The 72,089-nt window shown below is 32.3% G+C and overlaps 6 protein-coding genes and 3 long non-coding RNA genes across 13 annotated transcripts; 3 read left to right on the top strand and 6 right to left on the bottom strand.

Annotated features, from left to right (window-relative positions):
* Positions 1-1,750: 1,750 nt before the first annotated feature.
* On the top strand, positions 1,751-3,717 carry LOC115891459 (mitochondrial import inner membrane translocase subunit TIM44). 4 transcript variants are annotated; one of them, XM_030911909.1, is made up of 5 exons: positions 1,754-1,854; positions 1,924-2,061; positions 2,149-2,590; positions 2,645-2,792; positions 2,848-3,715. In XM_030911909.1, exons 2-5 carry the CDS (start codon positions 2,005-2,007, stop codon positions 3,458-3,460), a joined length of 1,260 nt encoding a protein of 419 aa, XP_030767769.1. In that variant the 5' UTR covers positions 1,754-1,854; positions 1,924-2,004; the 3' UTR covers positions 3,461-3,715. The 4 variants fall into 4 exon arrangements, with proteins under 4 accessions (XP_030767771.1, XP_030767772.1, XP_030767768.1 ...); XM_030911911.1 differs by having other exon boundaries at positions 1,751-2,061; positions 2,149-2,581; positions 2,848-3,717; XM_030911912.1 differs by having other exon boundaries at positions 1,753-2,061; positions 2,217-2,590; positions 2,848-3,716.
* A 1,262-nt stretch (positions 3,718-4,979) lies between these two features.
* Positions 4,980-5,615, top strand: LOC115891458 (INO80 complex subunit C). Its single transcript, XM_030911907.1, has one exon. It carries the CDS (start codon positions 5,092-5,094, stop codon positions 5,446-5,448), a length of 357 nt encoding a protein of 118 aa, XP_030767767.1. The 5' UTR covers positions 4,980-5,091; the 3' UTR covers positions 5,449-5,615.
* Positions 5,616-12,261: 6,646 nt separating this feature from the next.
* LOC115891413 (odorant receptor 49b-like) lies at positions 12,262-21,015 on the bottom strand. Its single transcript, XM_030911856.1, has 6 exons — positions 20,903-21,015; positions 20,498-20,605; positions 20,344-20,443; positions 17,109-17,210; positions 16,900-17,055; positions 12,262-12,376 (listed from the first exon to the last, which is right to left on the bottom strand). The coding sequence occupies exons 1-6, from the start codon at positions 21,013-21,015 to the stop codon at positions 12,317-12,319; spliced, it is 639 nt and encodes a 212-aa protein (XP_030767716.1). The 3' UTR covers positions 12,262-12,316.
* Positions 21,016-25,973: 4,958 nt separating this feature from the next.
* Positions 25,974-32,262, bottom strand: LOC115891457. The gene is made up of 4 exons (XM_030911906.1): positions 32,013-32,262; positions 26,697-26,884; positions 26,454-26,635; positions 25,974-26,393 (listed from the first exon to the last, which is right to left on the bottom strand). The coding sequence occupies exons 1-4, from the start codon at positions 32,181-32,183 to the stop codon at positions 26,089-26,091; spliced, it is 846 nt and encodes a 281-aa protein (XP_030767766.1). The 5' UTR covers positions 32,184-32,262; the 3' UTR covers positions 25,974-26,088.
* Positions 32,263-37,902: 5,640 nt separating this feature from the next.
* On the bottom strand, positions 37,903-42,357 carry LOC115891412. Its single transcript, XM_030911855.1, has one exon. It carries the CDS (start codon positions 42,355-42,357, stop codon positions 37,903-37,905), a length of 4,455 nt encoding a protein of 1,484 aa, XP_030767715.1.
* A 436-nt stretch (positions 42,358-42,793) lies between these two features.
* LOC115891455 lies at positions 42,794-43,276 on the top strand. The gene is made up of 3 exons (XR_004051859.1): positions 42,794-42,921; positions 42,976-43,076; positions 43,177-43,276. It is a non-coding gene; the product is annotated as an uncharacterized LOC115891455 (long non-coding RNA).
* Positions 43,277-43,854: 578 nt separating this feature from the next.
* On the bottom strand, positions 43,855-44,140 carry LOC115891456. Its single transcript, XR_004051860.1, has 2 exons — positions 44,044-44,140; positions 43,855-43,982 (listed from the first exon to the last, which is right to left on the bottom strand). It is a non-coding gene; the product is annotated as an uncharacterized LOC115891456 (long non-coding RNA).
* A 295-nt stretch (positions 44,141-44,435) lies between these two features.
* Positions 44,436-45,135, bottom strand: LOC115891411. The gene is made up of 2 exons (XM_030911854.1): positions 44,748-45,135; positions 44,436-44,695 (listed from the first exon to the last, which is right to left on the bottom strand). The coding sequence occupies exons 1-2, from the start codon at positions 45,133-45,135 to the stop codon at positions 44,436-44,438; spliced, it is 648 nt and encodes a 215-aa protein (XP_030767714.1).
* Positions 45,136-52,384: 7,249 nt separating this feature from the next.
* Positions 52,385-55,537, bottom strand: LOC115891454. 2 transcript variants are annotated; one of them, XR_004051857.1, is made up of 3 exons: positions 54,939-55,537; positions 54,581-54,870; positions 52,385-54,106 (listed from the first exon to the last, which is right to left on the bottom strand). It is a non-coding gene; the product is annotated as an uncharacterized LOC115891454 (long non-coding RNA). The 2 variants fall into 2 exon arrangements; XR_004051858.1 differs by having other exon boundaries at positions 55,172-55,537.
* Positions 55,538-72,089: the final 16,552 nt, after the last annotated feature.

The raw sequence follows: 72,089 nt of genomic DNA, 5'->3' as shown, positions 1-72,089 counted from the left end.
TGGTCGGGCCCTAATAGTCTAAGATAAAAAACCTTATCATCGTTACATGGCTAGTTTTTTGTGTGAAGTATCTTTTTGTGTAGCCATAATGAAATAGTCATGTCTGCCAGCGTGATCCCGGGGCTTAAAGCGGGGGCGGCCAATCGAAAGGGTGAAATTATTTACACCAAAAATATTATAGAGATACACGGGTTATAATGGCGAAAATAGCTTTTATTTATTATTAAGAAACGTGGAAAATTGTTGGCAGACATTTTTCTAGTCGCTAAAATGTCGACAGACAACGTGAAAGAGGCATGAAATTTTAAAAATTATTAAAAAATGAAATTTGAAGAATGAAAAAAATTATGGCACATTTGCATGCCAATAATTGGTGAAATGTCATATTTATTTATTTTAAAAGCCGTATACAAAAGGGCAGACAAAGAGATCGTGGCTAAATCAACTGCAGACAGTTCAAAAGCGCGATATTACTCTAGCGCATTCAGGGAACGCTCGCCGCCTCATCCATTTAAGTATAGATAAATCATATAATATACGATTATATTATAAATATATTTTTTTATTATTTCAATAACGATTTTTTTGTCTGCCCTTTTGCATATGGCTTTTTAAATTAATTAACAATAAAGATGACATTCCACCAATCGACATGTATGTATGCAATGATTTTCTTTTGTCAAAATTCGATGCCGCTTTCGCATTGTCTGCCGGTATTTCAACCACGAGAAAAATGTCTGTCAACAATTTTACATGTTTCTTAATAATAAATAAAATCTATTTGGCAATTATAACTCGTGTACCTACCTTATAATATTTTTAGTGTCAAAATTTCACCCTTTCGATTGGCCGCCCCTTGGGCCGCCCCCGCTTTAAGCCCCGGTCACACCCCGGTATCGCGCTGGCAGACATGACTATTTCAATGGCTACACAAAAGGTTACTTCACACAAAAAATTAGCCATGTAACGATGATAAAAGGTTTTTAATATAGCCAGCTCTCCGTCTATAAGGCCCAAGCAAAAATTCGGGCCCTCTTTTCCAATGAAATTCAAAAATTCAAGAAAGTATGAATATTATACAACCTTTAACGGGCCCCCAGACCACCAGGCCCAAGGCCCGAGCCTTATGGGCCTTATGGTAAAATAGGCCCTGATTATGGAACCTTTTAACACAAATTTCTTGAAAACCGTTCACTGTTTCCAAATAATCGAAGAGCACCTTTTTTACATAAAAAAGTCCTAGTTTTAATTTTTTTTTATTGAAATTACTGTATCTATAAGAATAAAAGAAGTACTATCAGTAGTACTTTCTACCCTAATGGAAAGTACTCTTGCAGGGCTGTTACGAAATTTTACACTATCGCCATTGACTTAATTAAAATGTGTGCATGGATAATACCATAGGGTAAATATCCGTAGAGGGATAGATTCTACTATTTACAAAATATTTAAATTTTATTTTATCTGTTTAAACATTCATGGATCGCCATTTATGGCGAATGCGCTAGGAACGGCTCGGCTGTTTAATGGCTGTTTATCACCGAATTCACATTCTTGTTATTTGTGCAAAAATAAATCGAATAAAAAAAGGTGGATACTTAGTTTAAAACTAACTCTATCCGTTTTATCTCTAGGAAAATTAATTAATATTTCTACTCCATATTTACATTTAATTTTGAATTTAGAATAATAAGCTTCTAGTCTCCTAAGAGACTTTCGAATTTAAATTTGTCAGTTTGACTTGTTGTCATGTGTCATTCGTTTTCCGTTTTTTTTTTCTAGTCATACGTCAAATAAAAGAAAATTGTGAAAATGTACGAAAAAACGATTATTTAACATATAGTAATTCTCTATGTAAGGAATTGTTTATATAATTTTTTTAAAATATCTATTCAGTAACAAAAACATAAAACTTATTCCAAGGCGGCATATTTGAGGTTACACAAGTTCAAGGATCAAAAACGTGCCCCTAAATATTAGAAAAAGTACAATAATTTCGAAAACATGCACCAGTTCAGCAAATTTATGTTTACCCAAGTTACCAGATCCACTAGAGATGCAGTTAAGTCATTTCAAATTTACCATTAGAATATCAAATGTTTATGTAATAACCTAGAAAATTTAAAACATCTATATCCGAATTTGTAGATTCGACATTATTCAAGAGAACCTCAAAGGCGACCCTCCTTCTTATCAAGGTTGTATGATAATTTTAGGGAAGAATTGGCAAAGAATAAGGAAATGAAAGAGTCACTGAAAAAGTTTAAAGAAGAAGCCGAAAGATTGGAACAGAGTGATGCCTTGAAAGCTGCACGCCAAAAGTTTGAAACTGTAGAAAAGGAAGCAACAAAAAGCAGCGATATATTAAAGGAAAAACTTACTACAATTAAAGACAAAGTGCAGGGTGTTCTAGATGAAACGGGCAAAACAGAAATTGCAAAAAAAGCAGGTAAACTAAGTGAGGGAATAAGCAAGACTGCTCATACAATAGGGGAAAAAGCGCAGGAAATTGGGAAAACTGGTGCGTTTCAAAGCATTTCTAAAGCAACAGAGGCTGTCAAGAGTGAAATAGATACCACTAGTATGCAAGGTAATGATACATTATAGATATTTTAATATTTATGTAGAATTGATGATTTGTTAGGAAGGGTTTATGTCAGCCCCACAAAACTTAGGAAAAGAAAAGAAACCACAGCTGTACAGCATCAAAAGTATTATGAGCCAAATACAGAAGCTTCCGGTGTAGAATTACATAAAGATTCAAAGTTTTACCAGTCGTGGCAAGACTTCAAGTAAGTTAGTGTTTTTAAAATTTAAAAATATATATACAAATGCTTGTATTTCTAGAGATAACAACCCTTATGTACATAAAGTTATGGACTGGAAATTGAAGTATGACGAGAGTGAGAATCCACTAATTCGTGCATCTAGAGCTTTAACTGAAAAAGTATCAGATGTAATGGGAGGTTTATTTCAAAAAACAGAACTATCTGAAACTTTAACAGAAATCTGTAAAATTGACAATACATTTGATACCAAGCGGTTTTTAAAACAGTGTGAAACTGATATTATTCCCAATGTACTTGAAGCTATGACAAGAGGTGACTTAGAAATATTGAAGGATTGGTGCCACGAAGGGCCTTATAATGTTTTCGCAATACCAATTAAAGAAGCCTACAAAAAAGGTTATAAAATTGAGTCAAAAATATTAGATATAGATAACGTAGATCTAGTCATGGGAAAAGTTATGGACCAAGGACCAGTTTTAATCATTTCCTTTACCTCGCAGCAAGTTATGGTCGTAAAGGACTTGGAAGGAAATGTGGTGGAAGGAGATGCTGATAAAATCATGAGAGTCAATTATGTATGGGTATTATGTAGAGACGTTACAGAAACTGATCCAAGGTCGGCTTGGAGACTTCTAGATTTATCAGCAAGCAGTAATGAACAACTAGTTTGAGTAAAATATTTTTGTTACTTGAGGGAAAATGACGTTTATTTACTTGTTAAGGCCCATTACGAGTTTGTCTCTGTGTTATTTGTTAATAAGACAAACTTAATAAGAGATATATTGGCATGTGGAACTTAAATCACGGATTAAGTACCGGACAAGCGGGAGTGCTCAGATCTGGTTGAATTATTTCAGATGAGAAAGCCGCTGGCAACGCAATTGTACAATTGTATATTGTATAGTTTTTAGAGTAATATATTGTTTTTTCTAAAGATAAATGTTTTAATCTATGTCTATGTTATGTGCTTATAAGTAGAGGTGTGGTAGAGGCGTAAACCTATGAAAGGCTGGTGTAATCAATGTGTTTTATGACATAATTTGTCGTATTAAGCATATAAACCTCGTTCTATAAAAAGATGTAATCGTAGACCTACAAACAAAACGCACGTTCAATATTTTAGTTTATGACATTTCATTTGGACATATTTCTTCAATTATAGGGAGTCTTTGTCTTTTAAGAATTACTAGATTCCTTTTTAATTTATTTTCATATTCCTTCAGTCTATAATAGCCTGATATATTTGTTTAGAAAAATGTATTAAAAGAATATTTTTGGGCTTCTTTTCATACTTGAAGTTGATGAATTAATGGTTGCATAAATATTAGGTAAGGTAAAATACCATTTCTTTTTTTTTGTTGAAATGGGTATATTTTTCTTTATAATTTAGTTTATTAATATCACAATATAGCCAATGTTATAAATTAAAGGCCTAAGAAGTTTTACTTATGTTTACCTAGAATTTTTTAACACAAAAATAAATTAATATCTTCTCATATCTTCTTGTATTTCAGTGGTATTTTTAAATCCCTTTTAGTGTCTTTATTATCTCGTATTCTCTCTTTTTCTTATAAGATTTTTATTTGATTTTAGATTAATCATTTTGTATCAAATTTAGTATTTTCTTGTACCGTATGATCGAAAAAAACGGCGTCAGCGATGGCTGTGAAATGAAGATCGCTGTCATTTTATATGTAAAATATTTAGCTAAAAATTAATATGAGGAATGTGGGGGAATGTTATCGATGTTCATTTCCAATTTCCAAGCCAACTGGAAGCCGTTTATTTTTTCGAATATACGGGTTCTAGTATAATAAATTCTTTTTGAAATACTTATCTGATGGGTACCTTACCTGACCCTGAACTGAAGATTATTTTGCGTTTTTGTAATAAAGGAAAAAATATTCACTTAAATAAAATTCATAGATGTATAAATAATTTAACTTACTTATACTTATATTTTATATTAATTATTATATATATATTATATTATTATATTATTATTAATAACACTCTACTTTGATTTCTATAATAATCTTAAAGAATCGAGCACTTCTGTGTAATCAAGAATCAAGTAAAGCGCAGCGAGGTCTTTTATGACGTAATCGGGGTAGCAAGCGTTTTTGATATCGAACATTAAGATTTTTTATCCATCCCTTTTTATTTTATTTTTATTTTTGATGTAAAATTGTAAGGTTATGTACGAACCTATGGTACGAACTATCTCTGTTTACGAAACTCAAGTTTGTAAACAGTGGGTTTTACATTTAAATAATTTATTTATCTAATAATTTTACTGGAAATGAACGTTGACCAAAACACCTTAGAACAGAAACCTGTGTTTAAGACAACTTCGTGGTTTGTATCGAGACATAACAACAAGAAGCGCACTTGGAAGGGTTTGAAACAAATCATTTCATCCGAGAAAGCTTTACCATGGCCTGATGATGCCGTTCATTATAGCAGCATAAATGCTCCACCCTCCTTTACACCACCAGAGAAATTTTCTGATTTATCTGGCATACCTGCTCCTTATACTGATCCACAAAGTAGATTGCGATATGCAAATAAAGAAGAATATGCCACACTTATCGATCTGCCTATGGACATAACTGCTGGATATCTTGCTTTGAGAGGTGCTACTAGTATAGTAGGTTAATTATAAATATTACATCCTAATGGAGAAATTATTTTTGTTAATGTTAGTATAATTATGTTATACCATATAAATCTAAATGTCTTATGATTTAGTGAGTTTATACCAATTTTAGTTTATCTGCCTACGTCTAAAGCATACTTAATAAATAAATAAAAAATATAAAACTTTCTGGTCACATTGTCTCTATTTGCTGACATTTGTCTCTATATTTTGGGGTATAATACAGGGTGTTCCGAATTGTATTCGGAAAACTTTGGCAGAATATTCTGAGAATATATAATAAAAGGATATATTTAGGATAAATAAAAAAGTTTGTATAAATTTATGTTCAAAAATGCTTCGTTTTGGAGATAGGGTTAGTTTGGTTTGGGGTAATGGTAAACGATTTTAACAAAAATAATTTTAACAAGGTATAACTTTAAAACTTTGACGTTTGCAATGAAAATTGTAAAAGGGTATATTTTAAGACACTTTACTTAATAGGTGCTTTGATGGACAGCTAGAAATTTGCAATAGGTTTTAAAAACTTTCAAAACTTGTTTACATTTACCCCATAGGAAAATCAAATATTGTCCTGTTTTGGGGTAAATGTAAACATATTTTTTAAAGGGGTAATAATGAACCAAGTGCTACACAACTTTGTTTTTAGTTGGGTTATAAGTTTATCAATGTGTTTAATTATTTACAATTTTCCCCATGTAGACAAAATAAAACATTTTGTTATAAAGACAAATTATGTATTACTGATTCATCAAAAGTGTACAAAAAATATTAAGGTTTTTCAAAAACATCAGAATATATTATCTTCATTCCTACAAACCTAATCAATGCATTTTTAACGTTTCTCGTTTTTTGATCTTTTTCATATCTGTTTTGGAGCTTATCAATGTTAGCACGTGTTTGCTATTCCCCAAAATCAAGTTTACAATTGCCCCGCAATCCTATTTTACTGGGACATTTGTAAACACCTCTATACTTCATTTCCCGTTAAAGTTAATCTCAAATTGTAACATGCAGTCTATTAATACAAGTATTACAAACATACAACTAACTACACCTCATTCGTATGTAGAAAGGCAATGCGCATTATTTAAAATTATTTTCAAATATACAGGGTGTGTCAGAACCAAGATCCATACCAAAGTTATATTTTTTCTTATAGAACACCCGGTATTTTATTTCGTTTTTGGATTCTTGGGCATAAAATAAAGGCATTTATTATAAGAGTTTAATATGTTTAAATCCTTTGGTTTTTGAGATATTTAAAGACATTTCAATATGCATGCTATAATAAAAAATATTGTCAACACCCTGTACATTGCATTTCAGAATTAATTCTTGTGCTGACTTTGAAGCCAGAGAAATAAATAAACTTTACAAAAAAAAAATTATTACTTCTTTAAACGTATACAGGGGTATCAAAAATTGCTGGTCTGTTTTAAATATTTATTTTACATAAAACTTCTTTATTTCAAATACAACACTATGTATTTTTAAATTAAGGCGAAGTAGATTTAAATGCTTTTTCAAACTATATTAGGGTTTCCAACCCAGCGATCCAATCGATTTTTCAATAAAATGGCAATCAAGATCAAGATGGCTGGGTTCGCCATGGCAATTTGCTAGTGAGAGTAACTATTTTTAAAACCGACATCAGTTTATGTATTTTATTTAAATATATAACTAGTCTACTTTTATTTAATTTACCTACAATAGTTTAATAAGTAAGTATTTATTATTTTATCAAGAAAAATAAAGAAGTAGGTAGTTCTTTTTGATTTGTATTACGATGACTTATATATGTATTGGATTTTCTATAAAAGAACCAATTAAGGCAAGTTCATTTTATTCACTTCCAATGACAGGTCTCTGCCTAATATGATTTTCATATACCACCATCAGCTCTGCGAAATACGAAAAGTAGTTTTTCAAAGGAACGCTTGTCGAGAAAATTCTTATTTGGATATCTGACCATAAACCCTTCAGTCCAACAAGCAATTGTCTTCACAGAATAAAATCACTAATAACATATCCATTCCTTCCGCCCGCAGATACTAATTCATTTTTCTTGATAAAATAAATAAATACTTACTTTTTAACCTTATTGTAGGTAAATGAAATAAAAATAACCTGTTATAAATTTAAATAAAGTCCATAAACTAATGTCGATTTTGAAAATAGCTACTAGGTGTCACTAGAAAATTGCTATGGCGACACCAGCCATCTTGATTACAATTTTAATGAAAAATCGCTTTTTATTCAAAATCTGAGCCAGATAGGTATAGGAAACCGTAATATAGTTTGAAAGAGCATTGAAATCTGCTTCAACTTATTTAAAAAAATACATAGTGTTGCATTTGAAATAACAAAGTTTTTATGTAAAATAAATATTTAAAATGGACCAGCAATTTTCGATACCCCTGTATACATTTAGGGAAGCAATAAAATTTTTTAGTAAAGTTTATTTCTCTGGCTTGAAAGTCAGCGCAAGAATTAATTTTGAAAAGTAATGTACAAGGTGTTGACAAACTTTTATTATATTATAGAATGCATATTTAAATATTTTTAAATATCTTAAAAACCAAAGCTTTTAAACATATTAAACCCTTATAATAAATACCTTATTTTATGTCCAGAATCCAAAAATTAAATAAAATACCGGGTGTTCCTTAAAAAAATATAACTTTGGTATTGATCTTAGTTCTGACACACCCTGTACATTTCAAAATAATTTTAAATTATGCACATTGTCTTCCCACATTTACCCAGAAAATATTTTGTTTTTACATCTTTTCGTTTTCGTATAACCAACCGAGGCGAATGAGGTGCGCCACCCTGTATTACGGAACAACACGAACTCAGCTGGCTGGTCGTTTCTGGGAATTCCCGAAATATCTACTTCAATTGTGACGTCTGCATAGAGATGAGGCACCGAATCGTTATTCATAGTTTTATCGATAGTAGATTTATAATTTATAATAATATTATAATATGCCTTTTTTTATTTTTAAAAAATTCGATAATAAATTTTGGTAACTTTCTCTGCTTTTAGAATTGCGGTAGAATTAGTAGTCTGTACGGTAGAACGGTAACCACCAGGGTGAAAACGGTGGATCTACCGTAAAAACGGTAGGTCTGGCAGTACTAGAAACTCATTTAATCGATTCAATCAATGACTAAAGAATACAAGGACATGTAACGGCCATATACGGGCCTGCAGCCAAATTTGTGACCTTTAGACGCCATTTTTTTGGACATAACGAATGAATCATCAGCTGTTCATCAGCGACAATTTTAGCGATTTTTAATAGTTGGTTGTGTGTAGTGAACTTTGTATAAATTTTATTACAATGGTAATTTGTTCAGCTTTCAAGTGTAAAAGGCGCAATGATAAGAAAGATCCAGGAGTTACGTTTTATAGGGAAATAAACAGTCCACTACACCTTTTTAGCGTTTTTTTTTATTGAATTCGATAATTATTTTTCTGATATTATATGTACTTGATATGTGCTATACGTCGATACTAGTTTTGTACCTTTTGTTAACAATTTAATACGTTTTTTTCGTAATTAATTAGTATGATACCACAGGACACACCAGAAACGTAGTGAAAATATTTACCAAAAATATAAATATCGTTTCAAGCGGCTACAGTCTGACAAACGGATCTGAAACAACGGGGCAACGGCGAGGGGATCGCAATTTTCTAAAATCATGACCGATTTCATTCATAAAATATCCACGAGCGTGCGGTGTTTCATAAAAATATATCAGGAATTTTTATAATATTTTCCAGTAAAGTTTATAATATTATTTTACTTTAAATGTACCTACATTTTGTTTAGTCATTTGCCAAATATAGTAATATTTGTTAAAACGCGTGTACTAATTACAATAAACACAAATCAAGTTAAAGATATAAAACACAATACAATAACCCCGCCACTGGATTTTTCAATAGTAGTGACTGTTTCTACTATTTCTAGAGAGGGGCATAAAGTTGGGGGTAATGGCGGCAAGACGTGCGAGAATCTCGACCAACCAGACTGGTTGAATCCGGGATGCCATGATGAATTTTGTCAGCGTTGCCAGCTTACCCTAAGCGGACATTATCTTAAGGAAATACTTTACCTTTTATAATAGGCAGAATGAACGAAAACTGTTAATTAGATAAATATACATTATTACAATAAGAACTACGTCAACATATTAGCATATATATAATTATGTATGCTGAAATGAACTAAAATATGTTCAATTTATAGGTAATATCGAGCAACTTTGCTTTTCTATAATTAAACGTGACAACATCGACATTTTTTGCCCGAATTCCTGCCGCTGTTTTAGATTCGTTTGTCAGATATTATGTTAAGAAAAATATGTGCCACGGCACTGTTTGGAAGAATGGTCACAGTTTGGTCTCGGTTGCTATTTGTCCTTGTATTCTTTAGTCATTGGATTCAATACACATCGAAGATGTGGGCGCCACTGTAGCCAGTCTACTTATTCCCTACCCGCCAAATTCAAGTTATTGAACCTGTTTACAATTGCCCCTGTTTACCATTACCCTAACTAGCCCTACAGGGTGTAGAAGTTTCATTTTTATTTCGGTTGTTACCAAATAATTTCTGAATGAATTTCGATAATTGGATGAAAATTCGTGTCTAGGTGTTTTTTGACATGGGAAATTTGAGTTCGATTACGATGGTAAAAATGTCTCTTGGTACATTGAATCTTGGCTATTTGTGTCTTAGGAAAACTTAGTAAATCACTGCTGACCAGTGGTCTCCGTTGGATTACCGCAGCAGTGTTTGCAAAAAATAACTATTTTATTTTGGAGATTTTCTTACATTACAAGTGGCGAAATACCCATAGGACTTGTTTGGAGAGATGAATCCGCTACAGAGGTATAGACATTTTAGATATACTAAATTCACAGATTTGCATTACTTAGTTTCACTAAATTAATATTTTGTTTCTTAATTTATGGGGCTATGATTTACCGTTGATTGTTAAAATGTTCTTTATAAGGGGAACCCCTTATAAAGAACATTTTAACCACCAAACCAAACCTAACCTAACCCGAATACAAAAGAAACACTAATAAATAGACCGTTTGTGGATTTTGATAAATTTTATTTAATTTTAAAAGAAAATACCTTTCATTTCAAGTAACTTCAAATCAAAGAAATTTTATTTTATTATATTTATGAGCTGTTATAAACTTCATGTTTCATAATTTTGATTTGATTTGAGAATTAAACTGAAACCACGGCATATAAATCACACGGCAGGCCAACTCGCTTTTTGCTTTAGCCCGAAAGCTACGCGCATATCCTTGCGCACGCCGCCATTATGGGTGCCAGCAAATACGTTTAAAATAAAGTATACGGAGGGTACCGCTTAAATTCCTGTCCCGATGTTGAAGGATGGCTATATAATTTCAATGCATTTCCTACATAAGTCTATCCTTGTATTGTAGGAGGTTTGACTAAACAAGGATGAACCTATGTCTTGAAACATTCGACTCGATTTACCCGTTGTCCGAATAGGATACGTCTCACTGATAATCCCTAAACTAACGTTCAATTATATTTTGTTGTATTTTATGTTCATATTTATAACCTAATTTACGTATCTCTATTTACGTCCGTAAATACAACCCTTTGCGACCTAATGAACATCATGAACATAACCTAATAAAAAGTTTTTGTAAACAAACTTAATTTTTTTATTATGCCTAAAAAAACACTAAAAAGGCATTTAGGCATTCATCTACATTTTACAGAAAGAGGTCGAGTCTTTTGCAAAATAATAATAGTAGTAGTGATGTCTTGCCTCCACCCATAAATGCTTTTTATCCGGAAGAGATGCTGCATTAAACTGGTGCATCTTAATTTAATTTTTTAGCTTAGGAAATCAGCAGACCCCATCCTCCTCCCACATGTGAGGTTAACTTAAAAAAGTGGCTGCCCATTTTTTTTAAGGAGAAAACAAATTTAGCTTAGGAAATAAGCAGACCCCATCCTCCTCCCACATGTGAGGTTAAGCCTGGGTTAAGCTTAAAAAAGTGGCCCATTTTTTTTTAAGGAGAAAACAAAAACTAAAATATAGTTGCACACATCCACAAATCACTGATACGCAAAGTGAGATTACGTTGGAATTGTAATTATCTTAAATACCATTATGTTTTTATTTGATATTGCTGTAGGTTGGACTAACAGTAATAATATTTAATAATAAATTAGGTAAAATATATAATTTATTAATTTAATTTTTATTTTAATTTTCGATAAACAAAATTGCGTTTAGCTCATCAAGAAGGCCGAATTCGGGAAAATATCAAAAGATAACTTTTAATTGTCGTTAAACGGCCTAGACAATTTTGATATCAAAAGAAAAAAGTCAGTGGCGCACATGGTTTTTTTTGAAAAATATTCCAGGTGGTGGCGCATGGAGACCGGAGGGCGGCGAAGGACGCTGTAAACCGGATATACATACAAAATTATTCCAGTGATTACCCATATGCACGTTCTTGATTAATTATCGACATTTATCGACACTTTTTTAGCATTAAAATATGTAGCACTTAGTAACTTTTACCCTCAAAAACAAAGCCGAATCGGACCTATGTTGATACGAAAAATAAATCTTATTTTTGCGTGAGGAATCTCCACACGAGAGATGGCACATGTTTTTGAAACACCCTGTATACTAAATAGGTACTTAGGATAATATAGTGAGTATTTATTTTTACATTCGTACGTATTTTTAAATAGAAATTTAAAAATTATCGATACATTCGTAAATATTTTTAAATAGAAAGAGGAACGTGTAATATTAATACGGCCAGCAAGTGATCAGAATATTATTTTTTCACCAAAGATTCTTTCATTACAGCTACATAGGAATACGCAGATTTCATAACCTAAAACAGAATTAATAAATTTGTATATTTGTGTATAATATTACTAGAAATGTTGTAACAATTTCTAAATATTTAAAATAATTCAATTTGCTTATCAATACAGGGTGTTCCTTAATGATATGCTAATATTTCAGGAAGCGATTCTTGGACCTTTTCTAAGGAAAAAACTTTATATAAATGTATGTCCTAAACATCTTAATTTCTGAGATGTACCGAGCAGTGTACCGAGCACAGTACCGAGTGTGTACTGCAGTGAGATGTACTGCAGTGTACCGAGCAATTATAATCCCCACCATGTTATATGGGAGCGAAGCCTGGGTGTCGTACCGCCGACACATGAACGCATTAAACAAGTTGCAACAGAGACACCTTAGACAACTCATAAGAATCCGGTGGTGCCATCATGTCTCAAACGTATCGGTCCTTGAAAAAGCTAACTGCGAGAGTATTGGAGTCATGGTTACAAAATTCGGCTTAAGATGGGCTGGTGACGTATGCAGAATGCAAGAAAACCGCATACCAAAATCTCTACTTTACGGTGAGCTTGTAGACGGTAAGATGAGGCCGGGTTGACAACTGAAAAGATACAAGGACATTTTCCACGAAAACTTAAAGGGGATTAACATGCAGAATGAGTGGGAAGAAGCAGCTCATAATAGAACTCAATGGAGAAGAGTTGTAAACTCAGTTAACAGCGACAACCATAAAGTAAAGAGGCAACAAAGCAATAAGATTTTTGAATGTCCGGAGTGCGGTAGGCAGATAACATCACGTATCGGGCTTTTCAGTCACAGAAAAGCTCATGAAAGAAAACGCCTTGCGTGACCATCCAAGTAGCAAAAAGAGGTTCTAAAAGGATTGAATTATTTTATAACAGTCGAATAGCGTTGTCTTAAGGATTGCTTGATTTTATTAAGCGTTTGGTTTCGACCATTATGTTTTTTAATAAAAGTTGTCATATTAAACTATTTTCTAGTGGTTTTTACAACGTATTTTATAACGCATTAAACAATAATTTCTTTTAGTATGATATAACACTTAATAAGACAATGCTATATGATAACAAACATATTATTTTATTAGACTCTTATACCCACCATGTATAAGTTCTATAATATTCATATAACTAGTAGTCACAAGATCATATAATAGTTACTTAAACTTGTCTTATTAAAGTTGTATTAGGTTGTATGATAGAATGTTTTATTGTGTTAAACTACGGTGCTGTATACAACACTAGTTATATAGCCTTATATGATAAAATTGTGATTAACAAAATAAATTCGCTGTAATATCTGCATTATAAAACTGGGAATGTATAATATAACCTCATTTTAAATTAAATGGTATACATAGTTATTTATTTTGTTATTGTTGTTGCAAAAGTAATATCTACGTACGAGTATAATCAATCACAGCTATTATGAATTCTGGACAAAGTTGGAAAAAAGTTAACAAACGCAGTGGTAGTTATAAAGAGCATGTAAGAAAAAACTCATCGAAATTACGGCAAATAATCCCCGGAATTTCCTGGGTTCCCAAAAGCAAATCTCTCGGTTTGTCTGGCTTCTTAAAAGCATTGTTGCCACGTTGATGTAAAAGTTTTACTGTAGTAATGTTTGTATTGTTTTATTGTTGTGTTTCCAAGTCCTTAGGTTGCCGCTCACTCGTCGGGCATGCATGAAATGCGTTGCGTGCATGAACACATGAAAACCTGATCATGTTTGTTAGTTTAAATACTAATCAAATGAGATTTGGTAACATCTATTTGTCACTAATCTCAATATGTCAAAAATAGTTCTCTAGTGCCTGGAAATTCTGCGTAATGATAGATATTTATCCTATACCGTTTTATTTTACAACAAAGACTTATTTAAGGGATTCATTTATAATAAAATGGTTTCATTATAATTCGCCATGTTTAAGGCAGAATTTTTGTATGGCCTATGGCTGCCATTATATGAAGCAAAATTAAAAACATCAAAATAAATTGTAAAATGTTATTTTTGAGAACTATTTTGTGATAAGATTCCCACATACAGTAATAAACTGTTTAATTAAATTAAAAACAAGAATCTTTGAAAATTTAATTTTATTTTATTGCTTAAATTTATATGTAAACCATAATCGAAATTAAAGCGCTTTAATTTTTTGCCAAATACATACCTATAATCTACCAGTAAAATTTTCGGCGCAACAAAAATTGTCCCTACTTTTCAAACCCTATTAATGATTTTTTATATTACATATTTGTTGTACCTTCTGGCTCTACCCGCCATTTTCACCGTCGAGTAAAGTCTCCTTTTTAACAATCCACATCCTCTAGATTAATTTTACGACACGCTTAAAATATAATTTGCTCCTAATATTCTTCGGTAAAAAATAAAATACGCTTTTACCTCGCTAAATGATCAAATGTTTTTATTGTTCTGTTTCTTAGATGTGACCACGTAATTACACAATAAAACTAGTTTTATAATAGTTATATAACGCTGTGTAAAGTAGTTGCATAAGAGTTGTATACCCTTTTTATAGAACCTCTATACTACTAAAGGGTTGTATAAAAATGGGCCTTTTTTGGTTGTAAAGCTATCATATTACGGTCTTATAGCACGTTATATGAATTGAGGTATCCTATAAAAATGATCACATAGCTGTTTATACAGCCTTTATAAAATAAAATTTGCTACTTGGGATGCATCTTCTGATGTGTGTCGAATACTCGTCAGCGAGTAATGGCAGTATGTATGTGTGTATGTATGTAATTTCTGAGATATAGGGTGGTAAAATTTTGTAAAAAAAAATTCATAATAACTCTGATGTTGTTACAGATATCTAAGAAACTCGATACACGTCTAATATGCATCAAAATAACTTTTTTGATGTAAAAACAATTTTATTTATTTCAACCAGTGCCGTCTATATGGGTTTTATATTGAATATTTTTGAAGGAAAAAATGGTACACCACTGACTTCTCTTAAAATAAAAATTATTTTCAAAATCTGCATTCATTTCTAAACAATTTTTATTTCTTGACTTTTTCGTCTGACGCATAGTTTTCCTTTAAAAAATTAGAGTCAGTTTACTTCAGGATCAAATCGTTGAAAATTTGATGCGGTGACTGTTGTTGGGGAATCGTTTCCACAATGATTTAAAGAAAAAATGGAACATTTTTTTTGTAGATCAAGATATAACGTCTTGATGCATGGGAGACGTGTATCAAAAAATATAACATCAGAGATATTTTGATAAAAAAAGACAAAATTTTACCACTCTGTGTCTGAAAAGTTAAGATGTTTAAGAAATACATTCATACCGTGCTGGCAACTGTTTCTTTTGGATCGGTATTTACATGTGTGGAAGTAAATCGCATAGGGATCTTATTAAGTCGGAGAGATAGAAATGCGACGGTGTTCTGTTGCGGCGTTGCCGGTACGCCTTTCCCTATCAAGTAAAGTAAAATCACGATGGCAAACCGCTTATTTTTAAAAGATTTTTTTTTGAAAAGAAAACTAGAATCATTAGATATGTTTCTGGGCATCTGAAATGGAATTATAAGGATATCGTTAAGGTACCCATTTTTTTAATAACGAGAAAACGTCAGCAATTGCCATAATTTAAAAACTCAACATTTTAACTCATAACACGCCATAGCTTACGAACCACTTTAGTATTGAAACTTTTTTTTTATTTTGAAGATCGGATCTTTTACAATAAGTTTATAAGAAGAAATTGATAAGGTTGTCTTTTCCATTCAAAAATTTTAAACAACCCATCCATTTAATTTTAGTGAATAGCAATTTTCAGCAATCGTGTAACTTTTTATTTATAAAGATTTTCACATACTGTCTGCGAAGAAAATATAGCAGAAATGTTACGAAAGTTTTTGAAAAAAACTACAATCAATTATTTCTAATAGATTTCGAGACATCGACTTTTGAATTTAGAGTTCTAATAGCGCGACCACTGTCGAACACCAACTCAATTCCACTTATTTTTACCAAAAATGCAAATGTTTCTAACTTGCACTTAAACATTTTCAAGCTATAGGGAAAATTACAACGACTCAATCAATAAATTATCAATAAATAAACAAATAAAGCATCACGAGACGTAATAAAATCGTGAAGCTGAACACGTGATGTACACCTTTCCCTAGAACTCTAAGTACTGACATAGGTACTAGGTACTAATGGGGTTGACTCTCGGTTGATCGATCGACTGCGACAAATCTGCTATATCCCCTTCCACGTCTCTTAGCAATGCGCACAGTTTCTCGGTTCATTTCATACGTTTGGCAACGTGTTTCCTGTTCTCTCTTTGTTCAGTACATTATAAACACATTATACTATTCTTACATACGGAAATCTCGACCCAAGACTAACCTTTGCCAGCCCATAGTATGAAGTTTTTTTGTTAGAATAGGTCCAAGAACCACCCCCTAAATATTAGCATGCCATTCAGGAACACCCTGTATATATTAGTAGCTTATCAATATAATTTGCTTTTCAGTTTATTTTACCATAATAGCAGTTTCGGGTGTCATTGGTTTAAATGGTCCTATAGTGATTACAGCAGGTTTCTGAGCTCTCAATATAATCATCGCTATCATCTGACGTATTTTTTTATTTTCGTTGTACCAAGGACTCATATAAGCATTAGTAGCCACAGCAACACTCTAAAAACTGTAATTGTAGCGTGCTGTAAAGAAGTTTTCTTTATTTTTTTTACCTGCACTTGTATCTCGTTCGCAGTAATTGCAAAAATAAAAATTTGAATGATTTGGAAGCAAAACAAAATGCCTGCAAATATCAACTTGGTGTACTCTGAAACCTTCAAAAATGTGTAGATTAATTTTCCAATAAAGTTAAATATGGCTATAAATACAGCCAACAGCTGTGTAAAGCAATATATTGTACAGCTAATACCACAGATCAAAAAAAAGGCGTCAAAGGCGCCTGGGGAATGACAAAGAAGAGATCTCGAAGAGATCATCAAAGTTAATAGACGATTTAAATCTATAGTGTGTCCCCGGATTGTCCTTACAAGAGGAAAAGCTTTTTTATTATTGACAGTTTGAGAAAAATGCATTTTTCAAAACATGAAAATATGATTTTCTAAGTCTAAAAATTAAAACGCGTTTCTGTATGTTTTTTGGTGTTCTAACATGTTAAAGAACTAAATTTATTTAGTTTAATGCTACTGAAAGGGTGATAATAGTTAATCGGAAAATATCATACTTTACCAAAAGCAAAGAATATGACATTAATCAAACAACCATCTATCAAAGAATGAAATCGAATTGATATTACCAGAGAAACGCCTTTTGATTTTTAGGAAAAAATTCAACCATATCTTCATGTTTTTCTTAATTTTCTCTAAAACGGTGTGGAAATTTGGAAAAGTATAAACGGGATTAACCATTTTAGGAGAAGCAAAATTTTTTATGAATTTTATGAATGAATTATTCTCAAAATGTCAATAATAAAAAAGTTTTTCCTCTTGTAAAGACAATCCAGGATTATAGATACTGTGTAATAAAAAATTGGGGCATTCTTATAAAATAAGAAAGTTGCTAAAAGTCTACTCCCGCTACTTATTCCTATGTGCCATGTCTACAGTATGTCCCCAGATTGTCTTTACAAGAGATAGGTAACACATTTTATTATTAACTTTTTGAGAAAAATGCATTCTTCATACCAATTTTTGCTTGTTCTAAAATGGTTAATCCCGTTTATATTTTTCCAAATTTCAATACCGTTTTAGAGAAAATTTAAAAAAACATGAAAATATAAAATGTTAAAAATATAACATTTTAAAGAAGTACAAAATTTATTTAGTTCAATGTTACGGTAAGGGTGATGATAATTATCGGAAAATATGATACTTTGACAACAGCAAAGAATATGACCAGGGTTGAATACAGCAAAGAATATGACAAGGGGAAAAACACCACCTACCTGCTGAGCCTTATCCAGGGTCAGCTTCGATGTAAGGACATCGAGTTGGCGAGTCATCAACTCGAGGGAGGAGGGTCATGGTCAGGTTCTCACAATAGGAATTGACCTCAAATCCAAGGAGGCAATAGAGGAAGAGGGGCATATCCTCTCTATTATAGATACGGGGCAACAACGGTATCAGGTCTTAGGAGAGACCAAGTTAAAGAGGGGGAGAAAATGGAGACAGATCCTCCAGCCTCCACCTCACGGGTTCCTCAGCCGGAGGAAAGGTTCTCGACTGTGAAGGACACGGAGGGCCAAACTCCAACCGTGGAAGGGTGTGTATCCTCGGAGGAAGAACATCTGTTGTCAGAGGAGGATGGGAAATACCCTGTCTCCCCTACAATAGAGTATGATGGGTTATATACTGTGGTCGCATTGATTAACCCCCCTCTCACTCATTCTACATTCTACATTCTACATGACGTTAATCAAATTTAATAATAACCATCTATCGAAGAATGAAATCGAAATGATATAACCTTAGAAACGCGTTAGATTTTTAGGACTCTTTTAGGAGAAAAAATTCAACCATATTATCAAGTTTTTCTTATTTTTTTTTCTAAAACGGTGTGAAAATTTGGAGAAGTATAAATGGGATTAGCCATTTTAGAACAAGCAAGAATTTTTATGAAGAATGCATTTTTCTCAAAATATCAATAATAAAAAGTTTTTCCCCTTGTAAAGACTATCCGGGGACATACTGTATAATATAGTCCGTCTAGAAAGTATCCGGAAAAAAGAAAGCAAAATTACAATTATCGATATATATTTTTAGGATTTGAGTTAAAACAATTATAACAAATTATTAATTTTATTTACTTAGACAACCTCCATTTAACTCCAAACACTTAACTAAACGTCCAGGTACACCCGAACCTAGGTCCACACCATAATTATGTGGCGGTAGTCCAGGCCTGTAAAAGTGAGCGAATCAAATCTTGTTTATTTCGTGGAGCTGCTCGTTCCACTTCAATCTTCATTAGTCCCCATATTTTTTCAATGGGACTAAGGTCTGGTGAAGCTGCTGGCTATGGAATTGTTGCCAAAGGGTGTTCTTGCATCCAAGCTTGAGTATAGGCAGACGTATGGCATCTTGCATTATCCTGCTGAAAACGCCACCCCTCTGGATATAAAACATGATCCGTTTCAAGAAGAAACCCATTTAAAATATCACAATATTTTGCACTATTAACAGTTCCATCAACTATACGCAGAGGTGTAGCACCACGCTAAGATATTGCTCCCCAAACCATTATTTTAGTGGGAAATTTTGAAACTTGAACGGTAACATTTTCTTTTGATAGGATTTTTAGGTGGTTTCCACCAAGCTGGAAACAACTTTCGTCAGAAATAAAGACATTATTAAAATTATCTTCTTGAAAACGTTGACAAAAATCCATTCTTCGCTGTCTTTGTAGAGGTGTTATTGCAGGGATTTTTTTTTGGCTTCCTTGATATGTAGCCTTGTCTTTTCAGTGACATGCGGACGGTTTCTGGACATACTTTTAATTTTCGCTGACTTCCAAATCTGTTAGCCAATTTGCGAAACCATATAGGCGCGTATTCTGTCGTCCTAACCTAATGCCACTAAAGCGTTTAAATTGTTTTCGCGAATCATACGCGGTCTTCATGAAACTGGTCCATGCTTCATATCTGTGCCATTTTTTTATCGTCTTTATTGACTCATATACTGAGCTTTTACCGAGTTCAGTCAATTGCACTATTTTTTTTAACGGGTCGAATACCTTTTCGATACAAATATTCCATTTCTCTTTTTTTTTACTTGCGACATAATTTCTCAAATCTTAAGCCGGTTTATAATCAACAATATTTGACAGATGGTGTTGCCATGCGACTTTGGTCATAGCCTACTATCGGCACAACAAAAAAAAATATATTAAAATTAGGAAAAATATAAAATTCCGGATATTTTCTAGACGGACTATATATTAATAATAATTCACCGTTATTAGTTGAAATGTTACAGATGCCAGACTAAGCGAACCCATAACAAATTCAAATAGAACAGCGTACTTGATGGCTTCATTTAAATTTTCTACAAATCTAAAATATAAGAAACTTTATTTTAAAAGAAGTTACATGATGTGAAATTCTTACCTTAATGTTTTTTGGTGTTCTATAATCAGAGATCTTAATCTTAAAAACGAATTGTCTTCTGAACTTAAACTCCTAAATGTCCTCAAATGATATCCTGTTAACTTAAATCTAAACGAAGCAAAGTTTATAAGGGTATATAGAATGATTTGGCAAGTTGCATTGCCAAGAAAACCAACCAGTGAAACGAAAATATTGGTTAAGTAAATAATGTAAACATGCTTTTTACGGATTATATCGGGAAAATATAATTCAATAAACAAAGGGTTATTTTGGTAATCGAAATTTTTTAATCCTGTTTTGAATAGATTTTTAAGCGGAGCAATCATCAGAAAGCTTACAGCGCAATTTGTCACTGCCATGAAGGAAATATTGGTTAACATATTATATCTCTGAAATTGTCGGTACATTCTTTGCATTTCTTTGTCCTTATTTAGTGTCATGTCGTCTTCTGTACTGAAAACCTCTTCGAACATTTCTGGTAATTTATTTTTTGTGAATATCAGTACTTTAGCGACCATCGTGAATCCTGTAATAGTAATCGCAAGGGCTTGCATTTTTCTCTCCAAAGGATAAGGATATGTGGATATTCTCAGATTTTCAATAACTAAAGATGCACCGACGCATGCCACAGATACCAAGTAAAAATATTTGAAGAAAATATAAATCCTTTTTGACGAAAACTCTATATATTTCTCTGGCAAAGTTCCAGATATCATCATAATTTTTTTCGCTAGAAAAATGGAATTCATATTTATTTTGAAACAATTTGCAACAGATGCTTGTAATAACACATTAGTTTAGCTGTCGAAGGTATTGTGAAAAAAACGATTTAAAATTGAGTTTTATACCGGATTATACCGGAAGTTTGATGACTAATAGTGATAAATTTTTAGGGATATTCGAAATTAATTTTTATTTTTATTATTTATAGAAATCATAAATAATTGTTGTAAATATTTAAAGTAATTAAAGATTAGAAATCCATCTTATTTAAAAGGTATCTATCATATTTATTTCAAAAAGCTGTTTATTGTTAGAGAAACCGTTATTTTAAGCGGCTCACCCCTACAACTTTTTTAATTTTTCAGTATTTTATTTTTTAGCCGGTTAAAAGATGTCCAAATCATATTTTTAATCATATCTCAATTTTTTCAAATGGGATGAGGGTAGCTTATTAGCATATTTGGAAAAGAAATTTTTTGCGAATAATATATCGAATAATAATATCTATCGAATAAAGCAATAAAATACCGAGGGTGTCATTTAAAAATCAGAAGTTGTAGTCATTTCCGGTGAAACAGAAAGCGATTGAACACAATTGAGTACGTTAATCAATCCTAATTTGTGTCATATACTGACATACCAAAATTCTGATATACCAAGTTTCGGTCACTACTGTTTTCCAGAAATGACTACAATTTTTGATTTTTAAATGGTACCCTCAATCCGCCGATTTTTTTTTACTTTATATGAAATAATATTCTGAATAGTGTGACATATTATATATCATACATGAAATTTAAATATAATATATATAATAAAATAGTATTTTAAATTTTAATCTAGAGTGCCACGAGAATACACATAACAACAACCAAGTTATTCGTGAAAGAATGCTTCTTCCAAATATATTAATGAACAACCGTCGTTCCATTTGAAAAAAAATGAGAAAAAATGATTTGAAAAAATGATTAAAGTTAGAGATAGGATTTGGTGCATTTTTTAACAACCAAAAGACGACATCTGTGCTATAGTCCGTCTAGAAAGTATCCGGAATTTTATATTTTTCTTAATTTTAATGTATTTTTTTGTTACACTCTACGACAACAGTAATCCATCACGTAGGTTGTGCCGATAGTAGGCTATCACCAAAATCGTATGGCAACACTATCTGTCAAATATTGTTGATTGTAAACCGGCTTAAGATTTGAGAAATAATGTCGCAAGTAAAAAAAAAGAGAAATGGTGGAATATTTGTATAGAAAAGGTGTTCGAAACGTTAAAAAATTAGTACAATTGACAGAACTCGGAAAAAGTGCAGTATATGAGACAATAAAGAGGATAAAAAATGGCACAGATATGAAGCATGGACCAGTTTCAGGAAGACCGCGTAAGATTCTCGAAAACAATATAAACGCTTTAGTGGCATTAGGGCGACAGAATCCGCACCTAGGGTTTCGCAAATTGGCCAACAGATTTGGAAGTCAGCGAAAATTAAAAGTGTGTCCACAAACCGGTCGGCATGTCACTGAAAAGACAAGGCTACATATCAAGGAAGCCAAAAAAAATCCCTGCAGTAACACCTCTGCAAAGGCAGCGAAGAATGGATTTTTGTTAACATTTTCAAGAAGATAATTTTAATAATGTCTTTATTTCTGACGAAAGTCGTTTCCGGCTTGGTGGAAACCACCTAAAAATCTTATCAAAAGAAAATGTTCGTTCAAGTCCAAGTTTCAAAATATCCCACTAAAATAATGGTGTGGGGAGCAATATCTCAGCGGTGCTACACCTCTGTGTATAGTTGATTGAACTGTTAATAGTGCATAATATTGTGATATTTTAAATGGTTTTCTTCTTAAAACGGCTCATGTCTTATATCCAGAGGGGTGGCGTTTTCAGCAGGATAATGCAAGATGCCATACGTCTGCCTATACTCAAGCTTGGATGCAAGAACACCATTTGGCAACAATTCCATAGCCAGCAGCTTCACCAGACCTTAGTCCCATTGAAAAAATATGGGGACTAATGAAGATTGAAGTGGAACGAACAGCTCCAGGAAATAAACAAGGTTTTATTCGCTCAGTTTTGCAGGCCTGGACTACCGTTACTGAACATTATGGTGTGGACCTAGTTTCTGGTGTACCTGGACATTTATTTAAGTGTTTGGAGTTAAATGGAGGTTCTATAAGTAAATAAAATTAATAATTGGTTATAATTTTTTTAACTCAAGTTCTAAAAATATATATCGACTAGTTGAAGCCTGGCGCATCCGCCACGACATCAGGAAAGAAATACTTTTTATTTTTTTTTTAATTAAATGAAAAACAGAAAATCTGGCGACGACAGTTTTTAGAAGAGCGAATGATATATCTTTTAGTAAAAAAGCAACTTTCTAGAGCAAGTCGTTACTTCAGTAGAGACGACACAGATAAACATTAGCATTTTATATACATATGTAGATAATTGTAATTTTGCTTTCTTTTTTCCTAATACTTTCTAGACGGACTATACTTTTTGAAATACTTTACTTATGCTAGTATTAGAGAAAATGAAGATCAGATAAAATAATAAACACGAAGAATAGAAAAATAACTAGTTGAAAAAAAAATATTTATTTTTTTCTAACTCTGAGTTTATTGCCATGCAAATTTTATGTGTGCAGCTAAAAACTTGAGAACCAATAATTGATCTTTAAAAATTCAGAATATTTTTTTATTTTAAGAAACAAATGGCACAAATCGTAGAGGTTATGACATTTTAAAATTCGAATTAAAAATTGATATGAACTTGATTTGTTTGAGAAGTTAATATACGGCACCTGCAAAAATAGTAGTTTTCTCTCATCTAAGTATTTCAAATAATTTTTCTATAGATTATAAAATAGTTCTTCTGCGCTAATGTATTTATTGAAATATAGGTATAAAATAACAAAAAACTTATTGCCTATCAGAGACATTTGGTTTATTTTTATATTATATTATTTTTACATTATTAAAATGAATAATTTTAAAATTTACGTTCCTTAAAAGAATTTTGTTTTTATTTTTTTCATAATATTTATCACATTTTATCGAAATATTTTGAATATATTGTATGCAAATTTGAATATAATCTATATTCTTGACAATAAATACTTTCAGACCAGTTAGTAATTAATATGTTTTGGTAATTAACTGTCTCGGAAGCATAACATTCTGGAGAAACCCAAGTAGCATTTCTAGACACAAAATTGAAATTTCTGTTGTGAACATTGTCAAACAGTTTCGTCACATTTTTGATACATATGTTTCTTAGCATAAATCGGTTTTTGCATCGAAACATTTTACCGAAATATGGTTTCGCTACATAATCTATAACAACAAAGATCTCAGTGTCACAAATTTTTCGAAACTTTTAAGAAACAGATGTGGCTCACATTTACAGATTTCGTACCCGTTTTGTGTCGGAAAAGTTTCCATAATTTATTTGATATCCTGTCATCTTTGAGAACATAACTTTACTTTATTGTTTTGATTTTGTCCTGCAGTTTTTGCATTTAACCATTCTTGTAGTACTATAATTAAAAAAGCACAAGAAAGGACATAGGGTGAGTACAAGTACGAAATATATAACAAGTACAAAAATATATAACAATATATTTTTGTTATGGGTTTTTTGTAATAATTTACTATACGCATTATAGAGATGATTTGTTTTAGGAATAAATGTAATAACAGACACTACCCATAGCCAACAGGAGACCGAAGAAAAATGTTACCAGCAAACGTTTTTTTCTTTTTTTTCCACAATGGAATACATGTTTTTATGTTTTAATTATAATTGGTGTTATTTATAATAAGTAAATAAAAATGTTTTAATTATTTTGACCAGAAGTTTTGATTGATGGCGTTGTTGACAGGTTACTAGTTCGAAATTTCTACATTTTGGAAAGAAGGTTTCTATTTAGTGTCGATTCATTTTCGAAACAGGAGTTTCTCTCTTTTTAGACACCAATATGATATAATGTAGATGATTTGTGTCCGACTCCACGTCAATTTTATAAAATAATGAATTAAAATTCCGCTATGTTGGCTAGTGGTGGCGTTTTTAACTAAATGTTTTTGTCGGCTGTTGATCTTTCAAACTCATAAAGGTGCGTATTCATTATCCGAACGAACGAACGAACGAACGAACGAATGAAAGTGCGGTATATTTAGACGGGGACCGAACGCATGCGGCCGTTCGTTCGTTCGTTCGCTCGACCATCCGTTTCGAGTCGGTACATCAACGGCGTTCGCCAACAAATGCCTCCGGTCTTCTCGTGCGGTCCTATCGTGCAGTCCCCGTCCATACCACTAGCGTACATTCGTTCGTTCGTGCGGATAATGAATACGCACCTTAAGAAAGCGTTCTACTTACATTGATTTATACATTTTTATTTTTAGAACCATGATATAGAAATAAAAATAAAAACCTTACTATAATAACTCTCATAGTTAGCATAGTTAACTAGTTAGCATTGAGTTAGCTTTGCTTAATGATTAATACCAAAAACTACAAGAAGTACAAAGTTCGTCAGCCTTTAAAAATCTACATGCATAAGCAATAGGTCTATCAAACTGTTTTGGGTCAACTAAGAGGGCATGCACTAAATTCTGAAACATCACGAGTTTTAACAATCGGATGTCCAATAAGAGAATGAAATTTAGTTTTCATCATTCGATTCTTATGAGTATAGGGATAAACAAGTAAATGAATTCTAAATAAATGTAAAGAATAAATAAAATATTTTTTTTTCAGATGTTTAATACATGAAACAGTTGTTATTGTTCAAATTCATCACTACTAGATGACTGGTTCTGTTGTTAGGAACCAACTTAAATTATAGTTATTTATAATTTTAACAACTTGGCTTTTAGGTCTCTAGGTTTTCTGTGATGATTTGCTGGAAACTCACAATCGGCAGGATGTTCATCACTGAATTCTGGATCTTCAGGTTTTTCAGGAGTATCTGGAACTTTATCGCTGTCTGGAACTACAGGGTCTACAGGGACTACAGGGACTTCAGGTACTTCAGGTTCGTCATCTTCATTTTGCTGTGCTGGTAGAATTCTTACATCGGCACAAGAACGGAAAATTTCTTGGTCGCCGCATCCAATATTTTGGGTACCATCCTCACATTTTCCCCAACTGTTTCCTGAAAAAAAAAATATTGCGAAATATATGTTGTTTTAATGTCACGAAATAGAGGCACAACCTGTTCTGTAATGCCATCTCAAGACGCAACGGTCACACGAGAGGTCGTCGGGTAACTTTACTTTGCTGACGACTGTGTAGTCAGTGCTTTTTACTATGTGGGCTTCTGTTCCATCGGCAAGTCTGAGCAGTTGGAAACAGTCTTCCGTTTCTGGGAGATTAGGATTCGTCAGTTCACAGAGACTATAAAAATAAATAAGGACTTTACATATTATTTTAAAATTATCTATTAGTTAGAACTTACTAGAAGTAAAGACTTCCCATGTGATTAGCTGTGAGTAGAGAAGTAACTTCGATAATTGAGCCAGCCGTGTAATTCGATACGACGATGCCATTTCCGTAAGTTCCTGTGTTTTCGTTGCTTCTTGGTGGAGGGTCTTTCCAATTGTCACCACAAGGTCCGCACTTACCCTCATTTAGATAATATTGGACCTATAAAAAGAATTCATTTTTGGTGATATTATGCAACCATTAATTTTTTTCATATTTTTTGATTATATTAAAGATAGAAAACTGTCAAAGAGTAAGCAGTATATGTCTAGGTAGTTTGTTTTTTTTAGTAAACTCGCCCTAGTGGAACAAGTGCTGGGAGAATGGTAGCTCCACACCGAGAAATTAACTGCAATAAGGAGATAAATAAGAAGGGAATAGCGGTCTGACTTTAGACTTTGCTTTAGATCTTTCTGCGAAAACATAACTTCTACTATTTATGCAAATGATATACTACACAAAGCTATGACCAAGGCCCAAATCACCAAAGCTATCCTCAACATGGCACTTAAGAAACCTGACGGAAGCTACACGGAAGGAGATGAAGAGAGAGCTAATGTCCTATTAATACGCAAGTAGCTCAAGACTGGCAGGTGGCTAAGCTAGTAATAACAGAACAAAAACTGAAATGGGCTATTCATATCTTTCGGCCTTATGCAGCAGGAGTAAATGGGATTTTTCCTACCATTCTAAAGGAAGACCAGGAAATAGCTACTCATCTTTTATTAAAAAAGGAAATAGCTACTTTTATTAAACATTACAAGAAGCAGCTTAGCGAAGGTAAATATATACCAACCATCTGGAGAAAAGTAAAAGTACTATTCATACTGAAAATAGAAAAAACTGACTGGGCTAACCCTAAATCATGTGCGCCTATTAGTCTTACATCGTTCATACTAAAAACGATGGAGGAAGTAGGGGACAACCATATTGGAGAAAATCATCTAAAGGTTAAACCATTGTAAAATAGTCAGCAGGTATATAGAGCAGGCAGATCCATAGAAACTGCTCTGTAAAAATTAACCTAGCTAATACAGGCAAGCCTGTATAGCGAAGCACCATCAATTTGTGCCTTCTTAGACATTGCGGGGGCGTTTGACAATGTACCTCACAAGGTGGTCAAGCGATCTCTACCCAAGTAGCACAATAAATTATAATGAGAATAAAGTGTTTTATATACGATTTATTAAAGCGATCTCATACACTGAATTGTTATATAATAACCGCAAAGAATACAAATTTATCATATAGACAAATGTGTTTTATTATTTAGTTATATAGGTGTTTTGGTGACCAATTTATAAAACATTTTTATAAATATATTCGTTAATATGCTCAGGAACGTTTATATAACAAATCTTATACAACTATTTATGCTTGAGCTAGATATATTTTATAATTGATTTATAATATAATTTAAAACAATTATAAAATATTTACAAAACAGCTATAAAAATATGCATTTTAGTTTATTAAAACATTATCGACATGTTTTATAGCTGTTGTTTCGACATAGCTGATTTATAAAACAATTTGGTTTTCGCAATAATTTAGTCGCGACCGCTACTCTAAGAAAACAATTTTATAATTGCTGTTAAAGAAACGAATTAAAATTCTTATAAAGCGATTAAACAATGAAAGTGTTTTCCCAAATACAAAAATGTTATTTAGGAAACCTTATAAACATATTATAGTACTAACCTCAAACTTTGGTTTTGGCCAAAGTTTGAAATATATTTTAAAATTATGATTTGAACCGGAAGAAGCTTAAAAGTAGACATTTTAAAAAGAAAGTTAAAGATAACTACCAAAGGATTTTAAATTCTTGTGGAAACGTTGACACCAGAGAGAAATTAAAAAGAAACTGTTATAATACCAGAAGAAAGTGATGCTGTAAAAATTTTAATTTTTTAAAATGTCTTCCTGTGTTATAAGTATTGATGAACCTACTAGCGAATTTAAAAACACACGTCTATAATTTTATTGTTGTAAATGTGACACTACCGGAATATATAGACTAATTTAATTGTATTTTGCCGACAGTATTTTAAGTAATAAAACAAATATGTTCCGTATAGCATCACTGTAAAACAAGTTAATTTTATAACTGCTCCCTGAGCGACAAAAATGTTTTGATAGTCGACCCCATGATTTTATGTTGAATTTGGACGACTATATGTCGGCCATTTTATCGATTCGGAGTTTGCAAAACAAAATAATCGAAATTTAATTCAAAATAAACGTATTTATAAGAAACGAATTAGTTTCCAATAATATCGGACATTGGACAGTGTCGATTTTCCAGTTTACAGGTAATTCTGCAGTTATTTCCTAATAATTAAATATTTATTATAACTGCAAAATCTTATTAAAATGAAAGCGCCTTAAAATATTTCCACAAATATGGATATATAATATCAGTAAAATTTGCTCCGCAGGAAAATTTGACTCCTGGAGCGTTTTAGGCGATACACTTTTTATACAATTTACATCTTTCTTTAAATTAGCCATATCTGTCATTTAAATAGTATATATGTGTACTTTGCCATTTTAAAATCAGTTTTATCATGGTCACTATAAATACACGATATTATAATTTTATTCTTGATAACTAAAAAACAAAAATGCAGATGCATGCTACAAAAATATTTTAACAGAGACAAATATGTTGTTTTTAAAGTATTTATAAATCTGCTATAAAACAGTTATATTAGTGTTTTATTAATATCTAGTAACTGTCGGAGGCATAGTTTGTAGATAAACTACCGCTTAATTTATAAAGCGCTTATAAAACATTTATAAAGCAGATTTATAAACATATTATAAAATACGTAATACTGTTTTAAAGGTGTTGTTTGCGACTCTTATAAAACTTTAAAAAAATAATTTTATTTTATAAACCTGGGCCTTTTCCGTGTTTATAAGGATCATAAATATAAGGTTTACAACACTGTTATAAAAATTTAAGGTTATATTACAAATTATGTAGCAGTTTATATAACTGTTATAAACATATTTGTGCTACTGTGCTTAACACTAACAATAAAATATTAATATGCGCGGATTGCTGAGGTCCACTCTTTATATAAATATGTCATGTCTTGATATAAAGAGATAAAGATAATTTCTCCTAGGTAATCAGCCAATTATCTGTAGTGTCTTGTCATTTTTTTTTGTTGGCGCAAATCAAAGTATGTAGATCAATCACTAAATTTAAATTGGGGATTAAATATCGAAAAAAAACTTGTCTCTTATTTGTTTGCAGTAGATTTTGTTAAAAATGACAGTGATATTTTTAAATATATTTTTTAGATTTAATAATTCTGATTTTTGCTGGTATAATGCATATAAAAAAACCTGCATGGTTGTGAGAATATTGTTTCAGATAATCAATTATTGTTTTTTTTATGGAAATTCAAAAATTATGCTATCAAAAATAACGAGTTAGCTGGAAAAGATCGCTCTGATTTTATATGTAAAATTATATGGGGAATGTCATTATTATTTCCAAATCAAATTGACGCTATTTTCTTTCGATCAAACGGTATTATTATTATCTTTTTAAAGTTAGTCTGTTTTCGTTGGCATCGCCCTATGTATCTACTTACAAAATGTTAAATTAAAATCAACTTGAGTAATTATAAGTTCTTAAAATATTTAAAGAATTAAATTTGAATGATATGGTATGAAGTTACCTACTAATGTAGATTATAGATATAGACGATTTAAGCTATCATTTAACTACATTAATGATCAACTAGAATATCGTTTGATCAACTTTTGTCTCCCGTTAATGTAGGTATTTGTCCTTTGAAACAAAATATTTTCTTGTGAACATGTTCTTCACACGAAAGATATACGTAGCCTCCTCCTTCATACTACTCTGTGAGAGTAGGTATGGTGATATTATGCTGCTAAATACCCCTTTTACTGTGTCTCTACATGTCGTTCTGTCTTGTGACTTCTTTGCAACAATGCGAATGCATTGTCTTCATTTGGTTCACCCAACGGTTTGGAGATCTTCCTCTAGGATATTTTCCGTTTACTTGTCATTCGTCAATTAGTTTTTCTACACCATTGGTTTTCCTGGATATGTGACCTAAGCATCTCATATAAGCGTGGTTTATAGGTGTGGACGGTCTTGATTCGATATTACGTTGTTCAAATTGTTTGTACGGTGAGCTGTGCATGGTATTCTCAACATCCGTCCATAACACCACATTTCAACTTGAGAAAATTAGGGCCCTTAGTAGTTTTAACTTGTTTCAAAGGGAAATCTGCTGATTCTTTACGTGCTTTACTAAGTTTGGTCATGGAATGTCGTCCTATACACAGTCTTCTTTTGATTTCTTCATCGCATCCTCCTCCATCTACAAATTCGGAACCTGCTATTTCTGTCGTATTCGTGGATTTCTGATTGATAATTATATTGTTTTGAATGATATCATTTTGACTTTTTTTTATTTAGTTTTAAGCAATAACTCTCACTCGAACGTCACACGTCTAATTTATTAACTACTAATGCTACAAAGTGAGCTATAGAAACATTTGAGGTGAATGCTTCTAACATCTTCAAATAATATCCTTTTTTTGACAAAAGGTGTCCGGTGGTGTAGAGGTACAGCTCTCGTCTACCAAACCATAGGTTGTGGGTTCGAATCCTTCAGCCGGCATTTTATCACCCGACTATTTTTATTAAAAATAAAAATATTTTAGGTATGTATCCATTATACAATAAGGGTTAGATTTGGCTTGGTTTCTAGGTCGACTCAACCTTAAATGAGTACTTGGGATTCACAATCCTGAGGTAATAAGAGGCGGTTGAAGCGTAGTGCTAGCCACATTACCTTCCTTGTATACCGAACGGTTCTAGCATGGCAAGCTGGACCTCGCTACTCCCATGGCGTTAACCGCTATATACGGGAGCTATTACAGTTCGACTGCTAGATCTGTGTCTATGAAAGGAATGCGGACAAAAAACATTTAAATAAACAGCAATATATTTTATACGTCGACTTGACGAGTACGTCACCGCAAATCACTCCGCCCACTCATCTTATTGGCTACTTGCAAATTTGTCGAATTTTTATTGATGGGACGCGTCGTCTAATTTTTTACGAAGAACATCGAGAGAATATCGTTTCCCCTCTCACGGATACCCCGTAGCCACAGAACGGACAGACGTACTGTATTATATTATATCCTTTTTTTCTCTCAAGAACAAGTGTTGGATACATATTGAATAGAAGAATGCGAGTACACAATTTTGAACAACACAAATAGGACTTACGTAGGTGCCCCCACAAAAATATTCATTATCGTTGTAATTAGCTGGTTGTGTCCAGTCGATTCTCCAAAGGGATGCTCTATTCGGTGGACTAATCATGTATCCATGGCCTTCAACTTCTTTATGAACGAAAACGTTAAGGAAAGATAACACAACGAGAAGCTTTAACGCCATTTCAAACGCAGAAAAAAAATCCGAATACTAGCAACAAAATAATAATATGTGCGGCCTCCTAAAGTCCACCTTCTTATATAAATATCTTGTCATGTCTTGAAATCAATAGATAAAGACAAGTTTTTCCTCCAACGTCACCAGATAGGTAATCTCCCTCGATGTTATCTGTAGTGTCCTGGCAAAATTTCGCTATTTTTTTGTTGGCACAAATCAAAATATTCAGATCAATCACGAAATGTAAATTGGGGATTAAATATAAAAAAGCTTGCCTATTATTTATTTTGAGTGTGTTTGTTCTATTAAAAACGACAGTGATGTTTTCAATCTATTTGGATTTGATAATTATGATTTTTTCTTGGTACGTATAATGTGTAGTAAAAAAAACTCCTGAAAAGTTATGTGAATATTGAGGCAAATAATCAACATTCTTATTGGAGCGTCTTTTAACATTGAAAATGTTCCTGTTATCATATATAAGGGAGCCCAAATCGAATTAAAATGCTACATTTGCCACACCATGACGTCATATATACAAGGGCATAGGAAATCTCGGCGTAGCGGCGGCAGTCGGCCAGCGCGCGCAAAAACCATTACATCGCTAATTGTTTATTGATATATCTTTATTAGTTTAAAAGCAAAAAATATGGGGTTTGCTTTGATACCTTGTCAAGACATAAGCGAAACTTTTAAATTGTTTCTTTTTTTCATTTAGGCCTTCGTTTTTCGTTAAATGAAAGTTATATTAAAAAAAATCTATTTTTAAACCATATTTTCGCATGATTGAAATTATTATTCACGTTTAAAGTTTTTTTTGGTCATACGCGCTAATGGAAATGTTTTTTTGTAAATAATTTTAAAAAATTACTCCCTACGAAGACTTTATTGTGTACTGGATCAAAAAATAAGTATTTGTTTTCTCTATACGGTGGTATTAATATATCGATTTTTGATGATAGTGCCCTTTTACCCGGTCTAATTTTGTACTACTTTCGGAATAAGGGTCCCCATATCATGTACTGTACTTCCATCCCTGAAAAATTCAGCTTGTGACACCGAAGTGAGAGGTAACGTCAAAATAAGCTTTAATCTACCTACATCATAGGTAGGTGTAGGTACTCTAGGTATATTCTACCTAGACAGTAGCTGAACTAGCTGACAGTAGTAATTAATTTGTTATCCGATAAGTAGTTGTCATTATATAAGTTTAATCATCTTATACCTCCTATAACGGTAGGTTTTGGATTTTTCCTGATTGGGTTTGTTAAACAAAAATATACTGGGCATATAAATGTCTGTTACAGGTTAATTCGTTAAAGAAATATGTTACACACATATTTATTTTAATAATAATAGTATAATAGTAATGGCTATATTATGTTATAACACATACATATGTATTGAATGTACTTATTTTAACAAATGCATTGTTTTGTTTTTATAATCTCACAAATAAGAAATGTTTTATAGTTTTTATTATAAAAAACAGTGATTATACAATTTATTTACACCCCTTACACTGTTTTCTGTAAGGGGTGTAACCAGGAGTATATTTCGTAACCTCTTACGATATAATAGGGCACAAAGTGTTTTATTACTTAATGCTTAAAGTTATAATATATTTGTACATAAAATAAAATAGACTAGAAAGTCAATTAATTAATATTGACGTAATTACTAAATAAGTACAAGATTTTTTTTCTAATTATTTTAGTGTATTTTCAGTCACCTAATTATAAAGGAGAGATATCCAACCATTGCATTATTTTACTCACAAATAAATGTTTTATGGTTTTTATTATAAAACAACGATTAATTTATTATACACCCCTTAACCCAAACACTCCAAGGAGGATATTTCGCGACCCCTTATTTAAAGTGGACAAGCTTTATTAGTCAATGTTTTAATTACCCAGCGTCTTTAATAAAAATCTAATGTAATTTTTCATAGAAATGATCTGACATAAAAAGCAAATTTTATCAAAAAACTTTTTGATTATCTACAAGGAGTAAACCGCTGACAAATGTCTGTATACTAATGCCAAAGTAATGCCAAAAATACAAATTAAATACCAAAATTTCTCATATAATGCCCCACTAATGCCAAGCTGATTCAATATAATACCACTAATACCACGAATAATATGTAACACATTTATTTTACGAATTAACCTGTAACAATACTGGTAGGTACGTGCACAGATTTTTTCCTAGGTAACTTAAAAGTCGTTAAAAAGTCTAATTATATTTAAAGAAGATATCATTCCAACAAATTACATTATAAGGCCAATAATGCACAAGTAATACCATTAAAATTTTAGCGTTTTTAACTTGTGTAACATATTTCTTTAACGAATTAACCTGTAACAATAGTGGTAGGTACGCGCACAGTTTCTTTCGCTAGGTAACTTATTAAGTCGTTAAACAGGCCTATAAAAGCTATAACAACATAGGTAACTAATATTTATAATTTAATTCGAGTTTTAATCTCAAATAATAAATGTTTTTACTGGTGTATTTCTGAAGTGTTCATTATTAAAAGTAGATATTCTTAAAGTTATGCGAAGTAATAATGTTTCCGGTGAGACCGCGTATATGTCACCGGATTCTGGTTAGTATAAAGACTTTTTCTATAGAAAGAGTTTTTTTCTATATTTTCCTTTCAAAATAAGACTAATTTCTTCTTATTCTTTTAAATATTACAGTGTTTCTTTTTCCTAAAATGTTATACTTAATTTTCGCTTAAAATTAAAAAATCACAAATGGAGGAAAATATACGTTATTGAATAAAGTTTATACAAATCACTTTACCATAACAAAAAGTAAAAACATGTCATGGCGGAAGATATTCAGGTGGCATTTCACACATTTATCCATTAAAATCGAGATTAAAATAATAAAGTTGCGTAACATGTTATACACGAGATAGAAAGTTTCAGAATCGATTAATACGCAATACGCTACGCAGTCAACTTATTCCTATGCGCGGATGAGCGTCTTCAAGACTCTTCCTTCGGCCAGGGTCACGACGCCGCCGAAGAGGAATCGGCCTACGTTTGGCTAAACAGGCTGGACACGTTGGAGTACGATATTGGCGAGTCTGAATATTTATAAAAATTTGCAAAGTAAAATATGTTGGAAAAATAATTAATCCATACATATATAAAAGCTCAAAGGGTTTTTTTGTTGCATCCATCCCGCCGAAACCGCTTTACCAATCTTGATGATTCTTTTTTTAAATGAAAGGTATATATGTGTAGATTTGTTATGAGGTATTTTTATAGTGCTTAATGGCTATTTCTTTGTGTAAAACGACTAAATACGTCTTTGTGTAAAACGATAACATACCTGAAAAACACCTACAAACAATACCTCCAAAAATAAATTATTTGTCATTGTCAGTGGTGTGTCAGTTAGATAATATATTACGTTTTTAGATATTTTAGAGTGAGTTCATGCCGCCAGCTTTAGATACATAAATATTAGCACAAAGGTTCGTTTAAACGACATTAGTGAATTAGCTACACAAAGCGATTTTAGGAAATTCATCCTCTTAGAGAGTAAAATTATCTCGGAACAGTTTGTTGTATGAAAATTCCTTACTATTTGGTCTAGAAGAATGAAATCCTACAAAAAGAATTAGAAGAAATTTTTGAAATTCATCAACCAAATGGGTAAAGTTAGTAAAAATTTATATAAAACTTGGTGACCTCTGGATTATACACATAAAAATTGGCACAAAGGTAAAGCGAATTTATGAAATTTATACCCTTAGGGAGTAGAATAGGGAATGAAAGTTTGCTGTACTAAAATGCAATACTATAACATTATAAACCAGACAGTATAAAATTTTATACAAGGGTTTATTTAATGACATCATAACGAAATATATCTTCCTCAATTATCCTTCAAAGAATAAAAATAACCTATAAAGAGAGTATTAGTGCTCTTAATAAATAAAAAAAAAGATGAAAAATAAAAAACATCTATGCTCACTAGCCCTCTATAAAGAAGTAAAAAATCATTTAAATCAATGCATGAACGATTCGAGGTGTAACGCGAACGTAGTCGCGAGAAAAGCTAGTAATTTATTAAATTATTTTATTTAACTCATTAATTTTCATTGAAAAGGAATTTTTGGTAATTGGCCACTATATTAGTTAAAAACTAAGAAACCCATATCAAATTTAAGTTTTGCGATTTTGACTTATACTTTTTACAAAATCTGAACACATTTTAAAAGAAAAAAAGTTTTTGATAATATTTTTGTAGATTGATTACAAGTTGTATAACATAAATTTCTACGACCGGTCTACCTAGTGGATAGTGGTCTGCAGCATCGCCTTGTGGTGCAAACGTGGGCCTGTTACGTGATGTGGATCTGTGACGTGACGTACAACAGCCAAGAAAAACAGAAGTGTGGCTAAGAATTTAGTAATTTAAAAAAAGTCTTTTAGATACAGTAGTAGGTATTAAAAAGTTTTGTGTTTAAATGGGGTTTGCCTTTAACAGTTAAAAAATTATATCGTAAAGTGTAACTTTCCGTAAGAATTCTTTATCTGTCATTGATCATGATCTGTCATCATGTTAACCTGATGTTTTGTATGTTATTTTGTTTTTCGAGGTTTTTTTGCTTGCTTGTTTTACGGATAGGTGCGATTGCATAATTATTATTGATAATGTTTTATTTAATGTTAACACTACTACTTTTTCAGTGAATCTTTAAATCAGTTGTTTTTTGTTAAGTTCGTTATTTAAACATATGTATGTAATACACTCATATTAACACTAATCATATTTTTACGTTTTTATTCATCATTTTCAATGCCCCCCCGGTTGCATCTTTGTAAAGGACTGTGAATTTTTCAATGATGTTTACTTTTTATATACGGCTACAGACAATAAATCGAGTGTCTTTGTCAATATGGTCTTTATTTCTAATTTACTGAATAACACGACAACAGAAAAATGGTAGTGCGATGCACTCCCCCTTAAACACCAGGCAATAGAGACCTGCACGGGCCGGTTTTTTGTAGCCCGACCCGGCCCGGCCCGAGAAGAGATACTTCTCTTCTCGGGCATTCTATTCAAACCTACTGGTTTTGTAAGCCCGGCCCGGTTTGTGGAAAGTTAAAACTTAAACTAGTCCGGCCCGGCCCGAACCATTAAAATAAAATGATCAAAATAAAATTACAAAAATCCTTTCAATTACAATTATTCCAAGTAGTTCTTTCCAGATTCCAGACAATCTATCAATTTCACAAAAACATAGCTTAAAAACACCTATTATAATACAGGGTGTCTCAAAAACATGTACAGAAGCAAAGTTGTGTTTATTTAAAGTGCGGAACCGGCCCGGCCCGAGGCCCGACCCCTATTGACAGTGCGAAACCGGCCCGGCACGTGGCCCGTGTTCGGGCCGGGCCTGGCCTGAGGCCCGTTCGGGCTACCCGGCCCGTGCAGATCTCTACCAGGCAATATTAAGTTTTTGTAAGCTTTTCGGCTGCGCTGTGGCCTACGTGACTTCTGCCTTCTGCCAGCGACGCGCTCCCCGCCGGCGGCGATCAAGGTCCTGCGCTAAGGCCTTGTACGCATCGTACGTCGTACGGCTTTCAAAAACCCAACATGCCGCCCCCCTTGAAAGCTTGTCTTTCAAAAACCTTAACCCTAATTCCTAAAATCTATTTTAAACACTAAATCCTTAATGTTCCTAAAATTCTTATTAATTACTGCCTTCAAATGGTAGAACACATACACGAGAAGTAGGCCTCTTTATTAAACCACTCGCGGTTTTAAGCGACACAACACGACATATCCCGTCACTACCCGTGTGTAACTCCACTACTCGTCCTAACTGCCATTTCATGGGCGGAGTGTTATCTTCTTTCACCAACACCATGTCATTAATCTTTATAGAGTCCGCTCTTATGCGCCACTTAGATCGCTGTTGCAAGTTACTCAAATACTCCGTTTGCCATCGTTTCCAAAAACTTTGGATAAACTGAGTCAATAACTGATACCTTTGTAAGCGATTTAGATTATGACCTTTTATATCTTCTTGAGGTAGAGCAGAGGGTGAGCTACCCATTAAAAAATGACCTGGCGTTAAAATTTCCAAATCATCCGCAGATTCACTTACAGGAGTAATTGGCCGGGAATTCAGACATGCCTCCACTTGGGTTATCACTGTATACAACTCTTCAAACGTCAACTTCTGATCATTCAAAACCCTCCTTAGATGATACTTTGCGGATTTCACCGCAGACTCCCACAAACCCCCAAAGTGCGGCGAACGTGGTGGAATGAAATGCCATTTTATAAATGAATTTGTAAAGTACTGTGAGAAAACCTCCTGGTTACCCTTATCCTGTAAAAATCGACTAAGTTCCGTAAATTCATTATTAGCCCCTATAAAATTTGTCGCATTGTCGGAGTACACATTCCTAGAAAGTCCCCTACGTGCGATGAACCTCTTAAAGCAGTTAAGAAAAGCTTGGGTCGTTAGATCAACGACCAATTCTAGGTGGACCGCCTTAGTCGCGAAGCATATAAAGACGCATAAATACGCCTTGGTAATAACAGGTTTTCTAACTGTGCCTGATTTAACAAAAAATGGCCCTGCGTAATCAACCCCACAATTTTCGAATGGCCGACTTGGAACAATACGACTGCTTGGTAACTCCCCCATGTATTGCCTAAAATCCTTTGGTTTTGCCCTAAAACATACAATACAACGCGATAAAACACTTCTTATTGTTTGACGACCTAATATGGGCCAGTATTTGAGACGCATTACTGCTAAAAGCGCCTGCGGACCTGCATGTAAATGCTTGTAGTGCTCACATAGAATGATTAACCGCGTGACGTCGTGTTTATTTGGAAGTATTACCGGAAACCGCTGATTATAACTAAGATTAGCCTTGGCTAGCCGACCTCCTACCCTTAATAGCCCATCCTTGTCCAAAAACGGATTAAGAGACAAAATTCTACTTCGTCTATCCAGCCCGCATCCCCCTTCTATGGCCTTAATTTCAGCACCAAAAACTTCACGTTGAACTAATGCGATTACCACTGTCCATGCTTTATCAAGCTCCTGTACCGTTAATGGACCTCTTCTAGGTGGTTCCCCTCTTTTAGAAGCCCTGCAATTTTGCATAAATCTTAAACAATAAGAGAATGTTCGAAGTAATTTATTGAAATTCGAGAACCTTCTAAGCACCTTATTAAGATCCGTCACGATATATGAATGTTTTATGATCTTCTGCTCAGGAATGACATCAACACTAGGAATATGAGTTTGAGGAAAGTAATTCTCTTCGCGAGATAACCAGAATGGGCCTTCCCACCATAATAAATTTTCACTTAAGCTGTCACAGTCAGTACCCCTGGAGACCAAATCCGCCGGATTTTGCTCTGATGGTACATGACCCCATTGGTTGCCTCCGCTGAGGGTTTGAATCTCCGCGACCCTATTTGCCACGAATGTTGTCCAAGTCGAAGGTTCCCTTGACAACCAAGACAGCACAATGGACGAATCCGACCAATACCTTATTTGAGACGGATTTATATCGATCGCTTGTAAAACTGCCTTAACCAACTTAGCCAACAAAAGGGCACCACATAATTCTAATCTGGGAAGAGATATTACTTTAAGTGGAGCAACCCGTGATTTCGAACATAACAACCTTACGTGACAATCTCCCTTCTGGTCTACTGATCTCACAAAAATACAAGCCCCGTAAGCCTTCTGCGAAGCGTCGCAGAAACCATGTATCTGAAAATCCCTAGACCCTGTGCATATAACCTGCCGTTCTATTTGAAACACCTTTAGTTTCTGAAATTCCTCTCTCAAATTTAACCATGGAACTAGAACACCTTGCGGAACTTCCTCGTCCCAACCTACCTTTTCCTTCCATAATAGTTGAAGTACAAGTTTAGCTTTAATAATAACAGGAGCCAACAGTCCCAAAGGATCGAATATCTGGGATATCAATGACAAAATTATGCGTTTGGTTACCTTATTGTCCAATAAAACACCATAATCTTCAGGACAATCGTAGTGCAAGGTATCTAGGTGTGGATTCCATCTGATACCTAGTGTTTTCGAAGTGTTATCTCCTGATATATAATGCTCCACATTTGGCTCATCGCAGGTTAACAGAGTTTCTGGTTTATTAGAACTCCATTTTCTCAGGATAAAACCACCCGAAGCTAACACCTGATTGATCCCTTTCTTAATCTCTCGGGCTTCTTCAACTGTATCTGCCCCTGTCAAGAGATCATCCATGTAAAAGTCCTTCATGATTGCCCTTCCTACTTTATCATCCTCACACTCCGAGAGTTGTTGCAAACATTTTACTGCCAAATATCCTGAACATGCCATCCCATAAGTAATCGTGTTTAACTTAAAATGTCCGATGGGTTCATCCTCGTTGAATCTCCATAAAATTCTTTGCAGATCCTGATCCTCCTCCGCAACCCAAACCTGCCTAAACATTTTCTCCACATCAGCTGTTATGATTACTGCATATTTCCTAAGACGTACTAGTATATCAAAAATATCATCTTGCAGCTTTGGACCGACCATTAGCTGATTAATTAAAGACACTCCAGTGTTAGTTGGTGCGCTGGCATCAAAAACAACTCTTAGCTTGGTGGTCAGTGATGTTTTCTTCATAACCGCGTGATGTGGTAGATAATACGCTACAGGTTCATTAATTTCCTTATCCGAATATACTCTAGACATATGGCCCAATAAAAGATATTCTTTTATGAATGCGTGATACATTTCCTTCAATTCATTGTCCCTTTCTAATTTTTTCTCCAATGAAGAAAACCTTTTTATCGCCAGATTGACTGAATTGCCTAACTCTGGTACCCCGACACGTATTGGCAACTTGACAACGAATCTGCCATCTTCGTTTCGTTTCGTCGTTTCCGCGAAAAATCTTTCACATTCTTCTTCTTCCCTTGTTAGTCGTTTCTCATAACCTATTTCTTCTAGAGCCCAAAATTTTTCTAACTGCCCCTGAACCGAACAGTTAGATGAGAAATGACACCTTTTTGGTTGTGATTGCTTATGCACTTGCATTTGCCCTGGTTTTAAATGCATAGTCCCAGCAATCACGAATCCCAGCTTTGTTCCATAAAGTAGAGGCTTACCTTTACCTAATTCAACCTTCTCTGTGCCCAAAACGAACCAAAACACTGAAGCACCCAATAGCATATCGATCTTACCTGGTTCACCACGAGATGGATCCGCCAAATTAATGTTTTCAGGTAAATTAAGTGATTTTAAATCAATACTAACCGAAGGAATGTTGTTAGAAATCTCATCCATTACCAGAAACCCCACGTCAGCATTATATTGCGAATGAATCGAATAAATCCTTGCAACTACCGAGTGATCAATGCTCATGGTTTCGGGCCCTATACCCATAATTGAACTGTTTATCCTTTTCATTGGAAGCCTCAATATATCACGAAACGCCTTGGTCACGAATGAAGTCTGTGACCCGCAGTCTAACAACGCCCTATACTCATACCATTTACCTTCTATATCCTTAACCCTTACAACTGCAGTAGACAAGAGAACCTCCGTAATTTCCTTTTTTACACCTTGCATCTCGAGACCTTTATCTTCACTACTATGACCGTTAAATACCTTTGAGCCACCTCCTTCCGCTGCGCCTTCCTTGGAATCCCGAGTTTCCTTACCTGTGTGCTGATTATCATGCAGCAGAAGATGATGTTTTCCCTTACAACGCCTACAACCTCCAGATGTACATGCATGCACCCTGTGTCCCAGTTTGAGACATTTCCAACAAGCATTTGACCTTGACACCACTCCCCTCTTGTCCTCCAACGACATATCCAAAAATTGTTTACATTTCTGTAAACAATGTTCATCTGCCTTACAAAGTATGCAACTAAATGTTTTAGTTGTAGATCGGGGAGGGGGTAGGTGAGGTTTCCCTTTCCCTTGGTCATCAGTATTTGAAGATCTGATATTGGTTTCCCATACTGCACATTTGTTTACCAAAAATTTAAAAAAATCATCCATAGTAGCAAATTTATCGACCGAACCTTGTTTTTGCCACTCCTTCCTGGTAATAGGATCCAATTTCGATTCAAGCAAGTAAATTAGTATTGGATCCCAGTGTTCTACAGGATACATTAAAATACGCAACCAACCGTCATTGAACCGTCCAATCAGATCAAAGGAGTAATCGTTGTAGATCGTGCGTTATCGATGATGTTCGGTACCTGGAGAAAATTGACAATTGACAAGAGAATTAATTGTTTATTATTTTTGACTTTTTAGTTCGTTTAATTTAATAATTACTAAAACCAGTAGTTCGAAAGATATATTTAAAAATAAAAGATAAAAATCAAAAAATTAATTATCTATTAACGTGGATTTGGACGACAATAGGTAAGAACACTAAATTTATTTCTATATTCGATATAAACTTGTTTATTAGGTTTTAGTTTGTGATGTTTCATGTGATGATCATTTTCATGTTCATCGTCTTTGAATTGACATGAGGATATCTATGGAAAAGTAACTAATCTGAAAGTAAGCCAACATATCGTTTGTCCTTTGTTGTGCTAAAGAAAAGATTTTCTTTTCGCATCGTGAGGAAGTATTACATCAATTAAAAAATGTTAGGAAGTTGATTACTTGTCATGGAAAAGTATACCAATGGAAATTATTTGTTAAAGAAGTATAATTCTAAGGGTAAATTTTATTATAATTAGTAACCTGTCTATTTTTTATATGTAGATGTTTCAGGTTTTAAGAATAAATTGGTTGAACCCAAAATCTGGAGGAAGTACCTATATCCATACACAGAATATGCCCATTAAGAATACTAATCCAAATTTGCTTTAATGGTAGGCAATTATTCAATACAAATTAACTTTTTAAGTGACTGAAATATTAAATAGTTTAGAATATGGTACCTATAACAATGTAAAAAAATACTATTTTCAGGAACGATTAGGGCCCGATATATTTGAAACTCTTGTTGGACATAGTATTGAGTTGGGTAGAATATTATTCTACGTTAAGTGAGGATATCAGATACCTATTATTGTACCAGATACCTGTTATTATTTTACTTACAAGTTATATAAAGTTAACACTAAAATCTACTTTTTGACTTATATAAGTTAGTCTGTGGTTTAATGCGTGATTACATCCACATTATGATTTCAAGTTTTTAAAATATAAATATTATAACTGGCTTTAAAAACTCCATTAAACTGTTAAAAGTGTAATTTATTTCAAAATAAATATACATATACCTATACCTAGGTATATATTAATATCGAAAAATATATATTAATATCGAAAGACATTTTTATTTCCTTAACACCAATTTAATCATCACATACATATGTATAAACATTTATTTACGTTATTTCAAATGAAGACCACAGGAAAAACCAGCTTTGTTCATTTTAACTGGAGCCGAGAAAATGCAATTACGAGTGAACTACTCTGGTTTTTTCTCCTGTAGGGCAAAAAATAACTAAGCTGTAATATATCTGGGACTAAGCATATTATTATTGCTTTCTTTGATGGTGCCTCGAATAATGCTAACACTTGCCTATAAAATTGTCTCGCTATCAATTTCTATGAAAATGTAACATATTATCTGGTTTTTTCCGTGTAGTCTTCAAATGATCTAAAAATTCAGCAGGAATGATCCATTATGCAGCAAACACACTGATGTTGAATCATTGGAAGCTTTTTTGTGGGCATTTCACAAATAAAATCAAATGTCTGATCAAAAACTGAAAATGCAAAACAGATAGTAAGCTTTATAAATACATACATATATATAAATAATCATACCTACATCTATTTATGTCGTACAATCCAACCGATATTTTAATATCCTAACCCAAGTAAATAATCAAAAATGCACTTTTTATATCAAAAGCAGTAATGTTACCAAAGGGTTTCAATTAATATCCAGGATTTAAAAAAAACACGATCCTAATTCTTATTATTTTTCTAAATACGTATTGTCTGATAGGCAATTACAAAATATAAATCTGATGTAAATAGAAAAATAAAGTAAAAACTGTAAAAACAGGTAAAAACTCTTCGGTAAAAACAACAACAAAAATTCTAACCAAAGATTTAACCGTCATACGACATGAGCATCACCATCACGTGATTGCACAATACCCAACGATAGGGTACGTACCTCTTTCATCTGATTGGACGGTTGGTTGCGTATTTTAATGTATCCTGTGTTCTACGCCTAAACCCAAAATTTTGAGTGCCCTTAAATCCTTACGCAGCTCATCTAACATTTTCCTTAACCCGGAATGAGACTCCTTGGTAAGACCCGGTACATTGCAAATAGAGTCAATATGACTAAGAGCGATTAACTTTTTATTTTCAAACCTTTCCTTTAAAAGATCCCATGCAACCTGATAATTTTCTGAAGACACCTCCAACGAATGGATCACATTAGCCGCCGTACCCTTAAGCGCCCCTTTTAGATAATAAAATTTTTGAATATTAGTTAAAGACAAATTCGAATCTACACGACTTAAAAGAATCGTGAAATTCCAACCACTGCTTGTATGAACCATAAAAGATAGGTACTTCCATTGGTGGAAGACGTACTTCCGTTCTTGGAGCAGTTGAGTCCTGTGTACTCCCACCGTGCGCAAGCAAATTTAGGCGACCAAGAATGTCAAAATACTTTGTACCAAAATCATCGCGTTCAGCCACTTGCTCATCCGAATCATCCAGGTCCTCAATTTCGTCCTGGATGCTTTCAAATTCATCCCACCACTCCCCCGCTCTTTTAAGACGTATCGAAATCTCATGATGTTTAGAGGAGTCATAATTCTGAATAAAAGTTTCTAACCGTGTAAGCTGCCCTTTAATATTTCCCCTTTTTCGAGTCAATTTAGCTAGATCAGTCATCTTGACCCTTTACCTTAACCTTTACCTTAAAACCTTAACCTTTACCTTAAAAACCCTTATGAATGTTTACCTTACCCTTAAATTATCCTTAAATCTGACACAGATTCTTAACCCAAGTGCGCTGTCTTTACAAACCGTCCCTTACAAATATAAAACACAAATCAATTTAATAACTTACAAAAGTAATAAAAAGAAATGGTACATAAATTTGAAAAAACTGGACTTATAAATAACAAAATCTATTTAAAATTTAACCTTTTTTCCACCTTAATAACAAAAATACAAACAATAATTAATTTAATGCACAAAATAATAATAAAATGCACAATAAAACAATTATGTGTACCAAATACATCAAAAGAAAATACTTATTTGTCAACTAAATCAACCATAAATATCTGTTTTTCGAATAAATCAAGCAAAAACTATTTATTTTGTCAAATAAGCCAAACGAAAAATATTTATTTTGACAAATATGAATCAAAGCAAAAATATATAAAATTAAAATTGCTCACCCTGTTGCGCACTGCACCTACCTCGGTCAGTATCCAGTCTGTGTAGATAACCTTCAAATCTTCTTAAATGTCCTTAAACCTTAAATTTCCTTAAACCATATAAATGTCCCTTGACCTTCTTTAAATTCCCTTAACTTTCCTTAAATGAGTATTAGCCTGGTAGTCCTTAAAGTCACTGTATTATTTGTATTTCCTTGATGCACTGACCTGTTCCTTTTGTTCGATAAATGTAGCCTTGTAGCCGTATTCTTTCCTTAATTGGACTTTTCCAATTATCCGACTCGAAGGACCAAAAATGGAGCGTCTTTTTCAATGATGTTTACTTTTTATATACGGCTACAGACAATAAATCGAGTGTCTTTGTCAATATGGTCTTTATTTCTAATTTACTGAATAACACGACAACAGAAAAATGGTAGTGCGATGCACTCCCCCTTAAACACCAGGCAATACTAAGTTTTTGTAAGCTTTTCGAGAAGAGTCTAGTCCTAGCCGTCAACTATTAAGCTTGACCAATCAGGTTGGTTAGCGTGGTTATTTGGAGTGTGGTAATTCATTTGTGTTTGTCAAAAACTCTAACGTGATTGGTCGGGCTTAACAGTTGCCTGCTAGGGCTAGACACAAGTGCTTTTCGGCTGCGCTGTGGGCCTACGTGACTTCTGCCTTCTGCCAGCGACGCGCTCCCCGCCGGCGGCGATCAAGGTCCTGCGCTAAGGCCTTGTACGCATCGTACGTCGTACGGCTTTCAAAAACCCAACACTTATAATAATCCACAAATGAAGACTGCCAATATTTGCGTCAGAGTTGGCTTGGAAAAGAAGATCGCTTTCATTTTATATGTAAAATTTAACCAACACAGTGTTTCATTATACATTTCTGCATATTCATCGGCACGAAAAACGTACATCTTAAAATGTTCATGTATTTTAAAGTTCTATAATTTTATTCTATGATTTTTAAGCTATGTGTAGCTATAGTACGAGTTGATATTTTTGGGCGTTAACAGTGCCATCTATAAAATTTAATTTGCCCAAACCTCTTGCTGACATGCAACCCCAAACCATAATCCCCTTAGAAAATTTAACAACCCTCTTTAAGCAATCTTTATGAAAGGCTTCTGCTTTATTTCGTATTATTCGTTTTCGATGATCTCCAACGCAAACATCAAATTTAGACTCATCGCTAAATATGACCTTATTCCAATCATTTTGTGTCCACGATAATTTAGATTTTGCCCAGTTGTAGCGATTTTTCTTTTGAATTTCTGTCAGTAGCGGCTTTTCTTTGGCCTAAATAAGAATTTGTATCAATAATTTTTAGGTAATTCATTATCCACACAAAACAAAGTTTACCTTGTAAAGCCCCAGACCGCATTTATGGATATATTTTCGGCAACATTCTCTTGATATATTTAAACCAGTTACAGTATTCCATTTAACTGTTACTTCGCGAAGAGTACTTCTTCTCGCAGACTTGTAAATTTTTACTAAATTTCGTAAATCTCTTTGAGATACAACTTTTGGCCTTCCCGAACTTTTACCTCTATCGTCTACATTGGCGGATTCGCCGTATTTTTTTATTATATTAAAGACCGTGGTTTTTGGAATACTTAAACCATCAGAAATTTATCGAATTATTTTTCCCGTATTGTATTGACGAATGATAATTTCGCGTAGTTTTTGATTTGTAGCTTTTCCACGGACCATTACTTTGAATTAAATAATTAACAAAATTGAAAATTAAAAAAATTAAAAGTACTTGCTGAAGTAAACAGTTTGCGACATTTGTGACGTTTATAGCAAAGCCGCCTATGATGGTATTAATTATTTAAAAATACTTGTCCCAACATTTAGTTGTCAGCAAGTTTGTCCTTTTATGAACAAAATCCGCTACTGCAAATATGGATGGGTTACAAATTCATAAAAATATTGTCAAGTTGTTTAGGATATACGGCTATGTTTATATTTTAAAAATTACATATATTTATATACATACATATATTATATGTACCTATACATACATATATTTCTCAGCAAAATAAACCACTAAATCACCACAATACACCAAAACACTTTTACTTTTACACTGGACGCGCGTTTCGCTAACCATGTTAGCATCATCAGCAGATGATTATAAACTGTTCTAGTTTATTCAACTCAACTGTAATATATTTTTCAGTCATTTTGAAAAACCAGGGCAATAATTCCAAAATATGACCTTATCCCAACATATAGTTGTTAGGGTTCGTAGAGTAACTGATGCCAACAAACAATATCTCTTCAAAGTTTTCTTCAAAAGTAAATATCTCCAAAAAAAACTAAACGTAAGTAAACTATATCAGGCAGAGCTGGAATAGCCGTCCATCGGGCTATTCAAAAGTAGTCTAAAATTTTATGATGGTAACCTATACAGGATGTCCCAGAAATGAGTGCAAGTATTTCAACTGGCAGTATATTTTGGCCTCAGAAACACGCCTATGAGGTTTTTTTGCGAAAAAAAATTGAAAATTTAGAATTTTTTTAAAAAAATTTTGGATTTTTTTTTAGTTTTAAGTTAAAAAACATAATTTTTTGATAATATGACAACATGGGTAGTAGATTAAATTTACATGAAAGAAAATCCAGAAAAGATCCAGTGGTGCTCAAAATTTAAGCAAAAAAGCATTTTTTGTTTAAATTTTCAAAGTAAAATAACTTGGTTATTTTGGACTTATTTGAAAAATGGTAAAGAGAAAAAATGTTTCTTTTGACTAGGTCTGCCACCCCTTAAAATACTTGCACTTGTTTCTGTGACACCCTGTATATACCTATGTTGCCTGTGTGTGTACGGTTTATTGACTTTTAAAAATTAGGGTAAGTTTTAACAAGTAACAAATATACGTTCAGGATGAAACAAGTAGAAGATATCATTTAATACGAAGATTAAATAATTCAAGTTACTCATTTGGAAAAAGACCAAGTAAGGGTCGAAACGTCATGAAATTACCCATACAGCACGTCCAAATGAAAATACGTTTCTACAAGGGAGACACATGAGAAACAAAATATGTTAAAGTGAACCTAAGTGTTCATCTAGTTCTAACATATACATATGAGATACACCCAGGTTTATATTGATAGAATTGTGTGATACAGTGTTTACTAGTTGTATACCGTATGCACTCAAGATTCTAAAGAGTTTTTTGTAACGTAACAAATAATTATTAAAATGATGAAATCTGACGTCGGTATATGAGACTATGAGACATACAATGTATAAGTCATATGTATGTGTGATACTTCGTATCATAGTTGTGCCTATAGTACACACCTTGTAAAAATGTGACGTATACACATAGTATAAATATCTATATAGACACTTTGTAATATAAACGCTCTATATAAATGTTCTGTTTGTGTGTAGTTTAAAAGAGATTTTAAGGTAAGCACAAGTTTTTAATTACCTTGTTACACCTTCCTAAGAGTATTATTAATATTATAGCAGCGACTCTTCCCTTACTCGATACCCAATTTACCAAATTTTGACTCCAATGAATGAAAACTCCAAATATTCTCGTATAATGATAAAGAGGTTAGCTCTGCAATATATTTTTTTTTAATTTGAAAATAATAAAAATCTAAATGGACCAGAGAAAGAAAGATTTAAACACTTCAAAAAACTTCTTGCACTGATATTCGGTAAGTTATTGATGGATCAATATACAGATATGTTTAATATTCAATAATCAGTTTCATATAAAATTTGTGGGGTGAAAAGGGTGAGATTGTTAATCTGGAAATAAAATACAACAAAGTCCAACAGAATGCTCGATGAATGAGTATGCTAACAAACCAACTGCTTAGAGGGAAAAGAGGAGAAAAAAATGACTAAACGAGGTCCACCAAATCGTGGCGATATACCAGTATTTACCATTTTAGTATGTTGTTATACTAGGTACTTATATTTTTAATACATTTTGATACAAATTCTTTTCTTTTACAGTGTTTTCTTACGTCTGGTTTCTGCAGTGTAAATAATTGGAAAAAACAAAAGTGGAACAATTTTAAGGCTACTTCTCTTGAACTTACGATCGAGATGCTTTTGGAAAATACAAAGTTTTGCCTTCCTAATTTTCGTTCTAAAAAGATATAATTGGTACCAGTGAATAAATATTTCTTAAAAAGAACGAAAAGTTAGGCATCAAAACTTGTATTATTTCCCAAATTCGTTCATAAGAAGTAGTTTTATCTAGCACAAGATGTATATATGAAGCAAAATACATGTATACACGCGGTAGTCACAACTGCAATGTGTAAACAGAGTTTAAACGTAATACACAAGCACTGTGTATCCTACTGCACACTGTGTATCCCTTACTTTGTGTATACGTAAATGCTATACTGTGGCTATATTGTGAGGCGGACGTTTAACCTTTGTGCATACGTGTTGAACTACAAAGTGTAAACGTAGCAGATTTACGTCGGAGGAATTGTGTCACCCTGTGTCTACATCTAATAATGTAAACACATCGCAAATGTGATTTGATGTGCTGTATGGGTACTTTGTCTTATCAATAGATAATAATTAATGGTTTGGTTGTTTAACTTCATTTCACATGGTTTTTCAGACTTGTTAATTAACTAGAGACTAGAGCCATACAGGTTATAATTAATTAACATGTTTTTTCGCCTAATTAAACTACGTAGGTTCTTATAAATCAATTTTGTGTATTTTTGTACCAATATCTTATATAAAACCAAAGAATATAATGCAAAATAATAGTTTCTAGCAGGCATCAAATCAGACCAAACCTAACGTTAGTTGCTTTGCTCTGGTACACCAAGAACTTACCCCGCTTTTCAAGGTTTTCCCATGCACTTCGCCAGTGTCCGGCTAGTACGATTTTAGCGAAGGCGACAGTGGCGACGGCTTGGGGGTCCCCTCCATGGGGCTGTGCCAGGAGAAAGGCCGTTCAGGAGCGGTGCAACGCAATCGTAAAGTTTTGCGATTACGACCGCTATAAGAGGAAAATTATTATATTTTAATACTGTTTCCCTGACGACTTTTTTCCTCAATATTCCTATCGCATGTTCAAGTCTCCTATCCTTGTATCCTGCACCAGCCTGTGCAGATCTTTGGCCTTTGATTGAATGGGAGCATAATCCCTCAGGTTCTAACCTTGCTTTCCCAAATAGAAAGTACCGTTTGCGATGTAGAGCATCGAGGGACATAATGTGCTCTGCTGTTTCAGGACCTTCATCACAGAATCTGCAGCAAATATTTCCTTGACAGATGTTGAGTTTGTTCAAATATCACTTGACTACCATAATGTCCTGTCAAGAGAACTGTTGTAATCTGCACTTTGTTCCTGTTGAGCATTAGCAGTCTGTTGTGGTTTTACAAATACACTGAAAAAAATATAAGCAATTTTAGAAAAAAAAATATTGATATCTACAGGGTTGTTCACCACAGACGACACGGAGTATTGTAGCTAAACGATGAGATCTTTACAAATTGTAAGTTTTGGGTTCGATGAAGGACTACTAGAGGTACAATTTAAAAATAATTTTACATGATACAGAGTGTCCCAAATAAGTAAAAAATATCTAAGTTGTATTTTTTAAATGGAACACCCTGTATATTATTACATTTTTAGTTTCTACGATTAAAATAAAGGTAAATTTGATTAAGGTTTATAATACTTAAACCTTACCGTTTTTGAAATATTTTCAATTTTGTGAAATAGCAGAAAAAATTTTAAGGCTTCATTTCTCCAAGGGTATGAAAGTTTTTAATACTAAATATTTACTGAAGTTTATTTATTGATCAGTTATTGTGTAGCAATAATAAAAATAATACTACCTTATACAGAGTGTCTAAAAATTTATTTTAAATAATTATTAGCTTCAAACGGCAATAACTTGTTTAATTTAAATGAAACGCCCTGTATATTTTAGGAGAATCAGATGCACAATTTAATTGTCTATCAAATTGTGTTATGCCATTTTTTACCTATCCCTTCAAGTTTTCGTAGAAAATGCATTTTCTTATAATTTAGACCTCATTTATCAATATACCCGTGGAATATTGACATTTGAGATTGTTTTTAAAGATGTACCAAATTTTTAAAGAGTACAGATACTAATATTGTCGATATAATTCGTTTATTTCATTAAAAAAATAAAAAAACTGTTTAAATATTTGTTAAAGAGGACCAATTAATATGATTCCAGTATTCAAACTACATGAACTGACTGTTTGCGTTGATTAATAATAATTGCTCCAAATACTAAAAAACTGAATTTTGTATGGGTATTAGACAGTGTGATAAAAAGTAACACCTTAAAAATGATATTTCATTTTTTAATAAATGGTTATTTATAACAACAGAGACTTTAATTGTGATAACTTATTATTATATTGATTTCTGACTCAAATCCACATTTATTTAGAATAATTTATTAACGAACACAATTAAGTATGTAATTAATTAGTATATGGGCGGAAATAATGGTGTTATATTTAATTAATGGTATACTCTTTTATAAAGATTTAAATAGTTTTCTTTTTGTATTCAAATGGGCTAGTAATATTATCGTTTTGCTAAAACAACATTTTTTTCATCGTTATCAAGTACCTATATTGCCTGTGTGGATTTTGGACACATATGGAAAAAATAATTTTTTCAGAAATTTGTATTTTTCAATAGTCTCTGGATACTGTCAAACTCCAAATACACTAGTTATTATCTTAGATTAAGAATAAAAATAGATAGAGCAAGTCATTCATAAATTCACAAAATCGAGGTGCCTACATCGTTTTATCGGTGAGTGCCCCCACTACCATAGTTTATGGACAGCGGGGTAAAGAGGAAAGTGGTAGGGGAGTTTACAGCGGAAGAGCATCAAAACAGAATTTAACCTTGAGATTCATTGATGATAGTAAAGTAAAAGCCAGAGATATAGAAGTAGGTGGTTAGAGGCAAAGATAAAATATTTTTTAATAATAAATTTTAAAAATATGTTCATGCAATAAAACTAATAAATTATTATAAATACATAATAGTATATGCTATAAAATATTTAACAAACACTATAAAAAATTTGTTTATTAAATATTCAATAATTAAAAGTTAGATATAATTAAAAGATATTATACGTATTGTATATCGTATAGTGATTGATAATTGATAAACTAAAATGTTAATGGATCTATTATATAAGATGTCTTGTTATTTAGATAGTATTAATTACAAAAGAAAAATAGATGCATGTGAATAACTATTTTTTATATTAAATATCAGTAGATATTATTTACAATAATAATATAATTAATATAATGTATAATTAAAAAGCACAAAATTCATCTTTTCCTACCTATACCATAAATATATTCGGTAATTTTAAGTGGAAATATTAGCACAAAAACTAAAAAAAAACAATGTTCTGTAGTTTTCAAATTCATATTAGTAAGAGAGTAATATTTTGACCAAACGAATTCTCAGTGTAAGGATATTTACATACCATATAATTTTACATTAATTAGGTATTAATCATAACACGATATTAATAAAAAACACAAGTGTTGTATTTTAATAATATATTTAGGGACTGAGTAAAAAATATAATATATGTATAATATTCTTACATTTACAGGTTCATATTAAATAAAATATTGTAACCTGAAAAAATATATATTTTGTTAAATGCCACTGTAAGGATCCAAGCAGAAACTAATTTCTCATTGGCTTTTTACTTGTTGACATATGTATTTGCATAACAGATAACATAGTTATAGCAAATAGTCTAAAAAAAACGGCGTCAAAGGCGGCTGAGGAATGACGATTGATAATTTAGCGAGGTCAATCTTAAACTACACCATTTAAAAATCATATTTACTTAATGTAAAAATAAATTACAACCTTAGAGCGCCTTTAAAAAATAGTACGAGCCAAGAAAATGACTTCTAGGGCTTGACCTCACTGAAATTATCATATTTTCATTCCCCAGTCGCCTTTGAAGCCGTTTTTTTCTCGATCGTATGGTTTCCTAACTTATTCAATCAATCAATCATTTATTTATTTCCATAAAACAATGTACAATTGTATAGGAATAGTCAATAAATTCTTAAAGCTAACACAAATATATAATACAAAATATAAAAAAACAAACACAACAGATCATAATAAAATTATCATATACGTAGGCCTCATATTATAATTTGCAGGTATTCCTCCACACTATAAAAGTTCATTCCGAACAAATCATTTTTTAAGTAAAAGTCTAGAATATGCGATTCTAATCACTATCATAATTTGTCTCTCAACAAAAGTAATTCTGTAGCTCTGCCTAGGGTTCACATCTCTCACTATTTTGCATAGTAGCATTACGTCAATTTTAAACATGATGTAAAGGACCAATTTCATATGCACTATGTAATTAAAGTAACGACTTCCACACCATGAATATCTTCACTTCCTAAAACAAAATATAAACATGAAGTTGGTGAATGATATTTATATTCAGTTGGTGAATATAAATAACTACATTGAGTATACATTGTGAGCAAAATAAAATTGACGATCAATGACATTCACCACATAAATTTACATTTTATAAAATTACATAAATCTTGCTTTCAAAGCCAACCCTACCGCTGTTTTTTTTTTCGATGGTGAGATCTTTTTCGATGGTGAAATCTATATACATATAGGGTAACACCTCTCATAGGACGCAAAGGCTCCAAGGAAAATGAAAGTGAATTTGTATGATTTGATTGATTTCTAAACCCTCCATTTGTTCTTTCAATACAAACTTCCATCAACAAAAATCCTTGAAACCTTCATATCGTATGAAAGGCACCACCCTGTACACTTTGAATCTGTGTATACATATTAGTATATAGTAATATTTTATATTAAAAAATTAAACTGTAAATATATATGTACTTACATATTGTGACGGAATAGGTATCCTAACAAGATCATAGTTCTTATCTCGTTATATGCAGGATCCTGATATCTTAATGTTAATTTCCTAGGTGATGTTGAAACAACTGAAAGACCACAAATCGCGACATAAATGGCTGTGAAAATCATCAGATTTTAAATATTTTCTTCAATTCCTTATAAAAAAAATCAGCTGTTCTTGAGTTCTCTTTTGCTCGACTTTTTAATATTATGCTATGAATAAATCCTAACAGAGAAAACCATTTAATTTTCCTCTCACTATCTTTTAGAAATCTGAAATAAAATATTTATCTTAGTAATAGAAAACGTAAATAGGCATTATTTTACAAATGTAAACATACCAATTATAATTTATGTAAACATACAAATCATTTGTATTCATAATTAAATACAAATATACGATTTTAAATCGGACAATATTGTAACAAAAATATAAACATTACTTCTTATAATATACATAATATATTATATTCACAAAATTATATTATAAAACAAATAAACAAATTTTAACAAACATGGTAAATATTTTAGGTAAATAAAACGAGATGTTGTATTACCACAGAACAGTACTTACTTTTGAAATGACGATGTTTAAATTCTTTTATTCTCACACATTTTGCCAGTGTAGACCCATTTTAAATGCTAATTTTGGTCTTTTATATAAAATGAAACAATTATACATTAATAGTTTATTAATAGTTAAGAAATATGGAAAAATAAAAGCACGGCAAACAGCTGATCATGCCAATCAGCTGTTTATCGACAGTATTGACACATGATTGACACTGTTGACCGCGTCCAATTCCCCTACTATAGAAAATACTATAACAACAGAGCGGCGTTGTCAGATTAAAAATTAATCCTAACGGCTGATGAAAAATGACGAAATTTACAAATATTTCAAGTTTATTTTTCTTGTAATCTTGAGTGAATCTTAATAAGTACTAAATAAAATTATAAATGTCGAAATTTTGAAAAGTAGTAAGCTAATTATATTATTATTTTCTTAAGATTTCCCCAAAGTATACGTATACAAAATTAAAAATAAACAAAAGCGGAGAAATACTGGGCAACATACCAAACAATAACAATAGGATGTTGGCATTCGCATAAAATGTAAACAGTTCCCCTGTGGTTATTATCAAAGTATTTTACTTCGTAAATGGGAAGCTTTTAAAGTTTTGTTTTTCGTTTCATCTAATATTATTTCCTGTGGATAAAATAATAAAATAAAAATAACTAAAAATATCTTAATCTTAACAAATACGCAAACACGGTTTCTGTTCACTGGTTTGATGATTGTTTTATTGTATTAGTGCGTTCAACAATCATTAAAATAGTTGGCAATACTGTGATTTAAGGATTAGTGGTGACTGGTACTAATTTAAAAAAAAATTATTTTTAGCAAATTATATCAATTCAAATATTTAAAAAATTTGCATTAGCAAAGAGTAATTTTTAATCTTTGATTATAAGCATACAGAGGACATGTCGGGAAAAAGAAATTACTTGCCTGGTAGCGCTCCGAAAGTGAGAGGGAAACCAAGCCGCGTTTTGGTTTTTGGCCGATTTTATACAATTTTTAATCGAAAGACATATCGACTGCAAACTGCCATAACTGTTCGTTGATTGTTTCGACGGTGTTATACCGGGTGATCGGATTTAGCGGGACCGCGCGATATTTGTTGGTGCGGGCGGTACACAAGCCGAAATTTCCGATTTTTCGATCGATTTTTTATTATATTTGGTGCATTAAAGAATATTTTGATTCTGGATTTTTTTTTCTTCGGAGTCATTTGTGAAATGGTAAGTGCAGAGAAGAATTTTGCTGGAGCGTATGTGATTTTTTGGAAGTAAAATAATAATTAAATAAAAAAATAACGAATGAAACGAGATATAACAATATAATAAATTGTTTTTTTTTGTATATAACAGTTTAATAAAATATATGAAAAAAACATTTTAAATCCAGATCAAGCGGCTAAAATGCAAGTATGGTATAAAAAACATCCAAAATTTGGGGGGTCACATAGGTATATCTTATTTTTGTTAAAACGTGCAATAGAACAATTCAATGCTGCACTAAATCATAGTATATATTAAAAAATAATAAAAAACTACATATTTTATTTAATGAAACTTTGTTTATGTATCTATATTTTTTATATATTTTATATCCTATATTTACAATATTTATTATTTTTTATAACGTAATAAAACTGTATCAAAACGTTTACTCTTACATAACTGTAGCGTAATCTTTTCATCTAAATAAAAAATATATTTGGTAACATGACTATTACTTAAATATCTCAAAAGAGATCAATAACTTTTGCATTGTGATTGTAATAATAAATATTTTTTTAGGTAAAAACTTAATTTTTTAGAATTCAACCAGGAAATTATTAAATATTAACTGACAGGCTAAATGTGGACTACTAGTGACGTCGTTACGTGTACTATTATAGTGACACTCAATAAATTTAAGCACAAAACTTTCATAATTTTAATTTTAAACAACTTATGTTATAAAGTAATTTTTTTCTTAATAAGACAAAACTAAAATTTAAAAAATTAAAATGGAAATTATATAATTTTCATTCCGTCCAAAAATTTAAATTATTTGAAGAAAAAATGGTAGATATAATTATATATTGTGTCTTAGTTAAGTAGTCATAAAACTACTGTATACAGGGTTGTTCACCACATACGACACGGAGTATTGTAGCTAAACGATGAGATTTTTACAAATTGTAAGTCTTGGGTTCGATGAAGGACTATTAGAGGTACAATTTAAAAATAATTTTACAAGATACAGAGTGTCCCAAATAAGTAAAAAATATCAAAGTTGTATTTTTTTAAATGGAACACCCTGTATATTATTGCATTTTTAGTTTCTACGATTAAAATAAAGGTAAATTTGATTAAGGTTTATTATACTTAAACCTTACCGTTTTTGAAATATTTTCAATTTTGTGAAATTGCAATAAAAATTTTAAGGCTTCATTTCGCCAAGGGTACCAAAGTTTTTAATACTAAATATTTACTGAAGTTTATTTATTGATCAGTTATTGTGTTGCAATAATAAAAATAATACTACCTCATACAGAGTGTCTAAAAATTTATTTTAAATAATTATTACCTTCAAACGGCAATAACTTGTTTAATTTAAATGGAACACCCTGTATATTTTACGAGAATCAGATGCACCATTTAATTGTCTATCAAATTATATTATACCATTTTTTACCTATCTCTTTAAGTTTCCGTAGAAAATGCATTTTCTTGTAATTTAGAATTTATTTATCAATATACCCATGGAATATTGAAATAATTAATATTGATATTTTAGATTATTTTTAAAGATGTACCAAATTTTTAAAGAGTACAGATACTAATATTGTGGATATAATTCGTTTATTTCATTAAAAAATAAAAAAAAACTGTTTAAATATTTGTTAAAAAGGACCAATTAATATGATTCCAGTATTCAAACTACATTTTGAGTGCAGTCAAACTGACTGCATTGATTAATAATAATTGTTCCAAATACTAAAAAAACTGAATTTTGTATGGGTATTAGACAGTGTGATAAAAAGTAACACCTTAAAAATGATATGTCATTTTTTAATAAATGGTTATTTATAACAACAGAGACTTTAATTTTGATAACTTATTATTATATTGATTTCTGACACAAATCCACATTTATTTAGAATAATTTATTAACGAATATAATTAAGTATGTAATTAATTAGTATACGGGCGGAAATAATGGTGCTATATTTAATTAATGGTATACTCTTTTATAAAGATTTAAATAGTTTTCTTTTTGCATACAACATTATTGTTTTTAGCAAAACGATAATGTTACTAGAATGTCAATATTCCATAGGTGTCAATAATAAAATGTCAATATTCCATGGGTATATTGATGAATGAGGTCTAAATTATAAGAAAATGCATTTTCTACGAAAACTTGAAGGGATAGGTATAAATGGTATAATACAATTTGATAGACAATTAAATTGTGCATCTGATTCTCCTAAAATATACAGGGCGTTCCATTTAAATTAAACAAGTTATTGGCGTTTAAAGCTATAAATTATTTAAAATAAATTTTTAGACACTCTGTATAAGGTAGTATTATTTTTATTATTGCAGCACAATAACTGATCAATAAATAAACTTCAGTAAATATTTACTATTAAAAACTTTGATACCCTTGGAGAAATGAAGCCTTAAAATTTTTACTGCAATTTCACAAAATTGAAAATATTTCAAAAACGGTAAGGTTTAAGTGTAATAAACCAATCAAATTTACCTTTATTTTAATCGTAGAAACTAAAAATGTAATAATATACAGGGTGTTCCATTTAAAAAAATACAACTTTGATATTTTTTACTTATTTGGGACACTCTGTATCTTGTAAATTATTTTTAAATTGTACCTCTAGTAGTCCTTCATCGAACCCAAAACTTGAAATTTGTAAAAATATAATCGTTTAGCTACAATACTCCGTGTCGTATGTGGTAAACAACCCTGTATACTCTTTCTGTAAGAGCATCAGTCCTCGTAAGAAACAAAATTCAATAAATTTTAATACCTAAGTATATTACAATAAAGGATATGTACAGGGTATCATATCATATATGTACATTTTGGTTGAAATCATACGGTATCTCCGTTATTCGTGAAGAGAGAAGGGTGCGGTTTGCACAAACCAGTGCAACTTTTTTGTCAAACGGAAGATGCCGTAAACAAAATTTTCATAGCTCTCTTCGTTTCTGAGCTACAGGGTCTTTTTCAAAATTTTGCAATTTGGGACATCCCCCGTATCTCCGTTATTATGGATGATATCGAGAAGGCGAAAACTGATTCTTGTAGAAATGCTTTCAAAAATCCCCAAAATAAGAAATCGAGAACGGACGAATCCAGGAATCAGGGAGGCCATCATATGGATCCATTAGCTCCAATTCATTGATTTGAGAAATAGTAATTTAACAAAATTCTGATATTTTCGTTGTAAGTTTGTTGTGAGGGTGAGCCCCATCTTGCGGAAAGTATATTTCACGTAAATTAGCTAAAGTAATATTTAAAAATTCCGATACGATAGCTTCCAAGATTTACAAAAGCGGTAGAGAGTTAAGTTTCCCTAATATATAAAGAATTTATTAGTGACCCTCAAAATAAAACAAGAGACAGATAGCAGTATATTTTTAATAATTCTTTAGTTTTTTTTATTGTCAATAATGGCCTACTAACAAAAAATATAATCTTTTAATATATTTTTTTAAATATTGCAGTAAATAGTAAAAATAAATATAGGGTGATATATATTTTTGAGAAGCTTATGGCAAGTCAGATCATATAATTTATAAATATACAGGGTGTTCCATTTAAACAAAAAACATAACTATAGTTCATATCTTCAAAAATATTCTTTTCGTAAAATAACAGACTACGCTACTGTATTCTGCGTAAAAAGTTCTACAATAAGCAGTTTTCACCTTCCCGATACCTTTAACAATAATACAGATACAGGGGGTGTCCCCAATTGCAAAATTTTCAAAGTAAACCCTGTAGCTCAGAAACGAAGAGAGCTATGAAAATTTTGTTTACGGCATTTCTACCAAAATGGGACACCCTGTACATATCTATAAAACAACACTGAAAACCTCCATAAATTTTAAAACTATTTTAGTATCATTTTGATTCTTCTCGTTACATTTATTATTTTTTTAAATGTTTATTGAACTGAGTGAATTTAAATGAGGGACAATGTTAAACGATGGACCTTTTGATGGACAAATCTTGGGGAAAGATATCGCCTCTCAATAACGGATTTTCTGTTATAATGACGAATAGAAGAATAATTAAAGAAAACAAAAATAAGATAAATACAGTATGATAAAGTCTCTGTAACAGGGAAAATGTAGAATTAACATAAATAAAATTTAAATAAAAAACAAATTCTGCGTGCACTATGTGCGCATATTTGAAGTGAAACTTCTTCCTAACAGCTACCGATTAAATTGAATGATTTGAAGGACATGTATGAAAAAGTGTAGTTTGAAATATTGAAAAGTAATAAATTAAAAATTAATAAACAATTTGATTCATTTTCACAAAATTTATATTAAAATGACCGTCTGTCCGTCCGGGGGCTCTATTCGGGTACCCCTATCCGCGATTTCGTCCATTTAGAGGCATCGGTTCGAAACATTGAGGGCGTGTGGCCAGTCCCCAATTATGCCGAAATCGACCCACATTTTTCTTCAATATCAAACCCTTAGTCCCATCCTGATGAAGATGTAAACGAAACATTTTATCCAACTTTGCAAGGTGGGGCCGTGTGCACCGTCGCTCACTTAGCCTACCCATCAAATTTGGTTGCGATCGGACGACATCAATTTTTGACGTTTTTTACGTCAAAACTAAATGTCACAGTGACACGCGTCGTACACGGTCAAGTTGGCCTTGGTCCATCCTACCGACACGTCAAATTTCATTTAAATCTGACGATTTTTTCTAAGCCGTACACTGTCCTAACCACTTTTCCTCTTGCCTGTTGTGTCGCGTGTTGTGTCACGGCTCTGAATTTATACACACATAAAGAAGTTACACTACAAAAAGATAAATACACTAAGATAAAGTCTGTATCTCAGAGATATTTCAACACACGACATTCAGAATATGACAGAAAATACAAGTTAGACTTGAATTAAAATGGCAGACGACAATAATTGTTACTGTTATCTATACTGTCGTTGAAAATACATTTTCTTATTTGTCGCACAAAAAATATTTTTAACAAAAATTCAAAAATCTTTGGTATCTAAGTACTTAACATATTAAATAATATTTTGCTCTCTGTATAAGGTTCATCAATATCTAATAAGGATTAAAACATATTTGTTTTATAATTGTACTTAATAGTAGTGTCTGGAATAGTCTAGGTAGTTCAATTATAGCGAATCACCTGATTATATCTTAACATGTAATTAATCAACTAAATTAATTACTTTATTTTAGACCCCATTGAAATAAATACTAGACTAGTTTAAATCTTTCACTTGATTTGGTTTTATAATTGCAATAAATAAAAAAATAGGTATAGAAACTCTACGGTTAAATTAATTATTGCTAAAATTGTATAATTCTCATTTTAGTACCTAATTAAATTATTCACAGTTCACATTTTGATCAGTTATGAATATAAAAAATAATATTGAAACGTGTAATCGAAGTCCATCCAGCAAACTCCATAAGACGACGCATGGTGTCATTGATGACGTGCAACCGAAGTTTTGTTAAGTATACTATACTTGTTTTTTATACGAATATGAAAAATTCAAAATATGTGTGAAAATGCGAACAAACACTTTTCTTTTGGAAATTTTCCCTAATCTTTGCTTATGTAGATACATATTTGCAAATATTACTCTAAAATACATTGGACTTATGCTGTCCGTAAATTTTTAAACCTTAAAACACAATTTAAAGATTATATTATATTTTTTAGGAAATCACGAAATCTCATTATCTGATCATTATATCCAACATTATAAGGATGTTAATTACTGAGGGTCTATAATTGCCCGAAGTTATTAACATTTTATAGTTCCCGTTGTACAGGAACATCATTTGTCTCACCCAATAGGTCTGGTCTTCCTCTAGGTCTCATAATTCCTCGAGGGTACCATGCTGTCATTTTTGTGGTCCATCTGTTGTCCGTCCTTCTTGCCAGCTGTCCTGCCCATTGCCAATTGAGGGATTTGATTCTGTGGATGACATTATCTGGGTCTATTGTCGTAACCACTCTATTCTTTTACGGTCTTTTTTAGTTATTCCTAGCATATTATTTCGTTCCATTGAGCGTTGTGCGACCTGCAGTTTCCTTATAACGTTCGTTTTATGTGTCAAGATTTCACATTGATTTTTGAGTTTCTCCCATAAGTACTCCATGCTAACTTAATTCTTCGGTTGATTTCTGGTTGTAGGGACCCCGACATTAGATATAACCGCGGTTATTTATTTGATTTCCGAAAGTCTCCGGTCTTGATTTTTATGCAAATGACCAGCGCAGCGATTAAGCAAAAATCTTTTTAATCAATAGGTGGTAGCAGCTAGCAGCCAATTTTTATAAAAACCAGCGGTTACGTTTTAACAGCAGGATGACTGGAGGTCGTTAGGGTGAGTCTTAAATAAGTGCAAATATTTTTAACCTAACCAGTTAATGTCGACATTACCCGGTTAATCTCGAGAATAACACAAAACAAAACAACCAAAAACAAAACCTGAGACAAAACCAAACCCAAACATTAACCTGCTAATGTCGACATTAACCGGATATCGGACTTTAACCGTAACATATACAACATAGGTTACGGATTAAACTTACAAGAAAGAACACCTAGAAAAGATTCAGTGGTTCTCAAAATTTGAGCAAAAAATCATTTTCTTTTCAATTTCAATGTAAAATAACTCGCTTATTTTGGATTTATTTGAAAAACGGTAAAAAGAAAATATGTTTGTTTTATCGAGATCTACCAATCCTCAAAATATTTGCACTTATTTCTAACTCACCCTGTATATAACTGTTTGGTATTCTATAAATCAAAATAATTGATATGGTTTTAACCCGTATTTACAACAAATTCAGCAAAGTAAATACGAAAAAGCGGTGAACATTGAAAGAAATAAATGCGAGGAAATCCGCATGAGCAAATTGGTCTAATTTATATTATTTCCTTTTAACTTGGTATACAGTAGCGGCACCATGAAGGCTCCGCTGCACTGGTGCGCAATTATGGTATACGAACAAATGTATTTGTTGTTATAAGACCAAGACCAACTTACTAGTTATAATTCCCATTTAGCGTTTTAATACTAGATATCGTCCTAAATGTCATACCTTACAACCTTAAATATATATTTTTGCCTTTGTAACCAACACACAATTATTGCTAGTACCGCCGCTGATGTATAGCGTATAATGTAACATGATGTAATTTTATAGCAATATACTATTTCATTAGTTGATATTCTAATTTAGTTATGGTATGGTATTTAGTTACTTTTATGATTCATTATAGTAAACACATTTTTCTTATAAGTACCATTGCAACTTGCAAGTTGCACTTGCAACTGTAAGATCAGTAGTTGAATGAATATTTTACCTAATTTAAAATGCTTAAATGGTTATCAATCAACACAACCATATAAATCGCCGTACATCAAAATAAAGGATAAACTTACTCAAAACTGCGTGTACTTTGGAGTATTTGTTTTTAAGATTTAAAAACGTTTTACAATATGTCAGAAAAAGAAATATCTAAAACTATTTATTATATTAATTACGAATATTTCGAATTCTTTACTGTCTATCATTTATCTTGGGATTTTCCATCAAAATTTTAAAAAATAAAAAAGTAGAATATTTTTTATTTTTAAGTTAAAAAATATTACTCATATTTTTTATAAAAAAATTGATAAGTATGTTCTTAGAATAAAAAGAGAGAATTATGAAATTAGGATGTTATTGATCCAAATACACTTGACGCTGACATACAGGGTGGCCCATCGAAAACGTTCCGCAAGGCATAACGGCCAGGGTAATTTTTTTTTCAGAAAATTCAAAAACACGTCAATTTTGTTTGTGAGGGGGACAACTTTTGCCCCAAAAATGATTGCAAAATATTCAACCCTCTAAGCGGGGGTGTCATCCCCCAACTTGTTTCAAATGGAAAAGGGGGTCAAGTGGCGCCGCAATGAAAAGAGCTTTCTATTCTCTATATTTCCCCGCTTCGTTTTTGAAAATCGGTCGAGTCATTGAGAAAATATGAAGGATTGAAATTTGAAAAGTTTATTTAAGCATTTATCAGAGTAAATGATAATTAAGAATAAATTCGACCAATTTGCTATTTTTTCTTATTATTTCTAGATGTTTACGCATTTTTTCACTTGTCACAACGTTGAACGATCAGGTGCGGTAGTTGCTAGATAGCTGTTCTGTCACTTGGACGTTGAAGTTCTTCTCAATATCGTTAAACTGACCCACAAAAAGAATTTCCAAAAATACCAGCCCACACGTTCAATTTCTGAGGGTTTTGTGTGTGCATCTCGTGAAAAACCCTGGGGGTTGTCCTCAGCCCAGTACCGCCCAAGTAGCATTTTCACGACTTGCGACCACATGTTTACTAAACACAACGTTGGATTAGTTACAAAAAATAGTTAGCTCCCTACCTTGGGTATTAAAATAAATTTAAACGTTTTTATAACGTTGTGCCGACGTTGGACTAGTACTACAGCAAAGTAGAAGCTTCTGCGACGTCGAATAAACGTTGTCTTGTAACCTTTTTTGCTTAAGTGATCTTTAGATGATTCGGACAACGTAGTTACAACGTTGGACAATATAGAGTTTTCCGACGTCAGTTTCAGGACCTATTCCAACGTTATGCATAGCCAACAGTCGTCTGTTTTACTAATTGCAACGTTGTTTAGATTTCCTTAGTCTTACGTTGGTAGGACGTCGAGTCACTATCTTTTTGCAACTGTATTGAACCATAACCTTAAATCTTAAACTTTCACTTCATTGTTCTGTTCAGTCAGACAGTTCAGTGCTGTTTTTGTTTTTATAAAAAAAACTTAATTAAAATGGGACATAAGAAAGGTACATATAAAACTAAATTTAAATATACATCGACATATATTACCGATAGTTTATCAACTCCCCCGTTTATTTAGATTATAGAGGGCGGCACAAGCTAGACTCTAGGATGACTAAATTAGGCAATCTTGCGACTAGTATACTACCTGTTAAGGCCCAACTGCGACTTTATTAGTCCAGTATGCGACTACTCGAACTACTCCATCTTAATCTCCAAAACAACAAAGTGAAAGCCGCCATGTTGTTAAATAAGAAAATGTTTCGTTCCTAAAATAGCAATTCCTGCTTTTTGAATACATTAACTTGAAATATTTGACCCTAAAAAACACGCGGAAACAATTTTTTCGACTGCAAATAAATTATTCTCATTTTACTAAAAAAAAATTCAAGAAAATTTGTAAAACTTCTTTAATTTTAAGGCCCATTAGTATTTTTCAAAGTAGAAACAATACATTTATCAATAAAGTTGTTTGTGTTTAACATTTTTGCCTTGGGTAACGAGTTACAGAGTCGGTTAAAGTGTTTCAATAATTATAATCTTCAAACATCCTCCACACTTAAATACTTTTGTTTTGTTTTCCTTCACTGCCATCTGACATATGTCTCTAACTAAATCATAAAAATAATATTTTTACTATAATTATCCCAATTTAGGATAAAACGCGACCTAGACGCCATATTAGTTTTGTATTTCTGTGAATTAGGATTTTAAACAACGTTGCAGTTTGTACTAAATTAGGCTTCTAGCCAACGTCGGTATCCAACGTCGTTTCGACCCAAAAATTATTCTCCAAACTAGTGCAGACTAGGGTTGGCACGAGGTTGTGCCGACGTTGCGCCCCGACGTTTGGTCGCGTGACACAACGTTGTCCCGACGTCCAAATGCTGCTTGGGCGATAGTTGTTCCGATTAACTACACCGTTCAAAAAGAAAGTACACTCATCCGAAAAACACACATTAAATAGGAAATTATTATCATTCGCCACTCGTTCACTCATAGTTTCACAAAATTGCAAGCAACGATCAAAATCGTCTTCGTTGAGTTCTTGTACCAACTGAATTATGTACGGGTGGAACTTGTTTTTTTAATATCCTTTGGAAGAATGTACGATTCCCGCCGGTCTCATTGGCTAATTTTCTTGTACTCAGAATACTGTCCATGGCAACTTGACCCAATACGAATACCTCCATAGCTTCATTTACTACAGGATTTTCCCTCTGCCTCTTTTTATTCATAACGGAACCAGTTTCGCGAAATTTTGCTACTAACTGGCGAACAATTTTGCCATAAAGGTGTTTGTCAGGATGGCGTTCATTGAATATCTGCGCAACCAGATTGCAAACATCTATAGAAATAATAAGAAAAAACAGCAAATTGGTCGAAGGAATTTATTCTTATCATTTACTCTGATAAATGTTTAAAAAACTTTTCAAATTTCAATCCTTCATATTTTCCCAACGACTCGACCGATCTTCAAAAACGAAGCAGGAAAGTATAGAGAATAGAAAGCCCTTTTCATTGCGGTACCCCTTGACCCCCTTTCCCATTTGAAAAAAATCGGGAGATGACACCCCCACTTAGAGGGTTGAAGGTTTTGCAATAATTTTTGGGGCTAAAGTTGTCCCCCTCACAAACAAAATTGACGTGTTTTTGAATTTTCTGAAAAAAAAAATTACCCTGGCCGTTATGCCTTGCGGAACGTTTTCGATGGGCCACCCTGTATAAGTATATACGTACATTGATATAATGTACAACGAACTAGTGGACAGAAAAGACATTCTAATAAATAACACAGCACTGGAAATAGTAGAGGAATAACTAATAACACAGGGATCTCTACTACCAGAAATCAACAGAAAAAATCAGTTTGCTTGGAGTATTTATGGAAGAAGCTAAATCATATTCAAATCTAAAGAAGAAAACATTCGACCAATGCATACTCCCAGTGATGACCTATGCGTGCGAAACCTAGACACTTAAAACAGACATCATAGGAAAACTGCAGATCGCACAACGCCCAATGGAACGAAATATGCTGGGAATAACCAAGAGAGACCGTAAAAGAATGCAGAGGATACGACAAAAGACCTAGGTAATAGATATCATCCACAGAATCAAATCCCTCAAGTGGCAATGGGCAGGACACCTGGCAAGAATGACGCACAACAGATGGACCACAAAAATTACAGCATGGTACCCACGAGGAATTAAGAGACCTAGAAGAAGACCGAACCTGAGATAATATTAGGAGGTTAGCAGGAATAACATGGGCCTGCATAGCCAACAATAGACAACAATGAGCCCAACTACAAAGAAAGTATCTAAACATGTGAGGGAGGCTACACCATAATTGGAAATGGTTGAATAAGCTCAGAATGATGATGATGATGACATGGATACTTTGCGCTTCTCACCTGTCCGCCTTTAGAACTATAATGTAATTTGCGGTAACCATGTTTATTTACAACCACATATATAATACTGCAACCACATATGTAATACATCTACATTTCTTCCCTCTTCCATTTTCCCTCACCCATTTCCCTCACTCGGTTTTTCTTATTTCTCACCTCATTTAATTAAGCAAAATATTCTTGTAATATCTTTATTAAATACTTATCTAACATCAACAAAAATAAACAAGAGGATTAACAATAATAATTGAAGATTTTAATACATTTAATTGTTGAAGGTAAAAATGCTAGACTTCTTTGGGTTAAAACCTACATTCTGGCGTTTTAAAAAAGCGACGAGTTTGTGATATTTTGACATGTCAGTCTTTTCCCTCAATTCTAGCATTGTCCGTATCATGCTGTACGTAGCCCAAAGAGTAGATGGCTTTTTCTGCCTTGCCATATCGCTAAAATATGCCATCAAGACTGTCTCCGAAGCAATATTCTTAGCATTTCTTTCGGAACACCATTTTTCGTATACTTTCAATGCTATTTCATATCGCCCCCTACTTTTCTCTGGAAGTAAACTTGGCTTCTGCTCTTTTTGCAGCTTCTGTAAGTTCTGGTGGAGTACCAATATTAAAGTAGTCTTCATTATCAGAACTTTCCGACAACATTCTGGCTTTCTATGTTATATAAATTACCGGTAATTATAGATATGAAAATGCCAAAACAGAAAACGAAGACATTTTTCAAAATAAAATACTGTCCCTATTTTTTAATTAATGATAAATAAAATACTATACAAACCTCGGAGGAAAGTTTTCATTATTGTCTCGAGATTTAGTTAATCTCTCGAAAGTAATAAAATACTTCCCTCCTCGGAATGTAATATACTATTTAAAATACTTGACAAGAAATAGATATAATTTTGTAACAAATCTACGGTTAGTAAGTAGTAAGTACTAGTAAGTAAAACTTTGATTACAAATTAGTTTTTTTGGACGTATGCTTCAAAATTATGTTAACGTATTATGTGAGAATTAGACTGTCATCACAATAAAATATTAGAATCAAAAACAAATCTAAAAATATATTTAATGAAGTGTAGATATTTAGAATTCCTCACTTATCTATCTTGATTATTTTTGACAATTTTCTATATTGAATCAAATTATAGATATGGATTAACTTTTTTTGTAATATCATTACTATATCAGATAAATCAGTAACGCTTCAACATACAGTCAAAAATGTTCATATAAAACTATGCCTTGATTGTTTTCAATAGGTGGTTAGTGTAACGTCATACCCTACTGTTGAACTTGAAATAGTTATTTATCTACCACAACATATAAAAGTACGTTCTAAAATATTAGAATGGATTAAATAGGTACTGATACTTTCATTTTATTAATTCTCAGTACAGTAGTCCTGATTGATTGAATAAAAAAAGGTTACCTGCCGAAATATAAACGTAAAATTTTATAACAAACTAATGACAGTTAAATTGGACAACTTTTTAATATGAGGCAATTTGTTAAATTTAATATATATATGCTGTGTGATCAAATAAAAATTAATAGAAATATTTTAGTTTGATCTTTACTAATGTCTATCCTTGAAGTTCTGGACAGTTCCAGCTGCAATGAACTGATAATGTAGAATGTTAAATGTAGAATGAGGAAAAGGGGGGGTTAATCACTGCTACCTTAAAGATCTACTGTGTCCCCCTTCTTAAGTTATAACTCATCATACATGGGGACCTCCCTGCTGTAGGGGGCAGGGTATTTCCTATCCTCTTACTTTCTCATCCTCTTCTTTACCTCCTACTACACTTCCACTGTTGGGATTTAGCCCTCCGCGCCCTTCACAGTCGAGAAGCTTGTCTCTGTACCCTTGAGGATGGAGGATCTGTCTCCATTTTCTCCATCTCTTTAACTTGGTCTTTCCTTAGATCTGATACCGGTATTGTCCCGGCTCCCACAATCGACCGAGCAAGCATATCGAATAATATCTCTGTATCGGGATTTGAATTTCAATAATAAGTTTTAGTTCTTTTGTAATAGTTTTATTTATATATTTATTTTATAAAAATAAAGCATTTTTAAGTGTTCTCATTGTCAATTATTACAACACAAGAATCAATCTCCTGATTGACTACAGAATGTTACTGACTGTTAAACTACAGAAATAAAACACAAATTACCAACTTTAGTTACACAAAACAACAAAAAGTCAGCTGCTGGTGGTACGATCTATCATTTTCAACAAATTTATTTTACTAAAGGTGGTAGAAAAAAGTACTAATAGACAGGTGTATCGTAAAACACATCTAATAATAAACTTCCTAAATATTTGAAAATAGAATAGTTCGAGATGACTGCGACTCTCGATGCATAGCTACTGATGATATTGACGTTTTTATTATCTTTTAGTTAATTTTGACGTTTGAAATTGCCAAATTTTAAGTAGATAGTGACATTTTCCCTTAAAACATGAATACAATAATTAATAGTGAGATTAACATTAAAAATACAAATTCAAACACTCCTCATAATTATTATTATAATGGCCGTGAACAAAGTATAGTATTCAACTCGCAATTTATAGCCATTATTCACGCAGTGTGACGTTTGCGTCACGAGCCGTAGGCAAGCTGCGCAAGTCACCCTGCGTGAATAATGGCTAGCATAAATTGCTCGTTCAATAATATACTATTAAAGTCTAAATAATCATATTAAAAGGCTTTTACTTAGGGTTACTACGAGTAGGACACTTACTACGTTTACTTAGGATATTAAAATATCATATTAAGTAAAATCTAGAAATTTGAAATTTATCGAAACATTTCTACACATAATATGCGATATGTGCAAATAAGTCTTCGATAATCGATAAATACTTAACAGTTTTGAGTTAAATTTAAAAAATCGAGCGATATAGTAATACATGTATTCCGCCTTTCCAATGTAACCTAAATTAAGTCCACCTTTGCAACGATTTGAATTACCGGTTTATTAAATACACGCAGAGAGCGAAAAAAAACCGGCGTCGATTTATTTTTGGTATCGACTTTTCATTTCGTTTTAGTAATTATTAATCTAGATTGAGCTACGAGAGGAATCTGAACAGTACAGGGTGTATCAAAAAGAGAAACTCAAACTTATTAGAAGGATAATAACTTTATTTAGTTAATAATTTCAAGCATGATAAAAACACTTGTGAGTCAACGATAGAGTAAAGTCCATTATCTCATTTGTTTCAAAGTTTACAAAAAAATGCTTAATACAAATGTTATAGGGATGGTTAAGATACACATTTTAAAATTATTATAGAGTATACAAGGTGCTTCAAAAAAGTGTGGCGGCTATAACATATGTTTTTTTAAATACAACTCCCTAATTTTTATTCTATTTTTAGATTCTGCCTAAAATTCCATAACTTTTTTATATATAATATTATATACCTAAAATTAATAGTTTTTGCAATATTTCAATTTATTTAAACAAATGTTAAATTGCAGTGTGGTAAAAAATTGTCAGTGGTGCCATTGTTTCTGAAGTTGGAGTACTAAAATTTGGTATGAGAGTTTTAGAGAGATGAAAAAAAACATATATGTAAAGACATTTTAGTTAAATGATACAGGGTGTTCAAAATATATTTATGAATTTCAACTACTTAAAATTAAAAAATCTCAAATTTTTAAATAGGACACATATTATCATTTTTTCTAATATATTTTCCAAAACTCTTCAACTTTTATTAAGTATGTCATATACCTATTTTTAATAGTTTGCGATTTATTCCCATTTTTTCTATTTTTACCCATATTTTTAATACAATTACCCTATAAAATCATAGTTACCATAACAAAACACAACTATTTATTACTTACCTTTAACAAGTAGCTTCATAGTTAGTTACAATTGCTGGTATTAGTTAAAATTAATTAACTTTACTCAAATAAACTAAATCGCAGTAGTGAATTTCTTGGTGTATTTCTGTATTACGAAAGATGACAGTTGGGATTTTTCGTCGGGGCGAATAGCCACAGATTAGGGTAATACTAGATTACCTGATTGTTGAAGACTACTAATATAGAAATTTTCTTCGACATACAGTGAAGTTTTTTCTCGTAGTAATTCTGGTTTATATTTCATTTGGTATAGCCAATATTACTACTGCCGCGAAACCGTCCCATTACTCACTGAAGATGTTTTCTAGATAATATACATCTATTGTTATAGTAGTTAGCAAAGTACTATATAATATATAGTACTGAACCAAAAAATGTGGTTTTCTAGGCTTGTGCATGTATATCAGTCATTGACTAATTAATTTCAAGAAAATCTGTAACTATTATCTCTACCATTTATACTTATTACAACAAATTAAACTAAAATACAAATTTTGTTTTTAACT

Source organism: Sitophilus oryzae, unplaced genomic scaffold (assembly GCF_002938485.1).
Source record: "Sitophilus oryzae breed Bouriz unplaced genomic scaffold, Soryzae_2.0 scaffold_1181_pilon_pilon, whole genome shotgun sequence".
In the NCBI taxonomy this organism is placed as follows: domain Eukaryota; kingdom Metazoa; phylum Arthropoda; class Insecta; order Coleoptera; family Curculionidae; genus Sitophilus; species Sitophilus oryzae.
This window is presented reverse-complemented; position numbering and strand designations above follow the sequence as displayed.

What these genes read in the sequence shown, in the direction of transcription:
- LOC115891457 (XM_030911906.1), bottom strand. Translation starts at nt 32,183, where the DNA reads ATGGCGTTAAAGCTTCTCGTTGTGTTATCTTTCCTTAACGTTTTCGTT. An exon ending in ATTTTTGTGGGGGCACCTAC is followed by an intron (nt 26,885 to 32,012) that starts GTAAGTCCTATT and finishes TTCTTTTTATAG; the next exon opens with GTCCAATATTATCTAAATGA. An exon ending in ATGGGAAGTCTTTACTTCTA is followed by an intron (nt 26,636 to 26,696) that starts GTAAGTTCTAAC and finishes TTATTTTTATAG; the next exon opens with TCTCTGTGAACTGACGAATC.
- LOC115891413 (XM_030911856.1), bottom strand. Translation starts at nt 21,015, where the DNA reads ATGGTCGCTAAAGTACTGATATTCACAAAAAATAAATTACCAGAAATG. An exon ending in GACAAAGAAATGCAAAGAAT is followed by an intron (nt 20,606 to 20,902) that starts GTACCGACAATT and finishes TGCTTCGTTTAG; the next exon opens with ATTTAAGTTAACAGGATATC. An exon ending in CACCCGAAACTGCTATTATG is followed by an intron (nt 12,377 to 16,899) that starts GTAAAATAAACT and finishes ATTCTGTTTTAG; the next exon opens with GTTATGAAATCTGCGTATTC.
- LOC115891458 (XM_030911907.1), top strand. Translation starts at nt 5,092, where the DNA reads ATGAACGTTGACCAAAACACCTTAGAACAGAAACCTGTGTTTAAGACA.
- LOC115891412 (XM_030911855.1), bottom strand. Translation starts at nt 42,357, where the DNA reads ATGTATCCTGTAGAACACTGGGATCCAATACTAATTTACTTGCTTGAA.
- LOC115891459 (XM_030911908.1), top strand. Translation starts at nt 2,005, where the DNA reads ATGCACCAGTTCAGCAAATTTATGTTTACCCAAGTTACCAGATCCACT. An exon ending in CCAGATCCACTAGAGATGCA is followed by an intron (nt 2,062 to 2,148) that starts GTTAAGTCATTT and finishes CCGAATTTGTAG; the next exon opens with ATTCGACATTATTCAAGAGA. An exon ending in AGATACCACTAGTATGCAAG is followed by an intron (nt 2,591 to 2,644) that starts GTAATGATACAT and finishes ATGATTTGTTAG; the next exon opens with GAAGGGTTTATGTCAGCCCC.
- LOC115891411 (XM_030911854.1), bottom strand. Translation starts at nt 45,135, where the DNA reads ATGACTGATCTAGCTAAATTGACTCGAAAAAGGGGAAATATTAAAGGG. An exon ending in TCACGATTCTTTTAAGTCGT is followed by an intron (nt 44,696 to 44,747) that starts GTAGATTCGAAT and finishes ATTATCTAAAAG; the next exon opens with GGGCGCTTAAGGGTACGGCG.